The sequence below is a fragment of the Rattus norvegicus genome, chromosome 9 (genome assembly GCF_036323735.1).
Source record: "Rattus norvegicus strain BN/NHsdMcwi chromosome 9, GRCr8, whole genome shotgun sequence".
In the NCBI taxonomy this organism is placed as follows: domain Eukaryota; kingdom Metazoa; phylum Chordata; class Mammalia; order Rodentia; family Muridae; genus Rattus; species Rattus norvegicus.
Genome location: NC_086027.1, coordinates 71,844,387 through 71,905,334, shown reverse-complemented (window position 1 = coordinate 71,905,334; position 60,948 = coordinate 71,844,387). Strand labels below are relative to the sequence as shown.

Sequence of the window (60,948 nt, the reverse complement as noted above, 5' to 3'; positions counted from 1 at the left end):
TGTTTATTATCTATCTACCATCTATCAACCATCAACCATTCATCCATCTATCATCTATCTATCTATCTATCTATCTATCTATCTATCTATCTATCTATCATCTATCTATCTATCTATCTATCTATCTATCTATCCATCCATCCATATATCTTTTGGGCTAAGAATTAATCTTAGTGCTCTGTGCATGTCAGGCAAGTTGTGGGAAAATACACACAGCTAAGAATCACAAGTACTAAAGGTTTAGAAAGAAAAACATTAATTTAGTCCCCCACTTTTCTCTGCATTCTGGTTCCTGAGACACTTTGCTAGGAGTCTATGTTAGTTTTTTCTGTATTTATTTTTCTAAGCAATATGGTCATATTACACATTTAGTAGTTTATTTTGGATATGATCTCTTGGCTTTCTAATATAGTTGAGGATTTAGTTCATTTAAAAACTTTTATTATCTATTTATTTTTTTGAGGCAGAGTTTGGGTTTTCATTAAATCACATTAAAAATGGATTTTAAGCATGAGAGCTAAGAGCAAGAGGCACTCAAAAAGACACACTTGAGAGCATGGGTGTGAGCTTTTCTGAGAGTCTTAGGATTAGCTCTCTATGACACACTTTCTCTGCTTCTCTTCCTCATCCTTCCAACCTGGTGAGCTCCCCACGGGGGTAGGGACGAGAGATAGTCATGTCTTCCTATTATTTGTGTCAAATTGGTCATTGTTTTGCTTTTTCCTGGAGTTAATAAGTATAACAATTAAGTTAATTAAAAGTAAAAAAAAAAACAGTTTCTAATGGGTCTACCAAGGCATTTACAATGAAAATGGATCATTTATATTTAATTCTGACAAAATAATAAAATCAGGAGTGCTTAGAGATAGATTCTCAGGCACATGTTCTTGATGGTTTAGAACTATCACAAAAGACACACTCTTGCACAGATGCCATGGGAGCACCACACAGACACTTGTGTAAGGGCAGCTGCCCGAGTGCTCTGAACTGTTGCCGACCCCGTTACTAACAAAAGAGTTAGCACTCGAAATTGACCACAGAGTCCCCCTGACTTTGCACTTGCATATGCTCAGGCGTTCCTACGGTCCATGTATCAAAGTCCATTCTTGAATAATTATCTCTGAAGAACACCTTCATCATTTAGCTTGATGCTACCTACCCTGCGTATTTTCATTCTAACCACTTCAACAGATCTTTTCCATAAACCTTCTTGTAATGGTCTTCCAAATGCTCGACCACATCACACAACCCAAGCAGGCTGTGATCCCTGTGATGTCCTGCTCATCCCCCTCGGTGTCTGCCTCGGTCGGTCCAGGTTTTCTCGCTCTGCGCACATGTGATATTCCTGATCCATGTTCATTTTCTTCGTTTCTGTTCTTGTTTCTAGAATTCACATGAGATGGGTTATAGATATCATAGGTTGATTCCTAATTTCATCCCTCTTCTTCCTCTTACTTCCCCTTGGGTTGGTTTTCAGTCAGCCCTGTCTGACAAAACCTGCCTTGAATTGATTTTGTTTTGGCTACTACTTTGTAAGAGCCCCTCTTACGCATGCGTCCTTCGGTGAGTAAAATGGACCTTGCACAGGCTCGGTAGGCACTGTGCTACTGGGCTCTGCCCTCAATCCAGTTTGCTTTTATCTCCCCAGCTTTCCAGTACCTTCTAACTCATGTCGAATGGATGCTGTCTGTCTGTCTGCCTGTCTGTCTGTCTCTGAGGGTAGTAATTGATATTTTCTTGGCGTTTTAATCTGATATTAGGATTGCTCTTTCCTCCGTTTTTCTGATCATTTTATTATTTTATTTATTCATCAGATACATTGTGACAGGGGCGATTGAAGATGTTGGAGACACATGTAATGGCAAATAAGATAAATGCCCCTGTCCCTTTGAATATCATAGTGTAGCAAGGGAGGATAATAAATGAATGAATTGGATTCTGACTATGAATCAGGACTGAGCTGGCTCAAGTTACTGTTTTTGAAGTGGAAAGAAGTCTCTCTCTCTCTATCGCTTGCCTGTTTCCTACACTGTGACGACTCAAAGCCTGTGCTCAGCTGAGCCTGCACACTAGAGTTTCTACACACTGCAGCTTGGCACAGCCTGGGCTTCCTCATAGCGTGATGGCTATTAGCCAAGGGAACAAAGTTCCCAAAGCCTGAGCCGTAAGAGTCTGGGTTAGAGCATGCTCGTTAAGGCTGACCCTATTCACTGTGGCCTTGAGAGTTAATAATATTTCATTATTCCTTCACAGTGTCATTGGAGCTGGGCAGGATTGGGGGATAAAAGTATGTCATTAGGCATCTGTTTTAGGGGTGTGGGCCTCATGTGTGACCTACAGTGAAAGCTGCTGAGATGAAGAGAGGGTACAGTGGCAGATCCCAGAAATTCCTCAGATAATATTTCTTTTCTCTAACCTTTTTGTCCCTGGCTTATAACTGTAGAAATTAAGGCACAAAGAGACTAAGTAACCATCCTGAATGCCACCCAGGGAGCTGTAGAAGAGGAGGTGGGTGGCATTTGCAGTCAATGGATTATATTAAAACAAACATAAAAACAACTCATTGTAGTTGGACAGGGATACAGGTAGAATGTTCATAACGCAGCATTTAGGAAGCTGAGGCGGGGGGGGGTCCCCAAATTTGAGTATAGCATGGGCTATACAGCATTATCTCAACCAAACCGAAACAAAACACTTATTCCTACCACCCCCTCACCCACTCAGTCAGTCAAACCCCCAAACCACCACCAAACATCAATTTCTAGAGAAATTTTTTTTGAGAAGAGGAATAACAGCAACCTGCCCGAAAGGCCTGGTTAGAGGCCAACCAAACCAAACCAAACCAAACCAAACCAAACCAAACCAAACCAAACCAAACCAAACCCCCTGGGAGCTGGTGACTTAGCAAAGCTAATCTACCTTCTGTTCTGTGGGTCTTTACTGTGCTGGAGTGCCTTCTGATTTGCCAAAGAGGAAAATTGAGAATGTTGACCATACTTATTTAAATTCATTCACAAGAGCTCTGAGAAGGGCCGGGGCACACTACCCTTTCACATTTTGTAATCATTTCCAACGGAGATCTGTACGGATAGACGGTCAGTGTTTCCATCTATGACTGAAGGCTCATTGCTTTTTTTTTCTTTTCAAGATTTGTACGTGGGTGTGAGGGTGTGAGGGTGTGAGGGTGTGAAGGTGGGCGTCTGCAGAGGCCAGAAGGACTATATCTCCTGGGGCTTCCCAAGATGGGTGCAGGGAATGGAACTGGGGTTTTTCCAAAGAGCAGTAGGCTCCTTTAACCTTTGAGCCATCTTGCTAGCCCCCAGATAGATTTGTTTAAGCAAGCAATTTAAGAGCCTTTCATTCAGGTCTGGGAAGCATTACAGAGGGGACTCTTCAAGGCTGGACTTGCTGTTTCAGAATTCTGAGTCCACAAAACTCTTTTGTTAACGAATACTGTACTTTACATGTGACTCAGCTGTTTTCAGTCTTTTGCAAGAGCACGACGGGCTATTTCGCCTTTGGCCACCAGATGGCAGAGTGCTGCTGTGCTATGATATTTGGACTTTTTTTTTTTTTTTTTTTTTTTTTCCTGGTGAATTTTTATGACTGGAAGACCAGCGTCTTGAATCTTACGAGCAGTTACAATTTTGGGAAACTTTGAAATGTGATTCTTCCTATCTTTTTCTGTCTTGTGTTTTTGATGCAGGTGTCACTTTAAATATATGATCGTCTTGGAGTCGGGATTATAGATCAGATTATAGTGCCATCACGCCTGGCCCTCAACCTTGCTTTGATGTTGTCTATTCTCATTTCTTCGTTGATACTTAGGACGGTATGATTGAACTACAATCAGACTTTGATAGAAAGAGCTTCGGTTTTTTTTCTTAATCATTTATCAGCTGCTGCTGTTTATTTACTTGATGGTATTTGTTGTTTGAGCCAAGGTCTCATTATGTGGCCCTAGCTGTCCTGGAACTTGCTATGTAGACCAGGCTAGCCTTGAACTCACAGAGACTTGCCTGCCTCTACTGGTAATTGTTGCTTGAAAATCAGCTTTTGATTGCATAACAATTACTTTGTGTGTGTGTGTATGTGTGTGTGTGTGTGTACGCACTTGTGTCATAACAGAAGTCAGAGGACAATGTGGATGTCAGTCCTTGCCTTCTACCTCATTCTTGTTCACTGCTGTGCTAGCTAGGTGAGATAGCCTGTGATGATTTTCACAGCACCACCTTCCATGCCCTAGGGGTCTGTTTGAGTTATGGACAGTATGCTAATAGGTCTCCTTCTTACATAGGTTCTGGGGACCTGAACTCAGGTTGCTGGGTTTATATAGTAAAGCCATATCCTCAGCCTGCCCCCCTGTACCCTCTTCAGATATGGTCTCACTGTGACTACTATGGCTGTCTTGGAGGTCACTATGTAGACTTCGGTGACCCTGATCTCAGAGATCCACCTGCCTCTGACTTCCAAGCACTGGGATTAAAGGCTCACACCACCACACCTGGCTACCTTTTCTTTTTTTCCCCCACTTTGAAGGAGTAAGTGAAGGAAACTGTGAGGTTTAAAAACCTCCTTCATTTCAGCTTACTTGCTTAGGATGCTGTGTTGCGTCCCGAGGGACTTGGGAACACCTTCCTCACTTGAATTTGTACCTCAAGAGCAGAGATATTACTAAGGATCTACGAGAACAGGATGGCAGGAAGGTTCGGCTATTCTAGCCAGGCATTTTATTTTTGGAGAGAGGCAGGAATGAAGATTCGTGTACACAGACAACAGAAGTCTCCCCTGTGTGGTTTGGCTGAAATATTAAAATTATAGGGCTCGCCAGAAGCCAGGGGGTTGTACAGAGTCCGACCACTTTGAGAAGAGTGAAAGTCTCATACCATAACTGTGATTGGTATGCAAAGCTTCTACCTCAAGCTGGTGCCTGAGGATTAGAAATGGATTATGCGGAGTTCCTCGAAAGAAAAGCGTCGCCTCTTGTCACTTCTCTTTATCCTCTTGGCCCAGCTCATGAGCTGAGCAGCTCATGAGCCCAATCAGTGTGTCAGGAGCCCCAGACCCGACTTGTTAGGAGAATGCAACAAAGAATGTAGTCTCCAGGATCCAAGAGAGGGCGAAGCGAAGCAGGTTGCATCCATGCTGTGAAGGGTCTGTGTCAATAACAGTCCCGAAACTGCTCCCTCTGGTGGTCAGAAGTGGCATTTGCTACTAACCTGGCGTTCAGACCCGACCACCTGCCTTCAAATTCTCTTGGGTTTACTCATTTCACTGGGAGGGCTCTGGAGCTCACTGGGTCCTGCCCTTGACTCTCAAAGTTTCTCCTCCTCCTGTGGCAATGAAAAAGCTATATCTTGTCACTCTTCGCCCCGAGTGTATGTTCTCACCCGGAAGCCAGCAGTCCCCGCCGCAGTCAGGGCCAGGGGTTTACGAGGGAATCTTGCTTCCTCCAAGCTCTCTAGTGAGGCGTTGGAAGGATGAACGAGTTGCCCTTTCTTAATAATTCGAACTTTCAGCTATGTTTTGAAACCCTTGAATTGTCAAGGCCACGCAAGCGGAAAGCATTACGATTATTTATTGCCACAATTGCTGTCTGTCGGCTTCTCCACTGACACCCAAGGCCCCTCATCCATCTCTATGAACATCAAACAGATTACCAATGCTTAAGGAGAGAAGCGCTGTCACGCAAGATTCATAAAGAGATGCAACTTGCAGGGCCCACCTCCTTGGTATCTGACATCACTCAGGGGATTGACATAGAGCAAGCCGCACCCAAGCACAGATGCGTGAGTGAGCTCCAGGGCAACACTTCTGAAAGGTGGCCTTTTCTTTTCAGAAGGCATTGTCCTGGGGTAGCAGCTTTGTTTCCTGACACCTTGTCTTGTCCTGAAAGACACATCGGTTATACCTTCCCCGACATCAGAGAGTTTGCTAGAGCCTGGTTGAAGAGAATCATAATAAAAATCTATAAGCACAGGCTTTTATGTATTTCACTTTTATTGAATTCGTTTTAGTATGAAAGCAGCCTATTTTGTAGCATTCAGCATGGTGTCCATCTGCTGATGGAATACTTCATGTGAGCACAGAGGGGCTGCAGGCAGATAAGGGAGAGAAAAGGCCAGGCTGGGGGAATGGAGTTGCTATTGCTTTCTGAGGGTGGGCGACTCCTGCAACATTCATTTCCTTCTTGCCTTTCTTTTGTGTATGTGTTTTTTTTTCCTATAAGATGGAGAGAGTTACTGATATCTTTAAGAGAAAACTCACACCAGACTACTAATCAAATAAATGAAAAAAAAAAAGTTGACCGAACGAACACGGCATTGAATCTGCTCCTGGGTAAAAGCTTTCCTCATAGTTTCTTGTTTGTTTGGCTTCTGGAGACAGGGGCTAACCACGTAGCCCAGGCTGGCCTTGAACTTGAGCTCTTTGCACTTCAGGCTTTTGAGTGCTAGAATTACAGGCTCTTTCAGATTGTCAATTGATATGTTTTGTAGCTCAGGCTGGCCTCAAATGCTTTCCATATAGCCGAGGATAACTTTGAACTTCTGATCCCCCTGCAGTCACCTCCCTTGGTGCTGGGGCTACAGATGTGAGTTATCAGGCTTGGGTCTAGCTGTTTCCAGGATCTAGCTTCCTCCACCCCCAACCCCTGGGACTGGGCTTTACCTATTGGGCTATCTCACACTGTCCCCATCTCTCATTTTTCTCCTTGGGCATGTTTTCCACCTCTGTACACCCAACCATTGCTGCTACAGGTGCTGGAGAGGTCAGGGGTGGCTGTCTCTCCCCACTGTGTCTTTTTTTTTTTTTTTTTTTTTTTGGTTCTTTTTTTTTTTCGGAGCTGGGGACCGAACCCAGGGCCTTGCGCTTCCTAGGTAAGTGCTCTACCACTGAGCTAAATCCCCAGCCCCTCCCCACTGTGTCTTAACTCGGCATGGTTACATAACCATGCTCCCTGTCATGCAGTGTGCTCCATCCCACCACAGGGCAGCAGGGACAAGCCACGGGGTGACCGGGTGTGGGCAGGACACCTCATCCTCCTGTTAGTGCCCCAGTGTGGAGCCTGCTGATGATAATGAAAGACCCCCCCTTGAAAGGGAAATTATACAAGCCTAAGGTCCACAACTATAAAAGTAAAAAGTAAGTTTTAAGATCCACAGACTCAGAGCTGAAACAGGCCTGGGCAGGTCCAGGCACGCCCAGGCCCTGAGGGGCCTGCCCGCTGTTAAGACTAACAGACCATAAAGATAAGGAAGGAGGAATGCAGAACCAGCCTGAGGTATCGGAACCATAGGCCATCTGGCAGGAAGGAATAAGCCCCTAGCCCCTGACATTCCGGACGCCCCAGCCTGCACGCACTCTTTTGCTGTGTTTTAACCTCATTTGGATAAGTTTGAACTAGTCAATTGTGTAACCATACCTCTGTCCCTCATTTGAATATGTTTAAACTAGCCAATTGGGTGTAACCATACATCCTCGCCTCATTTGAATCCACCAATCAAGTCCCTGTAACCATGCATCTGCTTCTGTATGCCTGCTTCTGCTCCCCAGAACCCTATAAAAACCCGTCCCTGGCTCTGCTGGGCGCGCCAGTCCTTCCGAGCTGACTGAGACGCCCGCAGGTGCCTGTGTAGACGTCCACAGGTACCTGTGTATCCTGACAATAAACCCTCTTGCTGATTGCATCCAGTGGTCTCGGCCTGGTCATTGGGCTTGGGGATCTCCTTCCCAAGGGAAGATTCTCACTGAGGGTCTTTCAATAGTTGTGGTAGCAACCTCTTCTCTGTCTACAGCGGCTGCGGCTTCAGAGCAACTGTGACGATTTGCAGGGACCTAAGAATCAGGCCACTGCCTCCTGTACCAGCTGTATGTGATTCCACTCTGACTGCATGTGGCCCTTGGCCTCAGGAGGTGCTAAGGCAAATAGACCATAGGAGCTTGACTAAAGAGGGACTCTATGTGTGTGATTACGGAGAAATCTACCAACAGGTTGGGGTGAGCCTTGCTAACGGAGTGACTGCTTTGGGGTCATTCACAGTACTGTAAGCAAGCCTGTCGGCGCCAGCACCGACACGGTACCGAGAATCGGGCGAAAGCCTGCGGGATGAAAGAAACACACACACACACACAGAGGTTATTGTGTCAAGCCAGGAGAGGAAGAGAGGGAGAGAGAGGGAGAGAGAGAGAGAGAGAGAGAGGAAGAAGAGAGGAAGAGCAGAAGAGAGAGTGAGAGAGATAGGAAGGAGGAGAGACTCCTGTAGCTTTATTCACCACTTATATATCCAAGTTCTCCAGGTAGAAAATATCTGGGAAGCACAGTGGGAAACCCTGTCTCGTGACTACCTGGCTCCTGACTTCGGTAACAAAAGACCGACTACGAGACCTGAATTAATTAGGGAGAAATCCGAGAAGACCAGCCTAAATCTCAAGGATAAAGGCTGAGGAAGCAAAAGGCAGAAGTAAATTGACCACCACCCAGGTGTGGTCCAGGTGTGTCGGTTCCACATGCATCAGCGGGCTCAGCAGAGGTCATGCAGTGGAGACACCGGGTGTTTACTACTTGGTCTTTTCTTCCTGTGCCATAAATACATGGGAGAGGCCTCTGTCCAACAATCCCATGACTTTTACAAAGTGGACAGGCCCAAATCCAATATGGCTCACTACACAAGCCCTCACTTGTGCTCTGTAAGCAGGCCCATAAACTTGTTAGTTCTCAAAACTCTGGTTTGTCATTGGTCCCTGGTAGGAAGGGGTTGTTTGTTTAAGTCTCCCCAAGGTAAAAGATCCAAAAACAACATTTTGTCTTCTTTCCATGGCTGTCTCCTGCCTGTGAGTTCTCCCAAGTAAGTTTGTCAGATGGGGAACGGGCACTCAAGAGTCTGACATGGTGAGTCAGTGGGCAAGGAGGGCTAGCTCAAGCTTGACATGTGGGTGCTGCATCAGGTAAGATACCAGCAGTTAGTCTTTGGCCTGAGCAGTCTGCCCTTGGTCAGCGAGATGCTAGTGGCCTGTCTTACGGATGGAGAGGCCAAGGTAGGCTCTGTGAGGCACAGGCTGTCCATGCTTTAAACAGGGCATGGGCTTGTCTGCAGATGTGGTCTGAGACTCCAGAGGGTTCATCTTTCCAGCCACAAGTCCAAGTCCTTGGCTGCTCTTGGGCAAGAGCTTGTCTACACTGTTCCTGGGGTCCCTTCTGGGTTGACTGTGGCCTCTCCCTGCAGAAAGTGTGGTGGTTATGGCAACTGTCGTCGGCAGAGGAGAAGACCATACCCTGGAAGGCATTTATCTATGCTCAGCTCTACAGGGCCACAATTCTTCCTGCTCGGTGGGATGCATATCCTGCTGTCCCTCTGGGATCGTTCTAAATTTGATATTTCAGCACGACCTGTTTCTAGCGCTAAAAAATGTATTTCTTCTACATGTGTTCATTATCATGTAGGGAATCGTCTCTTCTCAATTATCCTGATGACTTAGAAGCTGGTGGCCCTAGATTTTCTGCCTAAATCTCAGTCTCTTCATGATGTCAGGACAATAGCTTTGTTGTCCGTTTCCTGCTTTTAAGTTTCCAGGGAATAGTGTTATCTTAACATTTTTCCGAACATTTATTTATTTCGTGTGTGTGTGTGTGTGTGTGTGTGTGTGTGTGTGTGTGTGTGTAGGTCAAAGGACAACTTGCAACAGTCATTTCTCTTCTCCTACGCGGGTTCCAGTGACTGAATCCAGTGCTGTCAAGCTTAGCGAGTGCTGCTACCTGCTGAGCCATCTCCCCAGCCAGAAAGTGAGTTACTGCAGATAGGCCCCATGCCTTTTCCTCTTTCCCTTTGCCTGAGGCCACTCCCGGCCCTCTTCAGAGAAAGGCTGTGCAGTGACTGGCAGGTAAAGGATAGCCGTTTGGAGTATGAGTTTCTGAATTCTTTTCAATGCTAGTGTTTGAATCCAGGGTCTTGCTCATGTTATACAAGCTCTCCACCACGGGACTGAATACCCAGTTCCAAAGTCTTGATTTTGATTGAGTTCTGTGGTCTTTAAAATCTCCCATAAAAGATTTCCCATAACATATGGCTCTGACTGGTACCAGTAACTGAAGGCTGAGGCGTCTACTGAGTGTTTCCAGGTTCATGACTCTTGAGGAAAGGATTCAGGAAGGAGGCAGAGTAGGGAGTTTATTTCAGGGCGAAGGCTGTATTCAAGCGTAAGTCTAGACTTCTCAGGAGAGAGTTGTGTTGTGGGACTTCAACTGCCTTGTGTTATGGGCAAAATTCAGTGGATGAAAGAGACTGAGATTTAGGCAGAAAATCGAGGGCCACCAGTGTCTCAGTCATCAGGATAATTGAGAAGAGAGGATTCCCTGAGTGAACACATGTAGAAGAAATACATTTATCCTGTTTGGTGACTACGGTGGGTGACTAGGATGGTCCTACATGTGAACAGCTTTGGCTAAAAAGATACTAGCAAATGTGACACAACCAGATGATTGAAAACGGCGCACTGAGACTTGTGTTCCACATCTCCATTACGACCGTTTGCTCAAAGGAAGGAGACGCACCCAAGGGACTCAGGCCCCCTGAGTTGAGCTCAGATGAAGACGAATTCAAATAAGGTAAGTGGGGCTGGGGAGATGGTTTAGTTGGCTGTGTTCACTGCTCAAGCGTGAGGACCCGAGTTTGAATCCCTAGTACCCATATAAAAAGCCAGGCCTTGTGGTATGCATTGTAATCCCAGCATTGGGGAGGCAGAGACAGATTCCTGGGGCTTACAGGACAGCTATGCTAGCTTAACCACTAGTTAAAGCCCACGTTAATGGTAAGGGATTCCATCTCACAACGATCTCCACATGTCCCTGCACACTTGGGCACAAACCATCGGTGAACTGAGGATGTGTGAGACATGGGTATTTGTTATTAGCATGGAGGCTTCATGGTGGCTTGTTTCAGGTCATACCATCACATTGTGAATTGCCCTCCGAATTCATATGTGATGGGGAATTTTGGAGGGACATTGAGGGACACTGAGGGTCAGATACTGAGTGTTCCTTGGGATCAGTGCCCTCAGAACATGAGATACAGGATGGCTCATGTTCTCTCCCTTTCATTCTCTCACTTCGGTGGGGGTCACGTGAGGTCACAGGGATGAGGCGATTGTCCAAAAGCCAGGAAGACGAGCCTCACCAGAGACTATCCATGCGGTCAATTTGATCTTGGGTTTCCAGTTTCCTCAACTATGAAAGAAGAATCTTGATAGGTTAAGCTTGCTCAGCTTATGGCATTTTGCTACGGCCACCAGTTTAGACTGCCACCGATACAGAATCCATGCAAGGAGCAGAGTGAAAACCATGGTGTAGGCAACTTTCAGTCTGGTGTGTTTTCCACATTTTCTGTATCTCCTATCTCCTAATATCTATTATTACTGTTACCATTACTATTTTTTTTCTAATAGAGTTTTTCTATTCAGTACAAGCTGGCCTTGAACTCAAAATGTTTATGTGCCAGCTTCCTGGATGCTATCACTTCAAGCGAGGGCCCCATTCCCTGTATCCCTCAACACTTTGCATGAATGCAAGCATGGAAGTTTGCAAGTTTTCTTGTTACCTTTTCCAAGTTCATTCAATTTTCTCTCCTTGTCCAAGTTTATTCAATATTCTTGCCTTCTTTGTGGACTCTAGCCAAATATTGGCATGTTCACAGCAGCCTGCTTTTTATATGCTGGGAATTCCTATCTTCTGATTATCTCTCACATTGCCAAGTGCAGCAAACTGTCTTAATCTGCCACACATCTTGATTTTCCAAACTGTGCCCCCACCTCCCACAGTGTGCTGGCTAATTTTATGTCGATTTGACCCAGGCTAAAGTCATCTGAGAGGGAGGAACTCAACTGATTGGGCTGTAGGCAGGCATGTAAAGCATTTTCTTAATTAGTGATTGATGTGGGATGATCGAGCCCACTGTGGGTGCTGCCATCCCTTAGGCTGGTGCTCCTGAGTTTCATAAGAAAGCAGACTGAACAGGCCAGCATGTAGCAACCCTCCATGATTCTGCATTTGTTCCTGCTTCCAGATACTCAACCTGTTTGAGTACCTGTCCTGATTTCCTTCAGCGATGGACTGTGGATTTGGAAATATAGCCAAACAAAACCCTTTCTATCTAAACTGCTTTTGGTTATGGAGTTTCATCATAGTAATACTAACCCTAAGAATCCCCTTTTGTAAATGTGGGATTTTCTACCCTCACCAAAGTTCCCAAAATAATGACTCTGAGACTGAATTATTTTGAATAAATGCCTAGGCCAAAAGCCTTGGCTTTTTTCCTGCTGGTTGACAACTCAGTTATCCCATTTATTCTATGCTAAGTCCTGCCACGTGGCTACTTGGCTCTCCTCAGGTGCAGGCAACTGTCTCCATTAATGTTCTGCTGAATCTCCTCTGCACCTGACAGCTTCCCAGAATCCTCTCTCCTTGCCAGAATTTCCGCCTCCTATTTCCTACCTAAGGTAATTGGCAAACAGCTCATTTATTGACAGGTGATGCTTCCAAACAGAACATAAGAGATTCTCTCTATGGCTGTTCCTTGCCCATTTCAAATGATAACTTTACAATAGAGAGGGGAAGAGTTTGAGACACAGTCCTAACACAGGCTGAACATCCTTTACCTGAAGTGCTTGGGACCAGAAGGAATTCGGATTTGGGATTGATTCCCCTGCCTCCATCCCAGATTTTGAAATATTTACTTGGATTGTCATTTGAACATTCCCAATCTACAAAGTTGAAATGCTACAAAATCAGAAATTGAGTGCAAAAAAGTTATTATTTTGGACTAGGGATGCTCAATCTATATTTTATGATTACTTTCTAATTAATATACACTACATACATATAACAGTTTTTTGGTTTGTGTCTGTGTGTGTTTGACAAGGTTTTGCTATGTATCCCTGGTGAGCTTGGGATTTTCTCTGTAGCCCAAGCTGGCCTCTAACTTAGAGCAAATCTTCTGAGTGTTGGGATTACAGGTGTGTTACCATCCCTGTAAAATTCCTATTCAAACTAAAACCAATGCTGAAAATAATTTTATAGCCACTGGTAAGTGATTAAAACAATGGACCCTTGATTACATAACTGAAGTGTTAGCCATCATGGGGTGTAGCTCAGCAGTACAGCAGCTGCGAAGCTCTGGGTTCAATTGCCAACACCACAAAAATTCATAACAAAAATTTCAGATATCACATTATATTTACTGGTTACTAGGCTTATGATTCGTTTAAAAAAGCATAACCAAAGCCAGGGTCCCTGAATTCTGACAAGGAAATTTATGATACTGTAACCAAAGAATGACTCCTGACTTTAATTGTTTTCAAAACCTTATTTGTAATCCATTTGGAAAATTAAACTGCACACTATAGCACTAAGATTATGCACATGAACATGCACAATTAGGGAACTGCGTGATTTTTATTTCTTTTAATGTGTTTTAACAGATGTTTTCTAAATATATACTTATTAAAAATACTATGTATATTAACAATATGAAGATGTACCAAATAGAATTGCAATGTAAAGGAGCTAAATATCATGTACACAATCTTAAAGGCTGCTGAGGGTGTAGCTGGCTCTTGAGGATGGTCAGGAGAGTGCGAGATTTAAGGGCTTGCTATGGTTATCTGTGGGGTGTACTAATTCCCACCTTCCCCCAACAGGCTTTAAGACACTCCATTCCATTTTCTCTTTGGATTTTGCATGAAAAGTTGTGAGCACAAAAGAAGCAAATTGTTGAAAATAAAGGTGAGGGCTTGGAAACCACAAGGGGCAGGGTGTATTTGGTACATCTGGTTGACCCTGAGCTGTTCTTTGGTATTCAGCCTCTTGGATGAAAGCTTTTATCTACCCTAGTCCTTTAATCGCATCTACCTCCCACCATGCAGGGGCAGAGTCTCCCTGAGACAGAGTAGGAGCTGATCCCCTGGAAGCAGCAGAGTAATGTCAACAGAAAACTCTTTCATGCATTCATCCCACTTGAGCAGGAGCTGCTGAGCTCCGCCATGGATGAACCTGACCTTAGACATGGAGCAGGGCAGCAGCTGTCCAAGCAGGAGTGACTAAGCCTGTCTGTGAGATGTGTGCATCCCCTCAAACACTCGAAACAGTACAATTGGTTAGTCACACAGGAACTACATTAGACTTGGCAATCTAAGGTCTACTTCTTCGAGCTCTTTTCTCGAAGCCTTGGAGGAGGGGTGTCTCCCCACTTAGCATAATAGATCTCATTAGATTCTGCAGAAATTCTTGACTTATTCTTTGCGCTGTTTATAAGAACATGATTTTTTTTTTAAGTCAGTCTTGTCTGAAAAGAAAACAGGATATAAGCTTTGATCACTTACCAGTTCAGATTAACACTGAAATGCTGGAGGTCAAATCTGTCAAATGGGGCAGCAGAAAATATCGTTATCTCCAAACAAGGGAAGAGCAGAGGAACAGATTCCACATCCAAATAACACTTAGGAACTGTGTGCTTTACTAAACTGAAAATTCTCCATTCCGAGTCACCGAGTGTTCAAAGCTTCACAGAATAAATCTGTATTAAATGAAAAATAAATCAATTGTCATGGTCGTATAGCCCAGAAAATTTACAGCTGAACTAAGACAGAGAAAGTGACCCCCTCCCTCATCCCCCCTGGCTGCCAGTCTCAGTCCTTCACACCCTCAGATCACGATGACGTGGGTGTATGCAGCAGAGGGTGCATGCACTTTGCTCTTTTTGTTGATTGCTTGTGTGTTTATCAGAAGGACTTTTGTAGCTGGGTGGCAGCCTGGAAACTTTGTGGCTGGATGTCCCCTGACCTCCATCTTCTAGCACAGTTGCCTTTCATTTGAAAATCTCAGCCTTCTATACTCTAGGAACACAAGTAGTTATCTTTTAAAACATGCATTTTTGTTGTTGTTTCTCTCTCTCTCTCTCTCTCTCTCTCTCTCTCTCTCTCTCTCTCTCTCTCTGTGTCTGTGTTTGAGAAGGTTTCTTGCTGTCCTCTATAAACCAGACTGGCCTCGAACTAACAGAAATCCATCTGCTTCTGCCTCCAAGTGCTGGGATTAATTAAAACATGTTTTAAGTCATTCCATTTTAATATTGGGACAACACTGCCACCATCCAGATTTCAGTGAGGACAGAAGATAAGCTCTTGTCCTGTGGTTTGGGTTGTAGTGCTTTATTGTGCTAGGTCTCCAATGGTCTTTCTCAGAAATTGAAGGATTTTTTTTCTATCAAGGGTTGCAAGGCGTGTTACAGTAGGACACTGGCTTCAGGCATGTTGTGTTTGACATGGAGTGATATCTTAGGAAAACCCACCTTTCTCTAGTTTTCTTGACTGGGACTTTAGGGGTTTGGTTCTGTGGGTGCTGTTCTAGCTTATAATTAAGTATATAGAACATCTCTGTACCTAGCAGCTCAACTGGTAGCTACCTCTGACTTGTATATTTTGTTGCTTCAAGCCTGGGTCATTCATATGGAACAGAGGTTGAGAGAGTCCAGGGTTCCGGAGGATGGGAGGCACAAGAGCATGGTGACGATTTCTGGTGAACGCTTTCTGAGTGGTAACATGGTGGAATAGAGGAGTAAGAAATGGGTGCCCTCAGAGACACAACCACCCACACACGGATGAGACACAGACCCGATCATAAGCGTTTGGGGAAGGAAGAAAGGGTTGATTTCTCTTATTTCCCATATCTTAGTTCATTAATGAAGGAAATCAGAGCAGGAGCTCAAGCAGGGCAGGAACCTGAAGGCAGGGGTTGGTGTAGAGGCCGTGGAGGAGTGCTGCTTAATTTGCTCCTCATGGCTAGGCAGCTCTGCCTAATTTCTCTCTACTCCCTCTATTTTTCTTCTTCTTTCCTTTTTTTTTTTTTTTTTAGAATTTGTATTTGACATCTTTCTTTTTTTAAAATTTTATTTGAGATTGTAATATAATCACATCATTTCTTCCTTTGCCCCTCTAAAACCTCCTATCTAAACTTACTGGAGTTTTGTTTTTGTTTTTTTGAAATTCATGGTCTCTTTGTTCACTAGTTGTTGTTACGTGTGTGTGTGTGTGTGTGTGTGTGTGTGTGTGAGTGTGTGTGTGTACACACTTCTAAATGCATAACTATAATCTGCTCCGTCTGTATACCATTCGTTGTATGTATGCTTTCAGGCTGACCATTTGGTATTGGATAACCAGTGCTTTCTCCTTACATGGCTAGGACTATTTCTCCCACTCTCAGCATTCCTTAGTTGCCTTAGTTCTTTGTGTAGGGGTGAGGTCTTCTGAACCTCTACTGCCTCTTCATCTACCTCAACATATATATTGTTGTCTTTGTTCAGCTTTAGGCAGTCATGTTGGTGAGACTTTACAGGGGTAACTTCTGATGTACCCAGAGGACACAGACTCCCTGTTCTTCTAGCTCTTATAGTCCTTTAGCACTCTCTTCTGCCACAATCCCTGAGCCTTAGGTTATATTCTACATGCATCATCCATTGGGATTGGGCTCCATAACTCCGCATTTTGATTGATTGTGGTTTTCTGGTTGTTGCACAGCGAAGTTTCCTTGCTGTGGGAGTTAAGGGCCATGCTTATCCTCTGGTATAAAGACAAATATTTAGAGTGAAGTTAGGAATTGTGCAGATTTAGTGAAGTAGCAGCTTTAGGTTTTCCTTCAAGATCCGTGACTTCACTCGCTCTGGTGCAGTCACTTCACTTGGATAGCTAAGTCTGAGGTACTGGGTGAGGCTTCCCCTCTGCTCGAGGCTTCCCCTCTGCTCGAGGCTTCCCCTCTGCTCGAGGCTTCCCCTCTGCTCGAGTGGTCTTGACTCCATCTTGAGAGATGTTGGTTACCACCCGGATACGCATGCCACTACTGCACTCTAAGGGTTAGTGTGTCATACTGGTTGTTGTGGTGGTTGGTAGGTATCATGGCTATGTATCTTGATGATTCTTTCCTTGGAAGCCTTGGCAGTGCTTTTAGGGCCTCTGAGCCCTATGTCTGAAGTGCACGATGTCTTCAGCAATAAAGACTGACCTTTCAACTCTGGGTAGCAACCAAGAGCAACAGCACTATCCTGTTGACTTCTGGGAGTCTCTTGGACAACTCTGATCAACAACTCAAAGAAGGGCTTCTCAGGCCTGGTGTTAGGGTTTTTGTTAAATGGTCTTTGGCTCTTGGAAGAAACAGTTAGTCCAGATGGAAATATTTCATTTAATCTGTATACGAATATTTACACACAGACTTATGCATGCTATATTTTTAGGTAGATAGTTAATAATATGATTCCTTGTGACTTTTGCAGACTTCTTTTTTTTTTTTTTTTTTTTTTTTTTGGAGCTGAGGACCGAACCCAGGGCCTTGCCATTGCTAGGCAAGCGCTCTACCACTGAGCTAAATCCCCAACCCCTTTTGCAGACTTCTTACTGTTATTTTTCCTCTTCACTCCTTCTTCTGTATTTATCCCTTCCCTCCTCCCTAATTACAGCTCCTTGTTTTTTCTGTTTCTCCCAGTAGGTAACTTGCACTCTGTTCTTTTGCTCCCTCATACCCATACTCTAGAAATGGCCCCTTTTACTTTCGTGGTTTTTACTTCAGGATGTGAGTCCAAATCTGAAGATTTGGAGCTAGAAGCCTGTAATGAGAGATAACTTGCCATATTTGTCTTTCTGGGTTACCTCATTCGATATAACTTTTCTAATTCATTTACCTGCAATTTTCATCTTTCTTTCCAGGTGAATAGTATTCCACAGTGTATAAGGACCACACTTTCATTCTCCACTGTCGGCTGTAGGACATTCAGGTAGGCTCCATCTCCTAAGTGTTGTGAATGGAGCAGCAGTGAACGTGGCTGAACAAGTGTCTGTGGTTTACAATGTCGAGTCCTGTGGGTGGGTGCCAGGGAGTGGATGGAACAGCTAGCTGGCTCATAGGGAAGATTTGCTTTCAGAATTATTCACAGTGGCTCTCTAGGGGGCGCTGGACCAGCTTGGGATCCGTTAACAGTAAGTCATGGGTCCCTTTCTCCCACATCCCTTCCAACATTCATTGCTGATCGTTTTATTGATCTTTGCCGTTCTGACTGAGGTAAGATGAGACATCAAAGTTATTTTGATGTGTATTTTCCTGATTACTATAGACAATGAACAACTTTTGAGATTTTTTTTCTTCTTTTGAGAACTCTCTCTTCAGATCGCAGGCCCATTTTTGTCTCTCTGTCTTTTGAGTTCTTTATATATTTTGGATATTAATTCTCTGTCAGAAGTAGTTGGGAAAAATTCTCTCCCATTCTCTGGGCTTTTTCTTTTTTCTGCCTTCCTTCTTTTCTTTCTTTCCTTCCTCCTTACTTTTCTTTCTTTCCTTTTTTCTTTATTTTCTTCCTCCTTACTTTTCTTTCTTTCCTTCTTTCCTTCCTTCTTTCCTCCCTTCTTTTCTTTCTTTCTTCTTTCTCTCTCTCTCTCTTTCTTTCTTTCTTTCTTTCTTTCTTTCTTTCTTTCTTTCTTTCTTTCTTTCATTTTTAAAGACTGGGTTTCTCCATGTAGCCCTGGCTGTTCTGGAACTTGCTCTGTCTACAGAGCAAGGCTGGCTCAAATTTATGATGATCTACCTGTCACTGCCTCCTGAGTGCTGGGATTAAAGTTGTGTGGCATCACTGCTTGGTATGACTATTTCTTTAGCTGTGAAGAAGCCTTTTAGCTTTATGAAGTCACACTTGCCTATTATTGGCCTTAATTTTTGGGAAAATGTAGTCCTATTCAGAACATTCATTCCTCCACCTAGATGACGGAGGGTACTGCTTTTGTTTTCTTTTAGTAGTTTCAGATTTCACATTTAGGTCTTTGAATCATTCAGAGTTAGTTTTGTGCAAAGCGTTGGGTATGGGACTGTCTTAGTCAGGGTTTCTATTCCTGCCCAAACATGACCAAGAAGCAAGTTGGGGAGGAAAGAGCTTATACTAACACATTGCTGTTCATCACCAAAGGAAGTCAGGACTGGAACTCAAGCAGGTTAGGAGGCAGGAGCTGATACAGAGGCCATGGAGGGATGTTTCTTACTGGCTTGCTTCCCCTGGCTTGCTCTGCTTGCTTTCTTATAGAACCCAGGACTACCAGCCCAGGGATGGAGCCACCCGTAATGGAAAGGACCCTCCTCCCTTGATCACTAGTTGAGAAAAAGCCTTACAGCTGGAGGTATTTCCTCAACTGAAGCTCCTTTCTCCGTAATAACTTCAGTTTGTGTCAACTTGACACACAAAATCAGCCAGTACAGGGATCAATTTCCTTCTTCTGCATGTAGACATCCAGTTTTCCCAGTGCCATTTGTTAAAGATGTGCTCTTTTCTCTGGTTTATGTTTTTGGTATCTTTGTCAATTAAGACAGCAATTTAATATCAATTAAAATTAAAAGGCCGAAGTTATGCACACTTGTGTTTGGGTCTTCAATTTTGTTCCATTGGTCTACATGTTTGTTTTTTATGCAAGTACAATGTTGTTTTTATTATTATTCATCCTGTGTTCTTATACTATACAGGACTACCTGCCTAGGGGTGGCACCACCCACAGTGGACTGGGCCTTCCCACATCAATCACTAATTAAGAAAATGCGTGTCAGATTGGCTCCTAGACCAATCTGGTGGGGAGTATTTTCTCAGTTGATGTTCCTTCTTCTAGCCTGGGTCAAATTGATATAAAAACTAGTCATATACTCTCTTATCATTTTATTATTAGTTTATAGATAACAATGACTATTAGTGAGGTAAAGAAAAAAAGCTAGTTGAAGTGGGAAGAACAAAACAATTACATAACATGCCATAAACATTTGCTGTAATTCAAAACATATACAACATTTCATGGACGCCAATGTACATATTTTTTACATTTACATGAATTTCTCCAGAAATTGACTCTGTGTTGTAATCCCTGTCTGCCAGGCAAAATTCAAGATATAGTTACTATCACCTTTTGGGGGGAATGCAATTTGTTGTCCTGGTGGTAGGATTGGTCCATAGCAAATTCTTAGTTTTCTTTTCTGGTAGTGTTTTGGGTTAAACTCAGGACCTTGCACATCTCGGCAAGAACTTCTCTTCATAGTTATACCTCCCAGCTCTGGACTCCTCATTGCTTTAAGCCACAAGCCATAAGGGCTCTGTAGAAAGACCAGGAGTTCATGAATGATATTGCATCGACACTTCAAGTAAGAGAAAGCAATAGCATCAGAGCCCTTGGGATGATGGGCGGGGGAAGGGAGAGCCTGGAAAGTCCTTCTGGAGTACTGTTAAGAAATGTTAGACAGTACACGAGGGATGAGGGATTCGTGGAGTGAGATTGGGAGGAGAAGAAGGAGGGGGAGCTTTGCCTGGGATGTAAAGTGAATAAATAAATTAATGAAAAAAAATCCACAGGGAATAGAGAGGCAAAGATTAAAACAGACACAGAAGGAACACCCATTCAGAGCCTGCCCCACATGTGGCCCATGCATATACAGCCACCCAATTGGACAGGATGGATGAAGCAGGGAAGTGCAGGCAGACGGGAGCTGGATGTAGATCTCTCCTGAGAGACGCAGCCAGAATACAACAAACACAGAGGCGTATGCCAGCAGCAAACCACTGAACTGAGAGCGGGACCCCCGTTGAAGGAATCAGAGAAAGAACTGGAAGAGCCTGAAGGGGCTCGAGACCCCATATGAACAACAATGCCAAGCAACCAGAGCTTCCAGGGACTAAGCCACTACCTAAAGACTATACATGGATTGACCCTGGACTCTGACCTCATAGGTAGCAATGAATAGCCTAGTAAGATCACCAGTGGAAGGGGAAGCCCTTGGTCCTGCTAAGACTGAACCCCCAGTGAACGTGATTGTTGGGGGGAGGGCGGTAATGGGGGGAGGATGGGGAGGGGAACACCCATAAAGAAGGGGAGGAGGAGGGGTTAGGGGGATGTTGACCCGGAAACCAGGAAAGGGAATAACACTCGAAATGTAAATAAATACTCAAGTTAATAAAAAAAAAAAAAAAAAAAAAAAAAGAAAACTGGTTCTCAAAAAAAAAAAAAAAAAAAAAAAATCCAGACTTCCAGATTCTAGAAGGAAAATGATGAGTTGGTCTTTGTATGTTAAGAAGTTTTAGGAAGCCAAGCATGAAGGTCGATGCCTGCGGTTTCAACACTCAGGATGCTGAGGCAGAAGGATTGTGGGGAGTTTGGGCTACAAAGTGAATTCTAGCTTGGGCAGAATAAAGCTTTGTCTAAAAAACAACAACCAAACAACCACCCCCCCCCAAACCAAAAAGAATAGCAATGCTAAGCCAATCTTGATGACAGGATTTTCTAGAAGAACCAATAGTCTCTCTCTCTCTCTCTCTCTCTCTCTCTCTCTCTCTCTCTCTCTCTCTCTGACACACACACACACACACACACACACAAAGTGAGAGAGACAGAGACAGAGGCAGAGACAGAGAGAGATCAAAGGCATTTATTATACTGACTTATACAGTAGGGGCTAGCTAGTTTGGCTGTCTGTACTCTAGAGGGGCAGAGAACCTGGCAGCTGTTCTGTTTGCTAGATGCTTGGCAGTCCCATTCTAGCACCAACACATGGAACTCCCTGGAGAGTTCCTGGTATTGAGTCCACATCAGCAGGCTATAGAGAAGCTGAAATCTAATGGTGGCAGCAGCAATAGGTGCACTTGTTCATGAAGGTGTGAGGGCAACCAGGTAACACTGCTTTTCTGGAGATGTGTGTGTGTGTGTGTGTGTGTGTGTGTGTGTGTCTCAGTAGAAGGTGCCACTGGCTTTGGGATCAGCCCTGTCCCCAGTCTCCCCCCAGTTAATATTCTCTGTGAGTGCACACGTAGACACTCTCGGAAGTGTGTCTCCTAGGTAATTCCAAATCCTATCAAGTTTCAGGAATTATACAAACTCTAAGTGATTAGAAACCTTTGATTATAGTTTTGACTGCAGTTTTATTTGGTCTTGGTATGCATTAAATAGCAGACAGTGTCTCAATGGTTAGTTTAGATTTGATAAAATACAGCAAACATTTTTTTTTCAGTCATTTGATGCAGATCCATTGTCTCCCAGTCCCTCACTCTCTTTCTTGACTCCTGTATAATTCACAATCACATTTTTCTTTTCTAAAAGGTGAGGTAAGACTTAGGAATGGCAAAAGGAGGCAACTTTGGGGACTATTTAGGAAGTAGGGTTGGCTGACATATGGAGGTTGTTGTTTGGATATATGGAGGGACAAAGAGAAGACACCTAGATGACTCTGGCTGCAAAGGTTGACAGACTACCATGCTGGGGCCAATCTGGCTAACCATCTAGCCTTAGTCCTTTTGGCTGTGACAAAATAAAGTGGACCGAGTGGCTTTTAAATCACAAATGCATATCTCACAGCTCCAGAAACTGGGAAGCCTGGGAGCATGGCAGGTTTGGTGGATGGTGAGGGCTGATTTCTTGGTTCCTAGAACTTTCTCACTATACCCTCCTATCATAAAAGGGATCCTTCATGGGGTTCTTCTTCCAGCTCTTGTGATCTAATCACCCGTAAAGGCCCCACGTTTTAAAACTTTCATCAAGGGGTTAGGTTGCAACACATGCATTGAAGGGTTCAGAAACATTCAATCCATGACATGTATGTTTTTATAAAGTTTTATTGGGATGATGCCATGCACAATCATTTATGCATTGTCAATCACTGCTACTGCTTTAATACTGTGACAGTGGAGTTGACTATTGATGACTAGGATATTATGTGGTCCTTTATAGAAAAAGTTTGCCAGCCCTTAAACTAGGAGAGTGGTGGTCTCCCTGGATTAGTATGAAGAGTCTGAAAAGAAGATCAGATTCGTAGGGAAGATGATGAGTCTGTTATACTGACTTCTCTTGTGGGCTTATGGGTAGCTATTAGGTCAGGGTTGGTGGAGAAAGCAGACAGGCATCTCCATAAGCAGAATTGTTCTTTAATCAGAACAACCAAAGGACTGCAGTCTCTCCATGGAGGTAGACATTGTGTGCATGTGGCACAGGAGATTGGGGTTTCCAAGGATGGAAAAGGGGGAACTTTGGGGATGGAGGTCTATCCATAGGTCTGTCCTCTTGCAGTCTCAGAGCAGGAGACACCGTCAGGGTTTGGTATGTAGAGCTCTTTACCAGAAGATTCCACAGGTGTTATCTGTCAAGTTAACTTTCTTTTCTGGAGTTTCTCGGGCCACCTGAGGCCTTTAGGCCATTAAGCCTTCAATAGGTAATCAATGGAGTTGTTTAATGAGAGATCTCTAATTCAATGACATGAAGAATGGTACTAGAGGCAAGACATTTTGAATGGCTTTACAAGGAGTGTTAACACAGACCTTTGATGGCGGCAGGCTAGTTAACTAGTTAGTAGCTTAGGAAAAGCTCATACAAAGAGACATATATTGTGCTGAAAACCAATGCAGGCAATACTTCTGCCTGGAGTACCCAGGAAGTGAGGCAGGTTCATGCCGATATGGAGCATGGGAACTTGGTCTTGCTACCAGCTGCTGTCTTAGCTAGGGTTTTATTGCTGTGAAGAGACACCATGACTACTGTTGGTGTATTTGTTTTATTATTTTATTGGGTTCTTTTACCTACCTCCTTTCCAACCCTTAGTCTACCCTAATTCCTTCCAACTCCCCAACACAGGGTAGGAAAGCAAGATTAGAGGAAAGACAGGGTGTAGACCTCTTTAGACTACTTCCTCCTGATCAGAGACATTGAGTTCCTTGGGGCAAGTCCAGTCTTCGTTGTCAGGATATATCTAACTTCTTTTTGCCTCTTTGCTCATGAACACTTGACAAATTGCAACAACAACAATAACAACAACAACAACAACAACAACAACCACGAATAGCAGGGGCAGCAGCGGCCACTTTGGAATGCCCTGGCTCCCCTCAGGGTTCTAGCATTTTTATACCCTCTCCAGAGTCCCAGAATTAAAGTACCTACAACTGGCAAAACTACACCCCTGAACTGCACCAGGCAAATCATAATCACCTGTTCTGAAACAGCCTCTTACCCCACACCGGGGATTAAAACAAAAACATATTCACATAACATAACTAGGTTTCTAGAGATACCAAAATTGACACTACAGACTACAGCAACTCTTGTAAGGGATAACCTGTAGTTGGTGTTGACTTACAGTTTAGAGGTTTAGTCTGTAATTGTCATGGTGGGAAGCATGGCGGCATGCAGGCAGACATCATGCTGGAGAGGTAGCTGAAAGTTCTTCCTCTGGATCCAAAGGCAGTAGGAAGAGAACAGTGAGCCATTAGGCCTGGCTTGAGTTTCTGAGTTCTCAAAGCCCACCCCCTAGTGACACACTTCCTCCAACAAGACCATGTCCATTCCAACAAAGGCCACACCTCCTAATACCACCACTTCCTGTGGACCTATGGGGGCCATTTTTATTCAAACCACCACAGCAGCTATTTAGAACGCTCTCTGCAGATGTCGTGCTTAGGAGAGGTCTCCAGTGAAACCTCATGGTCCTCATGAGGAAAGTTACATCTGAAAATTAGTCTCATTGATCATTCACTCGCCACCCCTTTGAAGATGAAGTCAGGGGCTGTGGTTGAGTGGCTTTTACTTGGAACCTGCAAGAGGGAAAACTGAAAGATTGGTAGAGCGAGATGCTCATGAGAAAGGGCTGTCTTGCCTTGTGGTCCCTTGGAGTGAGGATGTGGGAGTAGATTTATGCATAGCACAAGGTCAGCCATCTCAAGACTCCAGGAGAATTGTAACAGTTGTTTAATGACTCCAGCATCTTCCTTCCTGCCCATCTCAGTCTTATTGCTATAGAAAGTATCAGGAGGATGAGACAGATGGGGGTGCAGGGTGGTCAGGGCTGCTGAATGTCAGTCTCTGTGTAGAAACCGTCTGGGATGCCTGGGGAAGAGAGGCCAATTGGAAAACCCGATAAAATGGCAATTGAAATTCATTAGGCAACGTTGAGTTCTGATCAAACAGAGTAGCATCACCTGCATTGTAAAAAAGCCAGGCCAGCCAGGGAAAAGAAAGCAAAGAGATAAAGAGACCAGCCGTTTGCCCCTTCAGGAGGACTCGCCGGGACACTAGTGCCTCTCCTGAGCCTTTGAGTTTTGTAACTGTCTCTGAAATGAACAATCTGCTCTGTGTGGGATGGAGATCTGCCAACCAGACTTCACCAGTCACCCCAGATAACAGGCTGGGCGTACGAAGCCCTCATCCCTGGGGGGCAGTGTCAGGATGCAGGAAGGGTTGCCGGAGTCCTGTGCAGGGTTAGGATAGAGCAGAGGGTGCTGGGAATTAGCTAGAAATTCCCATTGCCCTGCCTCTGGGAGTGCAGGGCCATCGCAGTGCCCATCAAGTGTGGCAGTAGGCCATTTGTTTCCCTGATGAGGTATCAAAGCCAGTTACAAATATTTGAAATATGAAGGAGATGAGGAGAAAATGAAGCATTTTAAGCGGTGATCTTTGTTAGACAAACTGGCAGCTGTGACCGGCTCTTCAAGGTGACCTTTGCACACAGCTTTGTGAAAGTGTGGAGAAAGTCTGGGGCGTCTGCTAACCCTAGTTCCCATGCATGCATGGAATGTTGGTGGGCAATTACTGAGCGAGGGGAAAGGGATTGAATTATTAATATATGAATTATTAATTATTATAATTGCGTTTGTCATTTATTGAGCACCAGCCATGCACTAGAAGCTGAGCAGACCTTCAGAGTCCCTGCCCAGTGGGGGGTGACTGCGGTAATTACATTTGAAATAGCTTCAGTCACAGGTGCCCAGTAGAACTTGTGGTATATACTAAGTGCGCAGTGGAAAGTCAGCATTTTCTTTTCTTACTGTCTCTAGAAGCTTATATCCTCACACGGCTTTTCTAATTTGTTTATGTAAAGACAAGGGATGCGCTGTTTGTCAAGATAAAAGATGCATCAGGTTATTTAATTAATATTCACCCCATCTTCCTACTAACAATAAGGAACCAAGCCAAGGCATTTGCAATTCTTTTCTACCCTCCTGGCTAGCCAGGAGCACAGAGGTCAGGAAGAGGGTCATACTCGGATGGAGGGGCAAATTCTGTTGTTGGACAGCCGTTTCTGGACTAGCCTGCCATGAGTGAGAATCCTGTCCGGGACACCTTAGCACATGTTACTAGTTAACTCTTTACTCCTCTGTATGCTAAGTCTGAAAGTGATGATTTGGTTTTATCTTGTCTGGTCCTAGGTGGGGCAGCCATGCCTGCAGTCCCAGGATTTAGGAGTCATAGGCAGGAGGACTGCGGTTTCCAGTCCAGTCTGGGCTGTATAGTAAAACCCAGTCCATTCTGAGCATCACATCGCCTGCCTGAAAACAAAACTAACAAAACACCACCCATAAGTACCTCAATCGCCCTTAGTCAAAGGCACACTTGTAAACACATCTACTGCCTTTAGAGAAGCTAGTAGAGAATTGGACCCGTGAATCCAAGAGGAGAAAAACCAGGTTCAGCCCTGGATTCAAACCTTCTTGGTGGTTTTCCCCGCTTTCCTTCCCTCTATGCCTGAAAAAAAAAAAAACTCCCACGGTTGACAACCATCATTACATTGGATAATTCTCCACTAGGGGGCGCACACCCCTCAGCTAATATCAAAGGCTCGTTTTCAGATTGGGGGCGTAGGGAGTGTGGGGGTGTGGGGGTATGGGAGCATGGGAGCGTGGGGGCGTGGAGGTGAGGGGTTCAGTTTCTGGACAGGGCTGGGAGGTTTTTCACTATCAGTGCCTCCCATATCCAGGACAGCGACCTTCTTTGTTTTGGGGGAGCTGCTTACTTAGGACCTCTGTTCATCGGAGCTCCATCCCGTGACTTATGCTAGGCTGAGACTTGGGCAATTTTCCCGAGGGTTCAGGGAAGCACGTGAACCCAGTGACATCTTGAGCTGGACTCTGCACATCGTTTTGGACTCCTGTTGGAGCAGTAGGTGCTGGAGGGACCAACATCCGTGCTCTTCACTCCCTCGCCTTCTGGATAAGGAGGCTGGACTGTCCTTTGGCCGACATGGGAGAAGGATGGCAAAATGATAATCTTTGGCTAAAGGATGTTCATTTTTGATTTTTCTCCCAACATAGACATTATGTGTTTGCATTAATTGTAAAAATCAGTCTGCTGGGGATGGTGGGCAGTCTCCTGCATAAACATTTACTTGTTTCTTGTTCCTAGAAGGCTGCAGTAAGACATTTTAATTAAACACACACCTTCAGTAAATGAGGTATTTACTTACAGTGGGAGTCATAGTGCGGGGAATATTACTTATAGTATGTCTTTAATGTTACGTACTGTGCATTTCTGGGAGGGCACCGCAATATTTCTAGAGTTTGTATCTTCCAGGAAAAGAACATTCCTAGAATCTTTGTATGTAACTGCTCATGGAAGCTGGGAACATTTATATCGGGGGTTCAGATCTGAACCCTTCTCTAATTCCTTTGCCCCTCACTTCAGTTAGGCTTTAGGAAGCTTAGCTTTCTGTGCGCTGGCACAAGTCCGCCATGTCAGCTTCTTACCAGCAAAGACTCTCCTCATACAGTTGACCACATTCCCATCCACTTTGTAAGTGCTTTGGTGTTCAGAACACACAGACGTTTTATTGAGTTTCCCTGTATTATAGCGTTTCCAGTGGGGGATTAAGAGGCTAATTCCAAGCCATGTGATTACAGGAAGATGTGTGAGGAAAGCAATGAGGATACTATTCTATAAAGTCCTCTGGGCCCACACAAGGGATCCATATGTTTCCATCCCCTAATAGGCAGAGAAAATAAAAAACAAAGAGGCCTAGAGACACACACCTGCATAAGCAGCGAGGCAGAAGTAACCGATAAACACATGCGAGGCGGCTCTCAAACAATCCCATCTGCATTTTATTGAAAGGAACCTTTGAAAAAGAGAGAGAGAGAAAGTACAGTTTACAAGAATCATGGTATAAATTCTGCCACGGTGCCAATTGCTAAAAGCATTGGGGCCTGGGCAGGAGGGAGAGATCCATTCATTCATTGCCCCTAGAAAATAGGCATCCCGGCCAGCCACATACCTCATGCGTCCCGTGGGATTTACACCTCTGACTGACTGATGGCACGGATCACCTTGGAGTGATTGCTTCTATATCGAATGCTCCTTTATGGCGTGTATGCTTTCTCATTGCGACTCAGCTCAATTCCATTCTGCCAGCCTCTTTGGGACACTTTGCATGAGAGATGCGGGAGAGGGTAATGTTGTGTTTGTTGGTTTCTCTGGTGCGTTTCAGGACGGATTTACTCTTCAGCTGGAGGCGCAGGGAAATTCCATCATTCCCACCTCAGGCAAAACCGGAGCCAGCCCCCTCCCCCGCCCCCTGGTAAAGGACCCTGCCGGTTTCTGCTTTCCGAACTGTTATTATTGTCTCAGCACTCCTCAGGGCACACACATCTGTGTGCCTCTACTCCTTCCTCTCCTCTTCCTTCTTCTCCCTGCTATTCCTCCATCTTCCTTTTTTTTTTTTTTTTTTATTTTTTTAGTGGGGAAATAGTCCCTCACAGGATGTTTGTTCTTGGAGAGGCTGGCACTAGTGCTCTGGGCAGTGAGATTCAAGTTTTTTTTTTTTTTTTTTTTTTTTTTTTTTAAATTTCTGTATCTCCTCCTTTTATCCCTTCTAGAACTGTCCAGCTTTTCAGACTCTCTCTCTCTCTCTCTCTCTCTCTCTCTCTCTCTCTCTCTCTCTCCCTCTCCCTCTCCCTCTCCCTCTCTCTCTCCCATTAAATTACTGTTTGTGTGTATGTACGTGTGCCGCAGCCTTCATGTGGAGGTCAGAGGGCAACTTCCACCTTGTATGCCAGGGGATCGAACTCGGGTCTTCAGGTTTGGTGACAAGCACCTTTACTTGCCGAGCCGTCTCCTGTCCCCTCTCAGGGTTTTTTGTTTATACGTGCAGTTGTGTGTTGAGTTCAGTCCTGGGACTGTGCCCGTGTCATCCAGGACCTCTTAGGTAAACGCTCGGGTTATCTGAACTGACTACGATGGGTAGGAGAGCTGAGAACAGCGTTTGAGGCTGCTCCAGGGTTTCGCCTACACAAACGCCATCCACCAAACAAAAGCACAGGCCAGGCCCTGGTGCTCCTGGTGACACACACTAGGTGGCATTGCAGGCCCACATACTGAAGGGAGGAGAAGAGGTCAGGTTGCCTTCCCTGCACCTCACAGCTGGCAAGCCAGGTCTGCGAGTCTCAGGGGTGCCTTGTTTCCACACCCCAGTCCCTTTTTTTTCAGATCCCTGCCTTTTGGACCTGTCAGGGGTTGTCTCAGGATGATGGAGGGCATAGACTGGGATGGCAAGAAAGATTTCAAGAAATGGTAGTTGTGCCTCTTCAGTTCAAAAGCAGGGTAGTGGGAAACACTTCTCAGTTCTGACCCATTTGGAGGAGACTCTCTACAAACTGAAAACTATGAATGAACAAGCAAACGAACAAAATAAATCCAACAGCTTGCTCCGGGGAGGGCGGTTAGAGAAGGACAGGCATGAATGGGGCTCATATTTGAGGTCGGGGTCTGAGTTCATCTTCTTACAGCAACTGGACAGGAGGCTTCACCTCCTAACCAGAGTTTCCGTCTCTGTAAATGGGCGGGTAATGAGTACAAACCCAAACCAGTGTCTATGACGTCTCCCCATCTCTGCCTTCATTTACAGGCTGTCACTCTCTCCCACCTTTGTGAGTTTTGTTAAACATTGGCGTTTCCTAGGCTCAAGACCCATCACCTCTCCTGTGGAAGCTGCTCTAAACATTCTCACGAGCTCTCCCTCAGCTGGATCAACTTCTTGGAGGCTCTGTTTTGGGTCCTGAGTCTGGGACTCTGGGGACACACGTCCACACAGACCTCCCCAGGGTATTGTGGACTCAGCATACTCCAGCCAGACTTGGCATTCACTGCCTTCTCTATTCTGTGCTTCAGATATTCCTGAGGCCCTGGGATCAATACAGGCCTGTTTCCCTTCACTCCCTGTGGGCTCAGAGGTCCTGAAGAACTTGGTTTTTCGTAACCATCTCCTACATTCCTGTGGCCACCCAGGTGTGGTTTCCATACCTCCAACCTTTCAGCCTCTGCCATACTTCTAGCCCCTCCACAACTGGAGTCACAAAGAATTTTCTAGAATGTGGATCTGCCAGTGTCACTGCTTTTAGAACCTGTTGTAATTTTGGTGATAAAAGCCAAACTCCTTGCCTTGGGTGAAGAGTCTGTTATCTCGAACTCTTGTGACAGAGTCCCTTGTTCCTCTAAACAAGAACCTGGATCCTCTGCTGAGTTCAGCCATTCTTGATGCTCAGGCATTAGGATGTGAGGCTCTTCGCCATGCTGCCCGTCACACCACATGGTTATTTCCTCGGTTGTCTCCTGATGTGTTTGTTGTTGGTCTTCCTGCAGAGGTGAGAGTTCCCAAGCCTCTCCCCTCTGGAGCCAGTACAGTGCCTGACACACATTATGAGCTTCTGGGGTGTCAATTAAAAGCACCATGAATGAACGGCCACCAGAGAGAGACACTGTGAATGGGAACACGCTGGTGCTAGGTAGAATACCCAGTGTGGCAATGGAGAGACCTGGAGCCTGCCCTCAAGGGAAACACATCTGACAACCGTTCCAACACGTAATGAACCATGGACACAGGGATCCTTCAGGCTGAAGGCAGGTCATGTTACAGCTTCCATATTTACCTCTGCTCAGCTCATTTCATGCCTGGAAACCACTGAGAAGGTCTTTTTGTTTCTCTTGGATCAGTCTTGGTCTCAAAGGACACTGATGCCTTCACCAACTAGCTGACGGCAGAAGAGAGCATTCAGAGAGGGAAGGAAGGAGTTTAGACTTCTTAAATATTTTGAATTTGGGGTCGGCTGGGAGACGTGGAGAGAACCAGACCTACAGGTGACTTTTCTGTGCAGCCAGGGCAGAAGGAGGAAAGGTGCAGGGAAGTGTATGTGATATGGGCCACGTGACGACCATATGTGGGAATAGCTTGTTCCTTCAGAGGAGATGTGAGGCAAAATTATACAAGAGGGCTAAAAGGTTGTCATACTCCACAAGTACACACAGAGCACAGAGACCTCATGTTTACAGGAAGTAAATGTGACTTCTTGGTGGCAAGAAACACAAGAATTCTACAGAATTCTCCTGTTGCTCCCTGGGTGCTCAAGGCCTCCATCACATTCCAGTAGAACAGTTTGGAGTTGATTTTCTGGTACATCTCCCAGGTGACATGGTGTCATCTATAGCTCAAGGCTTTTCCTTATGATCAGCTTCATTTAATCATAGTCAAGGGTCCCCTAGTTCATCAAGATCAATACCCTGACAGGATGCAATCCATCAGCTCAGGCAGCCAGCCAAGAGGTGGGCTTGGAGCATCATGATGCCTCTGGCTTCCCTGTGAGCTTTACAACGCTGGTGAGGAGGCCGGTGCATCTGCAGATGGTACCTGTCTCAGGTCATAGGGGCCCCCTGGCTCACCTAAGTCCTTCCTGCTTCTGTACGTTGAGTGAGAGTCACAAAGGGTTCTTGGGGAAAGTAGTGTTGCTACCCCCAGGCAGAGATCTCCCTGGAGAGTCTTTTTTTCTCCTGTAGATAGTTCCATGGGTCTAATGTAATGGAGTTTTGGACTTTTTCCATTAGGGAAGAGTGTTATGAACAGGGCAACTGACAGTTTCAGAAGACGCAGAGCATCCCGATGGGTGGATCACAGGGAAGGGAGCTCTCTGAACTCAAGTACTTTGCTCTCTGGAAACACCAGACAGGACCCTCTCCCCTTTTCTCTTTTCCTTCTTTAAAAGACACAATCTCACTAACTTGCCTGAACAATTGTTAGAACATTCCTAAGTACCAGAGTCCTTTAGAGACCCCTCCAGATTTAGGTTCTTCTCAGACCTCACCTGAAAGCGTTCTCCTTAAACCTCATTTTTGGGAGGACAGAGTCTCACTATGTAGTCCTGTCTTGCCAGGAACTTGCTACATAGACCACACTGACCTCAAAGCCAAGGGTATCAGCCTTCCTCTGCCTTCCACGCCTTATGGTTACAGGTAAGAGTTTTCTTTAGTCTTCTCATAAGCTTCATTGTCGAATCCAGTAGAGAGAAAGCTTTAGGGATGTTGCTTTTATTTGTGGCCTAAACAGTGACTTGGAAGTAGACTGCCTTAGCTCTCCCTGTCCCCTTCTTTTTTTTGTGGATCCAGGCCTTGTACATGCTAGGCAAGTGTAACCACAGAGTCACATCCCTAGTCTTGCATTCTTCCCTTTATAGCTGTGTGGTCTTGACCCACTGGATTAATGTCCCCGAGAGTCCGAGTTCCTCATCTGTCATATGTGACATTACCATGTGGTTGTGTGGTTACCATGTGATTTCATCAGGTGGTTGCATGTATTCAGTGTGCTGCAGCATTGCAGATAACATGCTTAGCGGTGCTATTTTATTTACTCCATGTAAATTAGTCATAATAGAGAGAACAGAGAGGCATCTGCCTGTGTTCTGTGACTGAGCCTATTGCAGTGGTGAGAAACACACCCTCTCACCCCTCTACCCTTTGCACAGAAGAGGACTCATCAAGGCTATGCTAATGGGAGAGGTAACTCTGGGTCTGGTGCTTAGTGACACTTCACTTGGAGAACTAAGGAACGGCTCTATGGTTAACTGCGTGTTCTTTTCCATTCACACCTGGTAGAGGCTGAACAGTGGTGGGGAAGCATCATTATGTTATAGACTCTGCTGAGGGCTTCACAACTTGCAATCTGGGTATATGTGTCTGGTGATAGGGGGAGCTGGCAGGAGACTAAACAGAGTGGTGGCTCCTGTCAGTCCCCTGGCAAGGTCTCCTGGGCTTTCCTTTGCAGGTTCTGTGAGGTACTATGTCATGTGGAGAAGTGAGTTGGTAGCTTGGTACTTCTGCCCCTTTGCTTTCTTTTGTCTCTAACAAGGCTCCATTTGTTTTATTTCTCTATGCGATCAGCTGAACTACTTCACAGAACCTTTCTGCTCCTTATAATACAACTTCTTTCATGGACTCTATGGAGTACTAAAATCGAAAGGGACCTTCAAAACAAGGATCCTGGGATCCCGGGTCTTGATCCTTTGGCTGGGTGCACAGAGGTGCACAGAGAAAAGAGTTGGGTTTTCTCTCTCTGTCACACCTACATGGTGAATTCTGGCCTTCCCAGAACTGATTTGCTTCCTTTCTAACTCAGATCTCTTGTCAGACAACCTTCTCCTAAAAGTCTGTTCTAGACTCATCTTTGTGAATTCTTTAAGAAGACTCACACATGCCTGGAAGGCTGGGCTCAGATGCCAGTGTGATTTTAGGGTTCTTTAATGCGCAGGCACAGCATCCCCTTTACCGGAATAACACTAACATTCACTCACTAAGGGGCTGGCCTTGCCATGTCAGACTTCCTCAATGTTAAAAATAGAAAGTTGATAGTAAGTTTTATGCACTGAACTCCATTGTTTCTTTCTCTCTGTGAGTGTATCTTGGTCCTTTCTCAGCCAAGCTTTTGAGGTCACAGATCCACAGCTTCAGAGTGGCGGGTCACCTGACTGCTCCCTAACTGGATCCCTTTCCGTACCCCACAGCCAGGAGCCACCCAGCTGTTCTCCAGGTTCTTCTTTGTCACTTCCCACTGTGCTGTGTTCTCACCAAGAGCCTCTTGTGTCTGCTCCCAATTCTTTTGCTGCACTGGCATGTTATTTCAAGGATACTGTTTAAATAAACATCACATATACAGGCATGTGAAAAAGTGAATGATTTTAATATTGTGAAAATTAAGTTCAGTGTTTTGGAAACGTTTTCTATTGATTCAAGTGTGAATGATATACTCGGGAGAAATTACTTCTAAAAAGTGAACCGCAGGAAGGCTCGGTGCTCAGAATGTTTACATGGGAATTTTTAACTTCCTGTCCTGCTTTTGAAAAACACATCGAGAAATCATGGGAGATGTGTTATGGGTGTGGCTTATAAAGGAAACATTCACAGACCCTGTACCAGTGGATCCAATACAAGACCCTACAAGAAAGTGATTAGTGTAACTTCTTTGAGTTTTAAGTCTGTAGAATGCGGAAGTGTTTTCTCTCTAAGATGTGGTACTTGGCCCAGTGGCATTTGCCTTGCTTGGGTATCAGAAAGACTGAATTAGAATCTGTATACGAGGGACTGACTGGAAGAGCGCCTGCCTTGCGTGAACAAAGTCCTGGCTCCGTAGCACTGCTGCGAGCAAGTAATAGAGCAGGCGAGTTGTCTGACCAATCCCCCACACGGTTTGTGTGCACAGTGAAGTTTGCAACAATCTGGCCTAACCTGCCTGTTATTATGCTTTGAATAGAATGTTCCCCACAGGCTCACGAGCACGTGGTCCCCACATGGTAGCACTGTCTTGGTAGGTGGTAGAAACTTTAGCTGGAAAGAAGTGAGTTCCTGGGGTTGTGACTTTAAAGATTATTTTTGTCCTCCATACTTTCTTCTCTCTGATTCTTGTCCACCATGAGGTGAGCAGCCTCTGTCACGTGTGCCTACTACTGCGATGGTTCTGTCTCACCCTGGGGCTCACAATGAACAGAACCACAGCCTATGGGTGGAGAGCTCTGAAACCTGAGGTTGAAACAAGTCATTCTTGCCTTTAACTTGTTTTTTTGGGATATTTGGTGCCTTGATGATGAAACTACACAATACAGGTATCATTAAAAGTTCTAAGTTCACAGGAAAACCAAGCAGAAAGGATGGAAGTGCTCAGCTGTTCCTATAGGTCCTATCCACTGCCAATAACGTGTATCAGAGTAGTGTGTTTGGTATGGTTGGTGAACTGATGTGCAAAGCCGTCAGTTGACGTGGTGTTCTTTCTTGTTTTTTGTTTTTTGTTTTTTTTGCATGATACTGTAATTTTGTAATTTCACTGTAATTTTGACACATTTACAATGCCAGGTATCTTCTATTATAGCACCACATGAGATGGTTTGATGTTCTAATATCCTTTATGTAATTAATCCCTCCCTGTCCCATAGGTATCTTGGCTTGTTGTAATGTTGTAATCTTAGCTTGGTTTTCAGAGTAGCTCACCATCTTCTATGGCATCAGGTAAATAGCTTCTGCCACCTGTGTACCCTTAGGTGCAGAAAGAGTTAAAGAGGAGGCAATAAAGAAGGGGTCAATGAAGACCCACTGGTTGGAAGAAGAATGGATCCTCTAAACACACCCATGTATCAGTTCCTGAAATCCATGTCTGTTGATGTTATAGAAAAATGTGGAAGTGAGGTTATAAACAAGTAAAGGTCCTAACTAGATAGTCTAGAAATAGGGTTTCCTGGATTATTTAGCTGGCCCAGTTAATCAACTGAGTCCCTACACAAGGTTAGAGGGATGCGGGAGTAAAAGATTTCAAGGTACTCTACTACTGACTCTGGAGAGGGTGGATGGTAGATGAACCAGGGACTGTGGGCCTTGTCTGAAAGCTAGGAAAGAAGAAGAAACGGAATCTCTCATAGAAAAAATGAGGTCCTATAGATACCTCGCCAGAGTCCCGGGAGACCCATTTCAGACTGCTGACCTCCAGAATGTATAAGATCATACATTGTTTTGCTTTTAAACATCATGACTGTGGTGGCCTGTTTCCGTGGAAAAAGGAAATGAATGTGTATTCTTTTGTGATCTTGTCATATTGCTGAGGGCCAAGTGTGGTGGGGACGTTATTTAGACACACATTTAAGTCTTAAATGAATTAATTGAAAAGAGGGAGGCATGTTCTTGATATTTTAAGCTTCAACAAAATACATAACAGTAAAACAATCCCACAGGTAGTACTTTTTGCTGATTTGGAAGACATTGGCAGATCCTACATGTCCCTAGGTCCTCCTTAAGTATGTTGATAGCCATTGGGCAAGCCTGGCAGAAATTTCTGCTTGAAAGGATGTCAAGTAAACAGAGACACATGCCACGGACTCAACCCTCCACATGATAGTCACCAATACCAACAGAAGGTGTGCCCAGGGCCCCACATTTGGAATGGAAGACCATTACTTTCTACATCTCTTAGGCTATGTATCTGCATGGTCTCCCTGTTTATTAAACTGTTCATTGAGCAGTCAAACAGATCACAGCTTCTAAACGCAGAGCTTAAAAGGTCTTTTCTCCCATACAGAGCGCGTGATTCATGGAGGGGAAAGGGAGATATTAATTGGGGCTAGAACTAAGGTCACTCCCTTTCCCAATCCGTGCTAATGTTCTTCCACAAGGCCAAAAGACTAGCTGCAAGGCCAGCAACCGCTTGTGGTCCACACTCAGCCCCTCTCCTTAAACACACATTTCCTCCTGTGTTAGTGCATTAGCTGGCTGACCTGTTAATTAGCGCTCTGTTCCTGGTAAGTCTGTTTCACTTACAGGCTGGAATCGCTATTAGCACTCCCGGAATGGCAGTTGCTTTTTTTTTTTTGCCCATTGCATTTTTACTGCAAAAGAAGTAGACGATTATTTTCCTCCTCCCTCTTCTCCATTTCTTTTTTAAAGGCAGAAAAAAAAAACCCTACAAATACAAAGAATGTTGCTCTGGGTGTCAGCTGTGGGCTACGTCTTGGAAAACTTGATTAGGTCCAGTGGATGAGTGACTTTGTCTCATGAAGTGACTGTAAAAACTTTCTTCTGTTAGAGCCTCGCCCCGGGGACTTGTTGGCAGAGAGAGAGACACTCAGCAATAATACATTTCCAAGTTATTATGCCAGTGGAGTTCTGAGAAGTACTGGGATTTGAGAGGACGTTTTTATGACAGGCCAGAGTGCTAAAAAATAACTAAACCAGTGCGATCTCCGGGCACAGTCAACATCTCGGTCCGCTGGAATTTGGTTGACTGCAAAACAACTGGCTTACTTGGGGTGTGTGACAAGACGAAGGCAGTAAACGACGGACACTCACATCTGAAGACAGGTGAGCAGACGGATCCTTCAGTCTCCAGCAGCTGCGGGCGCCTGCGTTTCAGGAACGTCTTACCACACCTCTTTTTCATTGACATTTTGTTAGTGCTCCCTTACCCCTTCATTGTTAAGAACCAGGGACTCGTGGTTCTGTCGGAAGGTCAGATCATGGGATTGTTGATGTTTCTTTATAAAGAGGAAAAGAAGTTTTGGGGTGGTTCGACTGGTGGAACTTACCAGAGAGCACATGTGGCCTTTGGGTTGGAAAACGCATGTGCATACCCATCTGTATGGGGTATGGGGCAGGGGTGACTGCGTCTGAAGTCTAGAGTTTGCTGTGTGACAGCTTTCTCATCAATGGCTACCAAAGAAAGCCTTTATGGGACTTTGATAACTGGCAAATGACCCTAGTTGGGTCATTGACTTCGTTTGACCTTTTCTGAGGTCAGGATGTAAGGTTGGTTAGTTTTATTGAATAGTCATTAGCTATTGTTGAGTTCTCAATTAGTGCTGAACAAGTCATGGTTGTGTTTACCAGAAAGATTAAAACAGCTGCACGTGTTTGATTCTGACTTTTGATTTTGGTACAGGACAGAGGATCAAACCGTTTGGGTTGACATTCTCTAGTCATCGGTTCACTCATAATTTGTTCATGTGTGCCTGTACATCCCTCCCATATACTTTTGTAATTTTTCCCTGTGAATCTTGAATAATAAGGCATTCAGTGGTTGGGCTGTTTAAATCTTTCAAAAAACTAACTTGCTGGTGGATTAGGCCCAGGGGTTTGGGACAGGAAGAAGCCACCATGAAAGGCCTGGGATGATTTGGCCGGCTTCCATTCTGTAGGTGCTAAGTTTCAGACGGGATTTCAATTAGCAGGGCCATCAATGACATTGCTCACTGAACCTTGTCCCAGGCACTTTGGGTGAACAAAAAAGTTATTGTGACCTAATGAATGGGAACAAGATGTTTTCCTCCCCACCAGGGAATGTGATTAAGGAGTCATCGTCATTAATAAGGCAACAAGGAGTGGGGACTGAGCACCTTTTCTAATGGGGGTTGAAATCCACTCTTTACTATATTTTAGTTCTCATGTCCCAGACTTTTCACTCACTGTTTTTTTGGGTGGGGAGCAGGAAGAGCGATGTGTTTTCAGGGACGATATAATATTGAGGTTCCCAGTGCTTTGAACTTGTATTAGGTGATAGGATCATGCTGTCTTCTGCTTGGGATGCGCATGCTTCTAGAAGGGAATGAGAATTTCTCAGGGGTGGGAGAGACTCTGCAGGAAGAGATTTCCCAACTCTCAGCTTCTGTAATTACCCTGTGCTCAACTACCTCGCCATGGTTAGTCTCTGGGCTGCCAGGTTTCCTTTGACTTTTCTAATTTACCTTTTGTCCTACACACACACATACACATACACACACACACACACACACCACACACACACACACACACACACACACACACACACACACACAACAACTACTACTACTACCATTAGGACACCCTGGAAAGAAAGAATTTAGTAATGTGCTGCTACTTGAGGTAGGATTTCATGAGACCAGTGAAAAGAGAACTTCATTAAGAAATATTGAAAAAAATGACATCTTCTTTAACTTAAGACACATGCTCACCACAAAGACATGATCCATCAATATATCCATCTATCTGTCTGTTTGTTCACTCATTCCAGAATCAGAATCTAGAAAAAGAAAATCATCATTAGTTATATTAATGATGTTTATTAATTATATACTAATAATATGTAGTAAAATTGAAATATAAGTTCAAATATATAACAATATGTGACATTTAACAAAATATTAATAATGTAATTATTTATATTACCCCTTGTTTAAATTAACAAGGTAAACTGAAGTTTTTCTAACTTAGTTAAGTATGCTTTAGTAATTGGGATGAAAACCAAGTTTGGCATTTCAAATTTATTTGCTAAATGGCTTGATGCTTGGGAGATATTTCCCACAAACTGAAGCTATGAGAAAAAAAATTTACTTCTCATAGTTCAAGACTATGAGAAAATATATTTTAATCACTAATAACAAGTAGCTAACATATTGGGAAATATATAACTATTAGCGTTATGACAAAAATGTGCAAAAGAGAAATCAAATATGAGACTGTGACTTCTGTTTGAAGATAGTTTATGAGGTGAACACCACTGACATCACCTTCTCAGAGGCAAGAAGTCAGGGGTTCAACCTGTAAGACAGACTCTAAACCGGAAGAGGAACTCTTGACTCCACCTCTTCTGCATCTTCATTGGGAGGCAGCTGGCCTTGGGGGTCATGAACACAAGGACTCTTGATCCATAATCTCAGCTTCTGGGCTCCCCGCTGTCTTCCTCTCTTAGTAGCATTTCACTTTTCCTCCAGCCCATGGATACAGGTATGAGACTAGGCTTGCGACTGTAGCATTCTGAAGACTAAGCAGGGTCTTGTCTGTGTAGCATGGTCAGAGGTGTGAGCTGTCTCAATAACCCTGGTCTAGTGGGGCTGGCACTACAAATTCACCTTTCTTATTTCTCATTTGTGTCAGAGGAGCAGGGAAACTGAGTCAGAGATTGAGAAGAAAAAGAACTACACAGATACTCTGAGATAGTCATGGCAAGAGTGGACACTAGCCTCACCTCCATTACTGGATGGGAAAGGACCCCTGTGGTACTTAGAACCCAAATGAAGGTCAATTCATGGAGACATAATTAAGTTAATAATGAAAAGAGGAGTGCCACTAGGTACAAACGTTTGTTTCTCTTTAGTTGGTCAATGAAATTTTGTTTTTCAGAGCCATTCCCCGTGTGAAGTTGTGGAGGTCAGCCTTGTTTGTATACTCCATAGAGAGGCTCCACTGAGGAGAAGTGTGAGGACTGAGAACCATACTGCATCTTGCTCTGGAGCTGAGTCTGCCGGGAGGAAAAACTATATCACTTCCATTCACACAAAGTCCCCCCCACCCCGACCCCTTTCCAGCCTAGCTGCACTGTACTGAGTGTCCAGGGTCAAGTCTCTGCACAGAGAGAGGGGTGTTGGTCCAGACTTGCATTTTGTTGCTCTTGGTCCACTTTTGGCTTCAAATCTGTTTTGATGCTAATGAATAATTTGTTATTCATGCTAATAAGGTAAGGATTTGACACAAGGGTTTGACACGGGTCTCTTCTAGCATGGGCATATTGGGGAGTGTTGTTGAGAGACACTTCATACCACCAGAGCACTGGTTGTCTACCTCTCAATGTTGTGACCCTTTAATACAGTTCCTCATGTTGTAGTGACCCCCAACCAAAAAATTATTTTTGTTGCTACTTCATAACTGTGATTCTGCTACCGTGATGAATCATAATATAGATATCTGCTGTGCAGATGGTCTTAGGAGACCTCTGTGTCATTTGACCCCCTCAAGGGGTCATGACCCACACAGGTTGAGAATTATTACACTAGACATTACCAAACATTAAGTCTGCCTGTCCACTGTAAACCAATGTGTTTTCTCTGTAAACGGGCAAAGATTTAGGACAAGAATTATTTAGAAACAATTCCATCAGTAGCTTTCCAGAGGCTGAGAGTCTCTCCTTTCATATAGCAATCCTTTTTTCTGTTGGTTCCTGTTTGGTTGGAACCCCTGCTCGCCCCAAACAAACTGGAAAACCGTGTCTGCTCTTCGTCCCTCAATCCCAACCACAAGGAGCAAGTCTTGGGGCTAACAGGTCATCACCCCTCACCTCCTGTGTTTCCGGCAACCCACCCAAGAGCACCTGCCCAGGGGCTCAGCTTTTGACTCTGTATGGGCCCAATCCCAGCTCCTTAAAACAACTTGCTGGCCCGGGTATACGGTTTCCCTAGCCCGGGTATATGGTTTGTTTCCCTGGCCCTGTTCCTTCAGTCCAAGGAACCTGTCATGGATTGACATCTAATAAACCTGCCTTTATCTATTTTTTAATCTGGTCTAATATGGCATATATTGCATTGGTAGAAAACTTGTTAGTCCCTCTCCACTAATTTTGTAAGCAGGATAAGCCAGGGCTAACATTTTCTTCTCCTGACACAGTAGAAGACCTCCTTCCCTCCTTCCTTCCTTCCTTCCTTCCTCCTTCCTCCTTCCTTCCTTCCTTCTTCCTTCCTTCCTTCCTTCTCCTTCCTTCCTCTTCCTTCCTTCCTCCTTCCTTCCTTCCTTCTTCCTTCCTTCCTTCCTTCCTTCTCCTTCCTTCCTCTTCCTTCTTTCCTCCTTCCTTCCTTTTTTTTTTTTTTGCCATGGTGAATAGGTATGACCAAGAAAGAAGCAAATGGTTTCTTATTCTACAAGAAATGGGTGTAACTTCCCTAGTTTCGTGCAATGAAGAAATTAATGTTGGCACATAAAATCTGGAATTCCAATTTGTATTTTAAATTTTTTTTGAGACAGGGTCTTGCTACATAATCCAGGCTGGCTTTGAACTCATATCCCTTCTGCCTCAGTCTCCCGAGTGCTGGGATTCCAGGCCTCACCATATCTAGCTTCCTATTACATTTTTTAAAGCTGCTGCAAACATCACCTTTGTCAGGATAATGTAGTTAGCTAATAGAGATTTGCTCAGTGAACCAAAAAGTAAGAATTCAGCATTCTTGAACTTGGAAATTCCCACCTCCTGGTTTCTGCGCTCTCTCATGTTCAATGCAAAGACTGAATTGCTTTTCTACATTAGCACCAGACCCTGAGATGCTGCTTTTCCAAGGAGAGCCCTGCCAACCGGCCTCTTGGTATGAAATATAGCTTTATCCTCGTCCAGAAATTTCTTGAGATGCATAGATAAAGGATTTGGGAGAAAGGCACTGTGCTGTTTCAGGCTGCCAGGCAAATCCATGTCCTGTGAAATGGTTGGATGAAAGTGTCCCAGGAGAGGTTTCACGGCTGCTAAGCCTCCCTCAAGAGTGACATTGGAAGAGAACCCGGGCCTGGCTCCTGACCAAAATGGCCATCCCACCAGCCAGCAACCACTGAGATGTGCTTCCTGCCTGACCCAGCCAGTCCTAAGAGAGCTGACAGCAGGCTCAGGGCGCCTTCTCCAGGCAGCGTTGACGTATACTTCCTGCATTACAATAAACCTGGTTAACAACAAGCATGGCAAATGATCACCAAGTCAGCAGAAATAAAACAGCAGGTTGAACCATCACTAGGAAAAGAAAGCTTTCTGATTCTATCAATTTTATTGAACTGTTTGCAAGGAAGAATGGATCAGAGAAGGACTCCGCTCCCCCATGGCTGGCAGCAAGTCAGTGCCGAGCTGAGCCCTTGCGGCCCCTATAAGTGGAGGAGGCTGTCACCGGAGGCCACTGGGCTCATGTTCATGGTCGGGATTGAATTCTTAATGCTCAACAGAGGTGGAAAAATCATGATGTTTCTGCCCCATAATGGAGCGATCAAACTGCAGGAGTGTGTGTTTATGTGTCTGAGGGTTTTAAAGGGAGGGAGAAAGTGCATGCATGGCTTATGTGAAGGCAGGGACGCAGGCCAGAGAGAGAAGCCTAATAGCTATTTAACCATTTTTAAACAAACCATAAAATCATATTGACCGAGGGCCTGCAGGGATTCTCCATCTGAACATCTTCTAGGAAGTTGTTTCCCAGATGGAGGATTTATTAGCAAATACCCACTCACTGGAGTTGTCAAAGGGTCTGGTGGACTCAGAGCAAGCGTGCGATTCCAGTTTGGCCCTTGTTAATATGCTTATGTAACCCCTCACTGACAACAGCTGTCCGGGGGTTCTACCTCAGAACCTTGAAGTATTTCATGCTCTGTGTTCTGAGTCCCTCGGCTCCCACCAGAGGGGTAGCTGCTGGCTGGTCCCTTGAGGATGATATACTATCCAGTTGTTAGCACAGGAAGCCTTGAGGTACGTGGGAAAGAATTTCCACAGACACCAGAGTAAGAGGACCCGTTGTGTCTCCTCTACATTCTGGCAGCAGGAGAGTTTCTGGAACAGTCTGTACTGCACAGAATCCTGGTTTATGGAGAGCATTTTGTGGATTCGTCCATAGTAATGTGACCTGAACTGTGTGTGCTAAGGAGTGTGTGCTCTTTCCGTTTTTATTTTGAAGAATGTACAATCCTTCTGTCTGCACCCAGCCTTTCCTAAGGAGACCTCGGCGCTGTTCCTGTTCTGTTTCTTTGGCCTTTAGGGATGGGGGAAGGCTTCCTGCAATGACAGATTGTTGTTGTTGTTGTTGCTGTTGCTGCTGTTGTTAGAGTATGCTAATTAGGATGGCTGGCTGCTCCTGACACCTGTGACTTAAGACTAAGATTTCATTTTGAGTGTCCTGGTTGGCAACGCAATGACCTCTAAAGGTAAGCAGCTCCACTCCCTTATTGGGTTGTCATCCTATTTGGAAGAAGGGTCCTTCCAGCATTGGTTTAAGGGAAGGACCCCAAAATGGGGTCATTATGTTGGGTTCCAAGTGCCCTTATATGAGAGGCAAAGGGAAAAGAGAGGTTGCAAATCTGTCTCTGGCGGAGGGCGCATGCGCTGACCACACCTTGATCCGGGTTCAGGAACAGCGATTTCAGGTCTCTGGAACCAAACATGGTTATTTGTCGCAGCGGCCACAGAAAGCTAATACTACTCTTTATAACCCTACCCATTGCATGTGATATATACACACATGTGTGTACATGTAGTTATGTGTTATACATGTATATATTTGTTTTTATATATGCAGATTGTATACCTTTTATCCAAAATGCTTCGTTTTGAAATTAAATTCTTCCTACATTTTTTTAAGAAAAGATTACATAGTATTTGCATAAAGCCTATCTTAGGGATAGAATCCAAGTCAAACATAAATTCATTTGTTTCAGACAGCTTAAAGAGAAATTTGGATAGTATTTCAGACAATTTTATGCAAGAAACAAAATTACATGGCATGGAATTTTCCACCTGTGGTGGGCGTCATGTTGGTCCTTAAAGCTGTTGAGATGGCAAGATGGTAAAGCGACTTGCTGTCAAGCCTGAAACCCTGAGTTCGTTCCTTGGGGCCTCGTGGTAGAAGAAAAGAATTGGCTCTTTCAAGTTGACTTCTGCCTCCACAGGAGAACTGTAACACACCGCATGCTCAACAGGGCGAGCAAACTAATGAATACAGAGAGATATGCACAAGTAAGTGCACAAAATGAAGAGAGCCCTGAGAGCAGGCAGAGGCACTGACTGCCAAGCCTGGCAGCCTGAGTCCCTTCCTGAGGACCCGCATAGAAGGAGTAAAGACCCAGCGCCTCAAAGCTGACCTCCAGCCTTCACACACATACCGGGACACACATGCACACACCTGTATAGACAAAATAAATAAAAATTTAAAAGGAACTTCTTTTTTCAAGAAGCAGCTGGTTAGGGGCAAAGGTCGTGTTACTGTCTAGGAGTTTTGATCAGGTTCATTTTCTTTAACAGTTGAAGAACTAAAGGGCAAGGAGAATCTCAGATACAGCAGGCGGGAGCAGCTAACAAACTATTAAAGTGAAGAAGCGTGCGCACATGCATGCGCGCACACACACACACACACACACACACACACGCAGAGCAAGGCATACAGAGAAAAAGACCCCCCACAAAGGGAAGACTGGGGGATCCTGAATCTTGAATCTATTTTCCCTGTGGAAGGCTGGGGGTTTTAAGGGTTTTGGGTAGCTTGGGATGCTCCCCGCCCCCCATCTCATTTCAGCTTGGTCAACTTAAACAAAGAAAGGGAGCCGAGACTCATATAGCTTAGGTTAGCATGCTCAGGATCAGCCTTGACTGTGTTGGCCTGGACCAGTTAGCTAGAAAGAAGACCCCGCTGGCAGAAAAACAAGCCTGCCCGGCCTTTGTCTTAGGTCAGAGGAAGGCAGAAGCGTGCGCCTTTTTTTATTTATCTGTCATTCCTTTCTCTCTCTCATGGCCTGTCTGCCATGGATCTGTCCAGATCCCAGTCCCTTAGTCAGACCACCTTAGGCTTGAGTTTTGTATTAGCTCTGTGATTTTGGTGAGTTAAATGACATCTTTGGGGCTTGGTTCTTCAAGGATTAAGTACATTTATCTGAGTGAAAGTAGAGCTCTGTCCACGAGAAATGCTCCATGGGCCCTGTGATGGCTTTCTAGGCTGCTGTGGCTACCAAAGGCAGAATCCATGGCAGGATCTTAGTGCTTTCAGAGGAGAAAGAGATCACATTGTTGGGAGGGCTCACAGCATAATCTAGTACTCAGGTTAGACTTAGAGACTGCACACGTCACTGGCAGGTGAGCAGACAAACAGCCTGGGCTATTTCCATGGTCTGGAAGGGAGGCTGGAGGGACCCAGGAGACAAGGCAGGTAAGGCAGGCCAGGACCTGATAGAGAAGGATCCTGGAGGACTCCTCTGGATAGTTGTAGCTCTACGCGACCATTGCATGGCCAATTAAGTCACAGGTAATTACCTGCTCAGCTAAAAGCATGAGCAAATTCTTGGCACAGGTCACTTAGTGGAGTGGGAGGGAAGCAGAGTCCTCCGCTTGTTAAGTGTGGGGTAAAGGAGTGGCCAGACGCTGAACAGTCTGATGAAGTACTGCTTTGGGCCTGGCAATTCATGCTCAGGTTTTCCCAGTAATTGAAGTGGCGCCTCCTTTATCTGCAAGAGAATTGTTCTGCCCTGCCTTCAACTAGAGCTTTGGAATCTGTGCTATTTAATGCATTAAACCGTGCCCATTAAATAGGTAAATTATGCCAGTGCCAGCCCGCCTGGAACTCACACGGTGGCTAAATGGGCTTTCTGTAAAGGAAACAGCAAACGCCATGTTTCACACACAGTGTGTCGAAGTGGGAATGCACACGGCAGTCAGCCCCCTGGGATTTAGGTGCGGCCCATGCAGAAGTCAGGGGGGAAAGGGCTTTCTTTTTTTCTTTTTTTTTCTTTTTTTTTTTTTTTTTTGGTTCTTTTTTTCGGAGCTGGGGACCGAACCCAGGGCCTTGCGCTTCCTAGGTAAGCGCTCTACGGAAAGGGCTTTCTTTATACACTAGGGAGTTTCAAAGCTTGGGGCAGGACAGCAAGCTATTCTAGGCTGAAAGGATGGAAACATGGCAGCTTACAAGTTGACACAGTTCCTGTACCTAGAACTACGGTGTTGTGTTGAGGCAGTGCGCACCTGCGTCAGCCCCTGATTATCGAGGAGGGGCGAGCAGCAGAGGACACCGCCCACCTGTGAAGCCCTGGATCCTTTGTTACCTGGGCAACATTGGAAGTGGCTTGACTCACAACCAATGCTTCCTCGTTGGGCTGAGGTCTCTGAGATGTGTCAGGGGAAGGTAGATGAGGGCAGCCTTGGCATCCTGACATAGAAACTGAAAAGGAAAGATTTGTCTCAAGTCACAGTGGATTTAAAATTCTAAACACAGAGTCAGTAGGTTTCCAATGAGGTGTTTTGAGCGGGAGGTAGTGTCACTCTTGTTCAGCAGAAGGTGGCGTTGTGGTGGTGGGGGAACATAAAAAGCTTTATTTATGGTAGAGGTGGGAGCTTTGGAAGTCGAGGGAAGTGAAGATGCTTTCAGTGAAACATCAGGCTGGCCTGGTGACAGTGGATCCCAGGGACACACAGTGGGGAAGCAGCTGAAGGAAAATTGGAAACTATTTGTAGCTCCATCCTGCTGCTCTCTTAGCTGTTTACCTGCATCTGTAGTTTGCTCCTTCGTGATTTTAAGCTTTTCCCGATTGGCAGATTTTCTGCTAATAACAGGACAGGTAATTCTAGAACAAATGTACACAAGCCAGTCTAAAATACATCCTGAGTTTAGTTTCCAGCTTTTAGTATGCCCTCAGACTTCCAGGTTAGCTTTGTAGCAACCTTTCCTTTAAATAAACTAGGACTTCATACAATAGCATGAAGATCACAAATGATACTGGATGAAAGGGGCCAGTCTAGAGAACATGCTGTATCTTCCCACTTGCGTAGAGCCCAGGAAAATGGAAAACTCCATAGTAACAGGAATTAGACTAGTTCTTCTTAGAGATGTGTAGAGGCTAGGAGGACACGAGACTTAAGAAGCAGGCATGGAAGAGGGGTGAAAGAAAAGGAAGGAAGGAAGGAAGGAGGGATTGCCTGGTGCCAAGGTAGTGAACATCTTTACTACCTTAACTGTGGAGATATATAATGGATATATATCATCATGGATATATATGTCAAATATATATCAATAAGGCCATTGCATATATGTCACATTTTAACAAACTACAAACGTCAAATATATGCAATAAAGCCATCAAATATATATCAATAAGGCCACTGAAAACCAATCATCCCTTTTGAAAAATTGAGACAGGACCTCACTGTGTTCCCCAGCTAGGACTCCTAAAGTCAACAGTCTTTTATCTTCTTTCAGACTTCTGAGCACTGGGGCTACAGGCAGGTGCCACCATACCCAGATCAACTTTAGTGGTAGAGTATGAACAGCTCACATGTGAGTCAAGACAAGGGAACATGCTAGTCGGTGTTAATGCAGTGCGGCAGGAAGAGTGATGGAGCAGTTGTTCACAGACATGACGTACAGCATGACTTTGGGAGAGAGAGGATAGAGCTATACATGCATTGTGCCTGTGGTATGGCCCCCGCCCTTCTGCTGACTTCACTGTCTTCTTCCTGGACAGCTACATATTCTCCATGGAAACAAGGAGAAATAGTTCCTAAGCCAGAAGGCAGACTGCATTGGTCTAGAAATCATTGACTTTATAGCCTGTTTCCATGTGTGTTGCTACCCACACTCCTACCCCATATCCTGCAGAGCAAGGAGAGAGGTCAAGACTCCAGACTTCTAATGTGGGCCTTACTTTTTGCCTCTGTACTTCATACTTTGGGAAATTGAGAAAACACTAATCTCAGACGCCATTAATCTAAGTATAATAGAACAGAGTAGAAAATAGAGGTGTAGGCTTCATTCCAAGGCCTTTCATGGTCTCCCTCCATCACTTGGTGAGAGAATAAGTAGAACGGGTCCCGTGGATAAGGAGCTTTGGAGGCTGTCTCTCAGCATTTAGAGGGTGGAAAGAGTAGAACTCAGATGGTGGCGGCATAAGCTCTCTGTTTATAGTAGGCGCTGAAAGAACAGAGAAGATGCCCCAGCTTGTTGGGGACTAAGGGAAACTTCCTCGTGCAAGATCTGATACCACACTTAGAGTTTCACTTTTTGAATATAAGGAAGACAGTCTTTTAGAGGGAAGGCTTCAGTGCATTCTCAAAACACTCAAGACTTTAGAATCAAGTCATGGAGAAGGGTGGAGCTCATAGGCCTGTGAGGTAGCCACCTGGGAGGACAGTACTCCCATGTTTGAGCCTGCAGAAGTGCTGGTGGGATGATACTGCTGACGCACACTCAAGCAGGGCTGTGGAGCATCCTCTGGGTATGGAGCAGGAAGTACAAAAATCCCACGGCAAGGGGTGAGGAAGCACTGACCAGGAAATGGGCCCAGGGTGTCACAAGAGCACTCTCTACTCACAAGTGAAATTGCCAAAAGAGGCTTGGCCAAGAGCTGAAGTGATGAGACCACAGAAGGGGCAACTCATAAGTTCTGTTCATTACATTTGCGATGGACCAAACCTTGAGCTGAGGGGGATGGAGAGATGGCTCAGCAGTTAAAAACAGTAGCTGCTTTTGTATAGGCCTAGGTTCAGTTCCCAGCACTAACATGGGGGCTTAAAAGCCTGTGTAACTACAGCTCCAGGGGATCTGGTGCCTTTGTTTAGCCTCAGAGGGCAGTGCACACTCTGTGACACTGTCACGTAGATGCAGTCAAACATTCAGACATATAATATAAATAACAAAAATGTTAGAGGAATGATTTACAGTAGACCACAACTAATCAATCAGTGTGGAGCTGAGTTCTAGTCAATACAGCAACAATACAACTCCCACCCCTAAGGCTCAGGGATCATTGCAGAAGTCACCTCTGTGACTGATCATGAACTGAATAAGGACAACCACAGACGTATTGATGTGGATGGTGGGAAAGCCCAGGACACCTCAACTCTACACACAGAACTGCATGCAACTGTAGAGAGAATCTTTACATACTGTGTGGAAGCATCCCCCGACAGTGGAAAGCCTATGGCCAATGATCGAGGCAGGACTAGAAGGAGGGACATCCGGGAGAGAGAGAGAGAGGGAGAAGGATTCTGGGAAATAGTGGTGACATTCACACAGGAACTCTGAGGAGATGGTTGCATGAAACCGAAACCACATGACAGACTAGTTTAAACTGGATAATTGAGTTATGATCTAGCAGAAATGAGCCAAAGCTATTGGCCTAGGCAAATATTTATTCATAATAATTTAGTCTCAAAGTTGTTATTTCGTGGAACTGGGGAGTGGATGGCAAAGCTCTTGGTTGGTTACAGGCAACTAAAAAACACTGAGACGGGGAGAAAGAAATAGTCTTTTTAGGGTAAAAGTGCACCCGTTGGTTATCCAATACCACAGGTCAGCCATGAGAACATACATACAAGAACATCATACAGACTTACGCTTATTATGTATTTAGAAGTATCCACACAATGCACGCGTACATACGTGCGTGCGTGCGTACACACACACACACACACACACACACACACACACACACACACACACACAGAGAGAGAGAGAGAGAGAGAGAGAGAGAGAGAGAGAGAGAGAGAGAGGTATGTAACAATTAATGAAAAAAGAGGCAATGGAGTTGAAACAGAGCAAGAAGGAGTATATAGGAGGGTTTGGAAGGAAAAAAGCAAAAGGGAGAAGTGATATAATTATATCATAATCTTAAAAAATAAAGGGAACAACCAAAACAAAACCCCAAAAGAATATGATTTGTACTCTAAAAGTCCACCCTTCCCAGCAGGTCAGGGCAGAGGGAGGGGGGGATAGGGAGGTGGCTCAGTGGTTAAGAGCGCTTGTTACTCTTGCAGGAGACCTGAGTTTGGTCCCGAGCACTCACATGGAGTCTCCCTACCGTACATAACTCCAGTTTCAGGGGATCTGTCCTTTTCTGACCTCCTCAGGCATCAGCCACAGACATGGTACTCATACATGCAGTCAAAATACACATGCACATAACTAAATTAATCTAAAAAAAAATAAAAACACCCCTCCCCCATCAAACAACAGACTAACTAGAGCTGAGGAAATGTATTCACCAGGAGACATCTTGGAAAGGGTAAGTACAATTTATAGTAAGAGTTGCCTCATGGACTGAGCAAGACCATGTTGGCCTGGGCGCTCTGTGGAACCGATAGCGTTCTGCCCTGTCCTCGTGGCCTGGAAGGTTGTTCTGGCTGCCCCGAGGGGATGGCATTTGCCAATATTCCACAAACTGCTTTTTCTGTTATCAGGATGGCCACTCTCTGGCTAATGAAAAACATCTCTCTGCTCCAAACATGACCTTGAGGTTTATCTGAATTGTTTGTTACTCATCAGAGCAACATATATCAGAAGTGAAATATATGCCAAAAGACACTGCGAATGTACCATTCATCTTTCCTGTAATTGATTCTCCTGCAGGACAAATACCCTGAGGGGATTCACAGAGAGAGGGCTTAACACACTGCCATTATGATGACATCATCTTGTACAGAGCAGCCTTTCTGGATGCTTGGCAGATGACAGGGTGTCTTTTGGTTTTAAGTGCTGCACACAGTGCCACGTTAATTATGGATTACAAGGAACGGCTAACTGTCCCCGTCATACCTTCCACCCTACATTTTCTTCCAGCCTTGTGAAGCTAGTCCTACACTCCAATCAAAATGAAATTATTTCAAAATCCATACTCAATTGATTCCTTTTGCCAGAAGAAAGTGTGTAACAATACATAAGCATTGACTTTCAGTTTGGGTCTGTGTTGAGATTTATTGTCTCTGGGCAAATATTGAACTGGGTGAAGTTTCGGTCAGTTGTATCCTTCTCAGTCGATAAATCTAAGTGTTGACTTTGGGGAGGAGTCAGCGGCCATGGCTTTGTGGCTCTGGATCAAGTATTTGTGTAGACTGATGTATTGGATGCTGTGAAGGGGAGTGGAGCCACAAACCCCAGTTTAAGAACATCTAGGGCTCATGGGTTTCAAAGAAAGTTCTCGTGTGTGTAGAATAAAACCTACTGTACCGAAAGGGACACAAACTACTGTACTGCGTGGAGAAGGCATTTGTTTGCAGGTAGCCACCACCTTCCTCTGAGGAACAGCCTGGGAAGGAAAGGTCTGTATCAATAAAAACCATTACATGCAGTTATGCATCATGGTTGTATTAATTACATAATCGTTGCAAATGGTCCCCGAGGATGTCATCCTCTGACCCAAGGGCTACTCTGTACAGGACAGTTTAGCAATAATTGGTAGTTCCTGTGGATCTGTCAATCGAAGGGGGAGGGTAACCCAATCTACTGCCACGGTAGTCTTGAGGTGGCCAGAGGGGCCACCGAGACAACATTAAGATGATGATTCCTGATGGGTATCATAGATTCATTGCAAATGACAAACTGATCAGTCACCTTTCTATCTGTATACTTTGAATTCTGTTTGGCATTAACGTTTTAAAGCTGTGTAGCTGTTTCTTCCAGATAGAAACATTTCAACTCTCAGAGATGCTCCTTAAAACACAAAGTAAACAACTCAAATCGTTTCAGGAAGTCCTTGAAACTGACCAGATTCACTAGGCCCCTCCTCCCAAGAATAAACAATAAGGATTGCCCAGAGTCAATCCCAGACAAGCTGCAAAGAAGCCGAGATTGTTTTCATCCAAACAACCTGAAAAGAAGCAGACACTAGCTAAGCACCCTGAAAGAGGGTTAGATCAACTGAACCACCTGGAAGGCTGTTTTCCAACCTGTTGAGCTGAGCAGTGACCTGTACTGTGGTAGGCCTTGGTAATGCATCCATCTTTGAATCATTTCTGCTTCTGTAAAAAAAATCCCTCAGCCATACACTTGTACCTAACCCCAATAAAACTCACTGGTTCACCGAGGTGGACTTTCGTGGTATCTGTACTTTGCAAAGTTATTTCTCCTCAGGAAATATCTGTCACTGATAAGAACTGTCAAAATGTGCAGAGATTCTAGTGTTAGTTATGATATGATAGGTTCTACTGAGGTAACAAAGAAGTCTCCACCTCTGTGGAACAACACTATTATTCCATTCTTTTTGCTTTTAATTTTTCAAGACAAGGTTTCTCTGTGTAGCCTTGGTTGTCCTGTAACGTGCTCTGTAGCCGAGTGTGGCTTTGGACTCAGAGATCCGACTGCCTCTGCCTCTAGAGTGCCGGGATTAAAGGCTGTGCCACTGCCCAGCTTATTGTCTCGTTCTTACTTTCTTGGCTTAGCCTAGTGATTGATTTAAAGTGGTGTGCTGGCCAGTTTTGTGTCAATTTGACATTAGAGTTATCTGAAATGAGGGAAACTCAATTGAGAAAAACGCCTCCATAAGATCTGACTATAAGTAATTTTCTTAATTAGTTATTGATGTGGGAGGGCCCAGCCCATTGTGGATGGTGCCATCCCTGGGCTGGTGGTCCTGGGTTCCATAGACAACAGGCTGAACAAATCATGATAAGCAAGCCAGTAAGCAGCACTCCTCCATGACCTCTGCCTCAGCTCCTGCCTCCTGGTTCCTGCCCTATTTCTCCCATGATGAACAGTGATGTGGAAGTGTAAGCCAAACAGACCCTTTCCTCCCTTCCCAAGTTGCTTTGGTCATGGCATTTCATCACAGCAGTAGTGATTCTAACCAGGGCAAGCAGCTTTCTTTGTTGAACTCCTCCATCGAACAACTCAGGGGTAAAAGATCCTCCCATATTTTATTCCTAGATACAATGTAAAGTTGGCCACTAAGGGGAAGAGCTAGAGGATCCCAGGAGATGTTGTGAGGGTCAGGCCTGGAAGGGAGTGTGATCACGGTTGACCACGTTTGACTGGGCAGACCTTACTGTGGTTAAGAGTCTTTCACATCTATTGGGAACGAGAAGGGGTAGACTCCCTGTGAGATGCTGTCTTCCTGTATGCCAAGAAGATGTGAACAAATATGTCATGCCAGCCACAACATATTGGGGGTTGGACCCAGGGCCTCATACATACCAGGGAAACACTTGATCTTCCAAGTTCTGTCACTTTTAAAAGGGAAACAATCTCAGATGGGTGGGTCTGGTAGACGATGTTGGGATATTCTGTTCTCTTACCCTTGACCCACCCCTGAGTTCACCTGCTGCTCCAAAAGCCATTGTTATGCATGTTGAGAGCTTCTTATCGAAAACATCTTCCTTTCTGCCTCTTTGTCTGAAACTTTATCAGCTAGAGCCCCGGGCAGACCAGAGAAAAATTCTTGACCCATGAGTATTAGCAATTAGTGGCTGTAGACCCCATCTTCTTTGGCTCTTCTGGGGACAGTTCTGGGGTGGGGGATATTCTATGTTGTTCTATAGCAGAACCAGCCTCGACATCCTAAGAGGTAGCTTGCTCACCCACCTACCCTTTGTTGTCTTTCCCTCCTGTATCTTAACTTTTCTGTCGGTCACTTTTCTTTCCTGGAATGACCCTCAGCCCCACAAAAACCAAACCAAACCAAAAATAAAACCCTCTTTTCTCTTCTCTCAGAGCTGCTTGAAGGAGAAGTCAAACTAAGACCTGATGGAAGGAGTTTAGGAGCCAGTCCAAAGAGTAATCTTACAGGGGTGGGTGGGGGTCGGTAATGGATTCGTGTACACATCTCTGCATTTGCTTTCCCGTCATCATGAGGGAAAACATAATTCAGGAAGGGGGCAGCAGTAAGATGACTGAGCTGGGAATGGCTAGGAGTCTCTCAACAGGGATGAACTGCAGACTGGATGGAAGCAGGAGTAACGCGACATGACATGATTAATGTGTTTTTAGGCTGATGGGGTATGGGAGGCACAGGTTCATGGGCTCTGTATGCATTGCTTCCACAGGACACGGGTCATCGGACTTTTCCAAAATATAAACTGTTTTATTTGGACTGCTGCAGTAAACTACTTGATCTGAGAGCTTATGAGCAATAGAATCTCCTGCTTTGGAATTTGGGAAGTCTGAGACCAAAGCACCTGCAGACGTAGTGTCTGGTGAGGACACTGTAGAGAATCTATGTACTCACACAAGTGGGAGGAATCTCTCTGGGGACTCTTTGTTAGAGAAGGATTTCCATTCATGAACGTTGAACCCTCAAGACCCCCATCCCCCTCAAAGACTGTACTTTCTAATAGCATCCCCTTTGAAGAAAGGTTTAAACATAAGAATATGGAGAAGACACAGCATTTGGATCAGACACAAACATTCTGACTAAAACTCTCCGTTTGTGGATGCCATAAGCCCAGTCAAAACCCCATGGCTGAAGAGATCTCAGGTTCCAAAAGGCAACTTTCTACTCTTGTTCATCTAAATCAACATGGTAACCAGTTGCCTTATAAGAGTGTATATTATATTTATATCCATGGACAAATGTTAGTCTCAGTCTTAATCAGAGAAGCTTCTGTAATGAGCACAGACTCATTGCTGGCCAAGGTGCTGAGAATAATTGGTGTTGAGTGCTCAGCCCTAATCAGTACATGTTTCACACCCCCTTGAGGCTCACAGAACACAGAAGAAGAGAGGGCAGAAAGAATGTAAGAGTTGGGAGACAGAGAGAAGGGCTGAGAATACCATCTCTAGACACGACATAGCTATTGTAATAGTATAGTCACTATGGCTGCCTGCACTGGGCCAAAAGAGACTGGGTCTGTTAGAACTTAGTCATGGATCAAGGAGGGGCTCTCACAGATCCCTACTCTTTCTTACTAGAACTATTGGCTACAGATGAGCTATGGGAGGGGTTGTCATTGTCTTTAGTGGTGTATCTACTGGTGAGCCCATCAGGTTCCAGTGGATAGTTTCAAACCTAGGTTCATACAGACGGCCCTAAGTGGGCCACAAAGAACAGAAAGACGTGGATATGGGAAGGGAAACTGTATGGAGGAATGGGGATGACAGGGACAGGAGAGAGATGAGAGAGTGGAGGGTAAGAGCAATCAGACTACAAAACACACACACACACACACACACACACACACACACACACACACACACACACACACAGAGATTGTCAAAGAACAAATTTCATGTAAATTGTTTGAAAATTTCTGTTTTCACCTAGATTCCTCAACATGGCTTACAATGTCCTCCATGATCCATTTCTACCACATGCCATTCTCTCCAGGTATCCAATCCTGCTTCTGCTTCGGAACCCACATGCTCCTATAAGACCTCTTTGTTCGTAAGGATGGCTGAATAACTGTGGTTTTGTTTGCTTTTGGGAGTTTCTTTCCATGTATCACAGGTTGACCTCAAACTCCTGATCCTCATGTCTCAACCTCCAAAATGCTGGGATTCCAGTTGGGTGCCACTATGCCCAGCTTAAATAAATGTCTTCAAGCATAAATTTCTGGGTGCAGTGGAATATGCTTGTGATTCGAGCACTTGGGAAGTCTAGTCAGGGCGAGTAAGCCTGAAGCTAGCCTGGGCTACATAGTGAAACTTTGGTTTCCCAATAGCCCTTTCAGGGGGGAAAAAAAACCCAGACAACTTATTGTCTTCTTAGAAGTTTCTCCTTCTGCAGCAATATTGACTCATTCATTACATATTTTCAGTTAGCGAATTAATTTTTTGTAGGACTGGGAAATGAACTTAAGGTCTGCATTTAGTATGTGAACAACTGAACAATACTCCAAGCTACTTATCTGATGCTCGAAATGCCCCTACCTGTGGGGTATTGGTACTGTTCCACATTCTGAGGAAGTAATGGGGATTAAAAAAATGAGAGGGGAGAGAGAGAGAGACAGACACACACACACACACACACACACACACACAGAGAGAGAGAGAGAGAGAGAGAGAGAGAGAGAGAGAGAGAGAGAGAGAGAGAAGAGAGAGATCCCTCCTGCTGGTGTGAGGTTTGCATTGTGCTTGGGAAGCAGGAATGAGCATCTGTCCCTCCCTGGCATCATGAACCCCACAGACAATGGCTGTGTCTTTTCATCTATTTCTTCCTAGCATCTAACAGAGCACAGCTGTTTAACAAACATGCTCTTAGAATAGGGAGATGATCACGGAAGACCTATTCAACGGGGAAGAAATTGCATAGGAAGGTGTGCACTCACCGACTTGGTTTCCTTCGACTTGGCCTCTGTAAGTTATATTTGTTTATTTCCTTCTTGGGAAAAAAAAACCCTGCTGAGCTACTTGTGAGCAAGATGGAGGGTGACTTTACACAACGCTGTGGACATACTTCATGATGTTGAATTGTCCATTTTGAAGTGGCCAGGATAATCAAATTTTATATTAGGTGTGTTTTGTTGCAATAACAGAAAAAAAAGGAAGGGAGCCTCTTCCTTTCACTTGAGAAAGAAGTGCTCAGCAGCAGGCACCACTCTGGATGTGGCAATTCATAGACAATTCACGTGTGGTCCTATCCTCTGGGGGCCTAGAACATGAGCCACGAGGCAAAAAAGAGCTGTCACTTGGGCCTGGGGAGAGCTTGGCCCACACTACTTTGGTCCCTAGGGATAGTCACTGGATTTAAATGCACCGAGTCCTTGGCACATTGCAGAGAGAAGCCACTTTCTAGGGCTATCTTCATGGTTAAAACCAAGCGATGGGAACGTGAAGGAGCGCTTGTAAGAGCAGGATTCTAAGATGTCAGTTCAGTGGTAGGCAGAGGAGCCCGGCCAAGCATGTGCTCATATGGGAAGAGACTTGATTTTATGCACATCTTGAAGCAATCAAATACTTGCAGGCATGGGTGCACGGCAGGGGCCTGATCTTTAGAGTTGGAGCAGATATGTTTGGGAGAATTGTCATGCTAATGGCAAGTTGAGAGATCTGAGGTTCAGAGGTCCACAGACTCTTGACAGAAGGCAAAGGAAGGGTGGGAAGGCGTCTCTGTCTCCGGGGCTGCATGGCACTGCTCTTTGCTAGGATGGCAGCTGGGAGCCTTTCTGTGGATCTGGAATTGCTCTTCTCCAGTAAAGATGGCGGAGCCGGTGCTGCAAGAGCACTGGTGAGCTGTCAATCACCTGAGTGTTTGCACCACCAGGGCAAGAGGAGAAAAGCAGATACAGATTGAAACCCTGAGGGGAATTGACAGGCTGTGGGGGACATAGCCAAGGCAGAAGGGACAGAGGTGAATACTGTGAATGCTTCCCACCTCCCAGGCATGGAGATAATATGCCTTTGGCCCCCCTCCCCACACTCCTGTTTTTCTTTTGTCTTTTTATAGTCGAGGATGATATTGGTGAAGGGTGTTTACAAGACAGTTCTTCCCATGTGAAACAGTAGAAGGATCCCAAGAGGATACCTGGGAACACTGCTGTACCTGTGTTCTTTTGGATGACACTGTGTGACATGTCCCTTAAGGGAGGTTTCTCCTTGGAAACCAGAGCTCACTGCTTGAAAGTGGAGTAAGTCTCTTTGACTATATGTTCTGAGATCAGCTTAACTTACATAACGCCGAAACTGACTTTTCTTAATCGATTTATTTATTTACTTATTTATTTGTATGTGTGTGTATCTGGGTGTATGCATGTGTACAATGTACATTCAGGTGCACATGGAGGCCAGAAGAGGGCATTTGATCCTCTGGAACTGGAGCAAAAGTGTGAGCCGCCCATTGTGGGAGTGGGAAGGAAGCCAGGCCCTCTGGAAGAATAGCAGATGCTCTCACTGATGAGCATCTTTCCAGACCCCCACTCCTACTCCACACTGACTTCTCTTCACTTGTAAAAACAATATACAGAGTTGCTTACAAAATTCCTCCGATCTCTCTGGATACTAGCCATGTAAACATCTCATAGGAGATCCTTTAAGCTTAAAGCCTCCACTTCCGATGCTATCAAATGGACCAAGAAGACCGCTTGATTCATTGGGTGAGCCCGGGCTCTTGCCTTTCAGTGGTTTGTTGTGTGTGGATAATACTACTCACCCAATTATCTACCCACTGGTAACTTCTGCCTATAATTACATTAATAAAGCCCCAGAGGCTGAGAACAAACACTGGGAACACCAACCGTGGGATCACTTGGAACCAGAAAGATAATGATACGTTGTATAGACGTGTTTTGTACACAGATACTGTCTCTGAACGGTTGCTCCGATCTAAGGAGGCTATGCTTTAGCACTGGCCCTGGTGAGTCTGCGTGATAGGACAGCATTCAACACTTCTAGTTTTGAAATAAATGCTTTCGGTTTTTCACAACTTCTTAGCCCTTTCTCTTCCATTCTCTCAGTCCACATTTATCACATCAATAAACATTTACTGAGCATTTCCTTAAGTACCAGGTATCTATGCAGGCCCTGGGAGAAGAGTGGTAAAACAAAACAGAAGTCCCAACCTTGCCTTGGTGGGAGGGAAGTTGTGCAGCAAGCGAGACTAGTTCAAATCTCTGTGGCTGCTCTAATGAACAAGGCGGAGGTGGAGTGAAACCAAGGGAACTGAAATGGTGCTGAGGGCGCGAAGGCACTCCCCACCAAGCCTGAGGGTCTAAGCTTGATTCTTCGACCCCCATATGCTGGGAAGTGAGAGCCAGCTTCTGTCAGACCTCCACAAGTACCCCCAACCCCGATAGAGAGCTAAACAAACAAATATAAACTAAGTTAAATGAAAGGCGTGTGACAGAAGAAGTTGATAGGTGGCTCAGAAAGAGGAGCTGGTCCCTGAGATCAGGGAAACTTTCCTAGATTAAAGGACACTGCGAGACCCAGGCCCTGGCGTGGAGCCTCACTTGCTGTGGGCACTCAGATGGCTCTCTGCATCCCTTGCTTATTTTTTCTGGGTCCCAACTGGAAATGAAGTAGAGATAATCCCAGTTCACGTGGGCCTTGTGCTGCTGACCTACAGGGTAAGGCTTTGTAGGAGCCATGTGGAAATGGCCTCGATTCCCTCTACCCTTGCCTAGCTGTCTACTCCGGATTAATGAAATTTCTCCGAGGCTCCCTCTCTACATCTGTGAACAGCACGCCTTTCTGTATACAGGGCACCACCTGTTTTTAGCACCGAAGTTCTGGGCGTGAGGACTATTTTAGATACCTTGCGTTTACCAAAGAGTCTGGCACTTCCTGGTTGCCTCAGACCCGATGCCATTCTGCTAAGGGAGGTTACCTGCACTGTGATGTAGGACCAAGGGAATGTGCCCCTGGCTTTTATGTCCGCGTGCTTGGTTACTGCAGAACAAGGCCGGCTACAGGCATTTGGGCCGTTGAGATGTGTGGAAACAAGTCTCCCTTGACAGAAACAGTCAGTTTAATGAGTAGAATTAAAAATGCAAATGACGGGCTCAACTGTGGTATAATTAAACCACTGGAACAGCTCCCTCAGACACAGGCTCCCATGCCCTGTGTGTGGGGCTGGGTCCTGTTTATGTCTAGGCAGGTAGCTGGAGGCCCCTTCTTGCCTTGGGCTTGCTATGTGGGGGACCTACTTCACCTACCCACCTCCTTCTCGGGGGGCTATGGAACCTAATGAGGGATGCTTTGAGGTTCCCTGATGAAAGATGCTATAAAGTATAAAGTCCTATCATTAGGAAAGCCACATATTGGCATTTGTAACCCACCAGCACCAAAGAGAAACCTAACAGCCTCTCAGGCTGTTCATCAAGTGCCGACAGCTCCTCTCTCGGCACAGGTGAAGCCGTAATGAGTAGAAACTGAACGTGTATTCAAGGTATTTTAAAAAAGTCGATAACACACAGTCATACTTCCCCTTTGGCTCTCCTGGCTTGTGCTTGTAAACCCCCTCAGCCCCAGCTCCCTGGGGTGGGGGGTGGGGAATACGGGTTGGGTGTGCGCAAGGTGCAAGCTCAGAGCGCAGGCAAGGAAAGTGCTTGGTGGATGTGCTTGAGTTACCATGGCGACCCAGGGACAATGCTCTTGGGCACGCAGACCCCATGTTTGCAGCATTATGCTTCAGAAGGGGATTTAGAGATGCAGAACAAAACATAATAAAGAAGCATCAAGCCTAATAAGACTTGGGACTGAAAGAAAGCCAGGGACTTCTGTTTAGACACCACAGCGTTCTCGCGTTGTGGGTCTGGGAAGTGATCCAAGACTGAGCCTTGTTCATTATACCTCCCAGGCCGCAGGCATTCAGAAGGGCTTTCTGCATTGAAATTGCAACTTTCCCCTCACCTGGCTGCAAAGAGAACCCACTGAGTTTAGAACAGTAAGCAAAGGAAGAGATTTTCTCATTTAAACAACATCCCTTTGTACCTGGTCGATAAGATACAAGGGGAAAAAAATAAATTAAAAAAAAAAATCCCAGCTTGAATATTGAGCAAGTTGCCAAAATTGAGCCTGGAACAATCCTGTGGTGTCTTTATTGGGTAACACGAATACCATTTTTGGATATGGCCTCATTCATCAAAGCCGCGGATGCTCCAAGAGTTCTGATGGAAAGAAAATAGCAAGAAACAGCTTTCATCATTTACATAATTAAAAAAATTGCTGGAGTCTTTTGTTTGGTGCCTCTGGTCACAGACAGCTGACACCTGCTTTTGGGTACATGTGGTACTCTCTAACACTTTCCTTTTGTTAGGGAGGAGTGGGCCCTGCATCCTGAGCCTGAGAGAGCAACTTGAAGAGTTACAACTCATTGAGAAACATACAGGGGAGAGGCAAGTGGTTTGGCTCCAACACAGCCTGCTGGAGCCCCTCTGCGGTCACTGACTTGCTACATGAAACTGATTGAGTCGAGGAAGCGTAGCGGACTGCTCCTCGAATAAGGCTGGGATGCCACTCAGCTGGTTTTTTGAGAAGGGGATCTGGTTTTGTCTCTGCAGCTACATCATAGTGCACACAGAGGAGTCATGATATAGGTATTTTGTGAATGTATGAATTCCTGTTTCCTCGTGGTTCAGTTAGATTCTGTCCCTGCTGATCAAAGGAAGTCATTTCACACTCTCTTTTCGGAGGCCAACGGAATGGGGCGACATCATTCAAGGCTTCACTGGGAGCCCCTCCATGCTGATGCAAATGG

The 60,948-nt window shown here is 45.0% G+C and overlaps 1 long non-coding RNA gene across 6 annotated transcripts; it reads right to left on the bottom strand.

The window, feature by feature from the left end:
- Nucleotides 1-799: 799 nt before the first annotated feature.
- LOC102548410 (uncharacterized) lies at nucleotides 800-28,302 on the bottom strand. Of its 6 annotated transcripts, none has more exons than XR_010055009.1 (6): nucleotides 28,070-28,302; nucleotides 27,828-27,913; nucleotides 26,816-27,031; nucleotides 24,167-24,258; nucleotides 14,371-14,564; nucleotides 800-1,383 (listed from the first exon to the last, which is right to left on the bottom strand). It is a non-coding gene; the product is annotated as an uncharacterized LOC102548410 (long non-coding RNA). The 6 variants fall into 6 exon arrangements; XR_010055010.1 differs by lacking the exon at nucleotides 800-1,383 and adding an exon at nucleotides 10,880-11,221; XR_010055013.1 differs by lacking the exon at nucleotides 26,816-27,031 and having other exon boundaries at nucleotides 24,167-24,912.
- Nucleotides 28,303-60,948: the final 32,646 nt, after the last annotated feature.